At 41.9% G+C, this 71,536-nt stretch overlaps 3 protein-coding genes across 5 annotated transcripts; 1 reads left to right on the forward strand and 2 right to left on the reverse strand.

The window, feature by feature from the left end:
- The first annotated feature begins 2,237 nt into the window (after window positions 1-2,237).
- ift140 (intraflagellar transport 140 homolog (Chlamydomonas)) lies at window positions 2,238-30,199 on the forward strand. Of its 3 annotated transcripts, none has more exons than XM_047377161.1 (30): window positions 2,238-2,393; window positions 4,757-4,918; window positions 5,009-5,230; window positions 5,349-5,470; window positions 6,993-7,123; window positions 7,210-7,385; window positions 7,511-7,602; window positions 7,702-7,808; window positions 7,899-8,047; window positions 8,169-8,372; window positions 8,458-8,530; window positions 9,410-9,501; window positions 9,637-9,764; window positions 9,872-9,989; window positions 10,092-10,213; window positions 10,286-10,421; window positions 10,591-10,722; window positions 11,755-11,987; window positions 25,480-25,657; window positions 25,857-26,047; window positions 26,139-26,234; window positions 26,331-26,463; window positions 26,810-26,953; window positions 27,026-27,154; window positions 27,292-27,474; window positions 27,546-27,749; window positions 28,811-29,023; window positions 29,155-29,321; window positions 29,632-29,773; window positions 29,918-30,199. In XM_047377161.1, the coding sequence occupies exons 2-30, from the start codon at window positions 4,772-4,774 to the stop codon at window positions 30,092-30,094; spliced, it is 4,341 nt and encodes a 1,446-aa protein (XP_047233117.1). In that variant the 5' UTR covers window positions 2,238-2,393; window positions 4,757-4,771; the 3' UTR covers window positions 30,095-30,199. The 3 variants fall into 3 exon arrangements, with proteins under 3 accessions (XP_047233117.1, XP_047233116.1, XP_047233118.1); XM_047377160.1 differs by having other exon boundaries at window positions 2,244-2,398; XM_047377162.1 differs by lacking the exon at window positions 2,238-2,393 and adding an exon at window positions 2,504-2,520.
- Window positions 13,574-23,683, reverse strand: tmem204 (transmembrane protein 204). Its single transcript, XM_047377163.1, has 3 exons — window positions 22,331-23,683; window positions 21,399-21,554; window positions 13,574-14,816 (listed from the first exon to the last, which is right to left on the reverse strand). Exons 1-3 carry the CDS (start codon window positions 22,608-22,610, stop codon window positions 14,572-14,574), a joined length of 681 nt encoding a protein of 226 aa, XP_047233119.1. The 5' UTR covers window positions 22,611-23,683; the 3' UTR covers window positions 13,574-14,571.
- Window positions 30,200-50,755: 20,556 nt separating the features above from the next.
- On the reverse strand, window positions 50,756-56,575 carry metrn (meteorin, glial cell differentiation regulator). The gene is made up of 4 exons (XM_047376256.1): window positions 56,292-56,575; window positions 54,755-55,194; window positions 53,753-53,812; window positions 50,756-52,670 (listed from the first exon to the last, which is right to left on the reverse strand). The coding sequence occupies exons 1-4, from the start codon at window positions 56,396-56,398 to the stop codon at window positions 52,357-52,359; spliced, it is 921 nt and encodes a 306-aa protein (XP_047232212.1). The 5' UTR covers window positions 56,399-56,575; the 3' UTR covers window positions 50,756-52,356.
- Between the last annotated feature and the right edge of the window lie 14,961 nt (window positions 56,576-71,536).

Raw genomic sequence — 71,536 nt, forward strand, 5'->3', positions numbered from 1 at the left:
CTCCAGGATGACTGCAGGCCTTCCAGATGCTATAGTGCAGGTATGTTCCATCTGTAAGATACTTAAAATTTCTTACACAGGATTTTTGTACATTGAACAGTATTTTCAATATTGTGGCAAAAAAGATTAAAACAAATGGAAATGTCAATAAGAATCCTAAAACAAACAAAAAAAAAAAAATCCATAATATTGATCCCACATTAGACATGGTTTGCAGGTAATTCAATTACATAATAAACAGTAGGCCTTGTAGACATATCAAAACATATAAATTATATTTTCAGACTATCCAGACTCGTTTTGCTGGTGTGCTGGACGACAAAGATGCCCTTCTCGCAGCTGTCAGTTGTCCTAAATTCAAACTTCGATGGCTAAGGGATGCAGGTAGGAGGGAACGAGTGAAAGAGCTTCTGATAACCGAGTGCCGCACAACTGCTCCTGCACCACAGGCCCGCACTACAACTGCTAGCCAAGGTGTGATGGACTTTTTCACTTTTGAGGCAGAGCCAGAGGACACCTACTCTGCAGAACAGGAAGTCATGGACTACCTTAGGTCAGCCTATGACCTTCAAATTCTGCATCGATTTACAAACATAAAGAAAATGTTCTTGAAGTATAACACTCCTGTGGAGCAGCTTTTTAGTCTAGGAGGTTTGGTGCTCACACCTAGAAGAAATAGACTTTCTGACAGGAGGTTTGAAAAGCTTCTGTTAATGAGATACAACCACCGGTTTACTCGTCACACTCCACTGTTTCACTCATAAAATGGGATTATAACATAAGATTAAGCCAAAGTAACAAAAGCAGACATGTCAGCCTATATGTGGTTATACACTACTGTAAACTGTCACTCCTTGCTGCTCCAATGCTGTGAACAGGTTCCATGTTTAGTTTTGTCATTACAGTGTTAATATTTAAACATGTCTGGTCAAGAAAGACTGTCTTCATTATATTTTTTTATTTAAAAAATATTTATGTTCATCGAAGTGAAGAACGACTATTTTATTTTTTAAAAAGTATTTGTTTAGTGAAGTCAAGAAAGTCTTTTTTTTCTTTTTAAACATGTATCTTTTCCTGAAATGGTTTTTAAGTTCAGCTTTATATGTTGGGAGATACATTGTTAATGTTACTATTAAAATGCACTTTAAAAAAAGTAAGTATTGGCAAAGCTCATAATTTTTATTTTGAGATGATGGGGGACTGTGGTCAGCAGCTGCTGAAAGTAACTAATAAAGTAACTTGTAATCTAACTTAATTACTTTCAAAATCAAGTAATCAGTAAAGTAACTAAGTTACTTTTTCAAGGAGTAATCAGTAATCAGATTAAAGTTACTATTTGAAAGTAACTATGCCATCACTGATTACAACATAGTACAGCTCGAAAACAGTTTTCACATACGATACACGAGAGCGCATGCGCACTTACCTCCGAAACAGAACGGTCACCAAGGAAATTGGGGCGTTTGATTTAATGGACTGGGAGATTTTACACAGGTGGTGCACAGACATAAAAAACATCCGCTTGCAATAGGACAGGACGAACAATAAACCAATTACCATCTACAGACTTTTAAATAAAATCGCGAAAACAACCGAACTGTCAAATTTTAAATTTGAATGAAATCAAAACTTGACCAAAAAGAAGAGAACAATAACTTCTTTGTTCAAAAGAAAAGACGGAAACTGAAGATGAAAAGTTATGCATCAGAAAATGGTTTATCATTGTTTTCATACATGGCAGTCCTTTAACAATTGATATATATATATTACATTGTCAAGTGATTCTAATTTCTGCTTTATACAGACAGCCTACAGTAAAGTAAAATATTGATACATTTTAATCAGTTTGAGTTTGGACTTTGCTGAGAGAGAGAGATCTCGAAGGGGCCACAGATGAGAGTAACAATTACAACACCACATATATATATATATATATATATATATATATATATATATATAATACGTATACCCCCTGTGCCTCCCCAGCCCCTCCTCTAGCTCCGCCCCTAAGTACCGGCAAGAATTTAAAACTACTTTCACCCCTGACTAAGTATAGATGTTCGACTAAAAGATTGTAACTACTGAACAAAACGTTATAATGTCACAGTTTGTGATTTTTTAAAAGATTTTTCGTACAGGGACATTTTAATAGAATGAAGAGATACGGAGAAATTAGCCTTAATTCGCTCATAATTGTTGTTCCATCTTCGGGACCACTTCGGCTCCGCTCGTTGTTTCCCGTCACTCCGCCTCCTTACGTAGCCCCTGAGGTTGTCATGGGCAACTGAGATGGACGCTTTTTCCGTTGACTACACCGCTTGAAGTAATGGTCCATGCGTCGCGCACCGTCAGCTGTGACTGAACAAAGTGTCGCTAATTGAAGAGGAGGAACGGTGAAGTAAAAGTCTTCATCACTAAATGTTTTTTGTAGTTTCTTTTGTTTGTTTTCCGCGAGGCGGTGGCCATAAACGCGAACTTTAGCTAGCTAAGCTAATGCTAACAGCTAGTTGATGCTATAAGGTTTGTCGTTTTTACACATAACGTGCCTGACGCTCATGACAGCTGACTTTTACGTATTAGGGGAAATAAACAATGTCGTTTAAACCTGTCTGCGTTTTTGTTAGACCTCAATTGAACTTTAAAGTAAATACACCTTGAATATAAGCCAGTAGAATAGAATATAAATGTCCTTTATTGTCCCTCAGTGGGGAAATTCAGCTGTTTCAGTAGCGAAGTGACAGGAACAACTGAAGCGTGCAAATTCACACAAAGGTAAAAATTTATAAATGAGAAAAATAAGAGACAGTGCAGTAAAGGCACATTTACAGCATAAGAAAAAAAAATACTTTATAGTTAGTAAAATAGATACTGAGATTCAAAGAAGCGTGCAACTGAATTGGAAGAAGATTTACTGTGCATGTATAAAAACTGTACAAATCACTATTAAGATCATTCCCAAGAATTAACTTCTGATAAGCAATCTATAATTACACCAAACAGCCACTTAATATTAGCTGTGACGCAGTTAACTTGCTGTGCCACAAACTTAAAACGACAGATTGAATAATGCATCAAACGGATTGGCTTTGATGATATACAGGTCCTTCTCAAAATATTAGCATATTGTGATAAAGTTCATTATTTTCCATAATGTCATGATGAAAATTTAACATTCATATATTTTAGATTCATTGCACACTAACTGAAATATTTCAGGTCTTTTATTGTCTTAATACGGATGATTTTGGCATACAGCTCATGAAAACCCAAAATTCCTATCTCACAAAATTAACATATCATTAAAAGGGTCTCTAAACGAGCTATGAACCTAATCATCTGAATCAACGAGTTAACTCTAAACACCTGCAAAAGATTCCTGAGGCCTTTAAAACTCCCAGCCTGGTTCATCACTCAAAACCCCAATCATGGGTAAGACTGCCGACCTGACTGCTGTCCAGAAGGCCACTATTGACACCCTCAAGCAAGAGGGTAAGACACAGAAAGACATTTCTGAACGAATAGGCTGTTCCCAGAGTGCTGTATCAAGGCACCTCAGTGGGAAGTCTGTGGGAAGGAAAAAGTGTGGCAGAAAACGCTGCACAACGAGAAGAGGTGACCGGACCCTGAGGAAGATTGTGGAGAAGGGCCGATTCCAGACCTTGGGGGACCTGCGGAAGCAGTGGACTGAGTCTGGAGTAGAAATATCCAGAGCCACCGTGCACAGGCGTGTGCAGGAAATGGGCTACAGGTGCCACATTCCCCAGGTCAAGACACTTTTGAACCAGAAACAGCGGCAGAAGCGCCTGACCTGGGCTACAGAGAAGCAGCACTGGACTGTTGCTCAGTGGTCCAAAGTACTTTTTTCGGATGAAAACAAATTCTGCATGTCATTCGGAAATCAAGGTGCCAGAGTCTGGAGGAAGACTGGGGAGAAGGAAATGCCAAAATGCCAGAAGTCCAGTGTCAAGTACCCACAGTCAGTGATGGTCTGGGGTGCCGTGTCAGCTGCTGGTGTTGGTCCACTGTGTTTTATCAAGGGCAGGGTCAATGCAGCTAGCTATCAGGAGATTTTGGAGCACTTCATGCTTCCATCTGCTGAAAAGCTTTATGGAGATGAAGATTTCATTTTTCAGCACGACCTGGCACCTGCTCACAGTGCCAAAACCACTGGTAAATGGTTTACTGACCATGGTATCACTGTGCTCAATTGGCCTGCCAACTCTCCTGACCTGAACCCCATAGAGAATCTGTGAGATATTGTGAAGAGAACGTTGAGAGACTCAAGACCCAACACTCTGGATGAGCTAAAGGCCGCTATCGAAGCATCCTGGGCCTCCATAAGACCTCAGCAGTGCCACAGGCTGATTGCCTCCATGCCACGCCGCATTGAAGCAGTCATTTCTGCAAAAGGATTCCTGACCAAGTATTGAGTGCATAACTGTACATGATTATTTGAAGGTTGATGTTTTTTGTATTAAAAACACTTTTCTTTTATTGGTCGGATGAAATATGCTAATTTTGTGAGATAGGAATTTTGGGTTTTCATGAGCTGTATGCCAAAATCATCCGTATTAAGACAATAAAAGACCTGAAATATTTCAGTTAGTGTGCAATGAATCTAAAATATATGAATGTTAAATTTTCATCATGACATTATGGAAAATAATGAACTTTATCACAATATGCTAATATTTTGAGAAGGACCTGTAGTACAAAGGTCCTAAACCCTTTCTGTATGCCTTCCCCTCTACTTTAGCCTTACAGAGGGGACATGGCGGTGTATTTCGACCACCGTATCGAGGCCCCTGACAACAGTGCAGATCCCTCTCATCTGACTTGGCACTCAACTCTTCCCATTCTGGCTGTGGCCTCAAGCAGCCCTGCTTCTGGAGGCTGCGTGGACCTTTACCTACAGCAGGTAAACTCTGGTCTCAGAGGACTGTAGTGTGACAGGTCACTGTTTCATTTTCTTATCTATAAATCCCTCACATTCTTATAACTGGTCCAGGGAGAATATGTGGAGAGCTGCCACGTAGAACGACCTCACCAAGCCGCTGCGCTGCGCTGGCATCCCTTAAAGCCAGTCCTGGCACTAGGATGGGAGAATGGAGAGGTGATGCTGCTTACACACCCCTCTGGAGAGCAAGCTGTGCTGCCCAGTGTACACACAGCCTGCATCGCATTACTGGAGTGGAGTGGATCTGGAAGCCGATTGGTAACTGGAGATCAGGTATGCAGCTTTCATTCATTTTTCAACCTCCTTTCGAAGATAATCTAGAGATGAATTAAACATAAATGCCCTGTTTCTTCATGTTTGTTCTAAATATGTTATAATTGTATTTTGACAGAATGGAGCTCTGGCAGTTTGGAAATTAGATGCCAGAGGACGACTTATTGGAAATCACCTAGTTAAGCATGATTACAACAAGCCTTTAACTTGCTGCATTTTCAAGCCCACCTCTCCTGGGGAGTGAGTAGTTCAATTTTTCCTTAAGTCACTCTTGAAATCAATCATTTATCACTGACTCAGCATAAATTATTATTTAATTACATTTTTTTATTTAATAAAGGCCACTAGTGCCGAACAAATATCTTTAAAACAAAATAATAATAATAATCCGATTTATAAATTAATGCTCTACAGTGCGTTGCAAAAGTCTTCATACTCTTTCAGTTTGTAACAACTAGCGATGCAGCAAAAGGAAACTTTGGGCTGATATCAATATCTGATAGTAATATCGCTGATATTATAAATATTTTTCTACCTTTTTGACACCATGAAAAAACGATTACACCGCTGACATTGTTTCTCTGCTTCAGTTATCACACGACTAAACAAATACCACATGGCCAACCCCCTCCCGAAATACATACACACTGCAACAAGATGGAAAAAAACATCGGGTACCAATATTGGCCCGGTTTTCTTATTGGACTGATACCAATACGTTAAAACATGACTAACATGGGCTAACGGTTTTAATGACGATATATCTTGAATCCCTACTTACGACCATTGATATACAGTGAATGTTATTGGGAGTTTTGATTCTAGACCAACACAAAGTAGTGCATAATTGTAAAGTGGAAGGAAAAGGATTACTTTTTAGAACCACGTTCCACTGCAGTTCGAGCTGCCGGTTATTCGATGTGTCCTGCTGGAAGGTGAACCTCCAGTCCTTTCCAGCCTATAATAGCTTTTCTTTCAGGATTGTCATCTGTTTAGCTCCATCCATCAATTCTGACCTGCTTTCATTTCCCTACTGAAGAAATACAACCCCACAGCATGATACTGCCTTGCTGTGGGGCTGGGGTATCCATTCACCACACAGTTTTACATGTAGGCCAAAGAATTAGTTACTTACAGACAGACCTTATTAGGTGACGTCTGAATGCAATTTGTTGCACTGGATTTTATTTAACAGTATTTAATTAAAGAGGATTAAATACAGATTTACACCAGTCCAAAATGAAAACCATGCATTGTTTTATTTCAACACCAGGGCTATGCTCTACTGTTTGTTGTTCTATCAAATGCTCCAGGGTATGAAGAGTTTAATTAATGTTGTATCGTCCTTTTTAGTGTTTATTTAGAGACATGCTGTGTGTTGGTCAGTATAGGAGAAATCAGACATATTGTATCATCACCTGAACATTTATTTCGACAACCATCACTTCACATGTCAGTCAGTAATTAAGATCCTCATGACAGATCCTAATTTTTTGGATTAAAGAGGCAGCATTAGAGGACCTAAATTGAAGAGGTCCATGTAAGTAGAGGAGAGAGAAAAGAAAGGAAGTGGAATATTTACGTTGAATATTTTCTTTATATTTTGAATTTTCCAGAACCCTGGCAAAATGTTCCCTGTAGATATGATGACCTCTAAAGCAAAGTGTATGCAAATGTACAGACAGTAAATGGGAAAAAAAAACACATTTTCACCTAATTTGTGCTCAGAAATGCTGGTAGTTGAGCCATTTTCTCCCAACAGTGATGTGACAATGTTAGCTCGGGCATCAGTGAGTGGAGATGAATCTGCTCTGGACATGTTCAGCTGGAAGGGAGCACCTCTAAAGATGGGTCCTCAGGAGGGACTTGGATTCTATGTCAGTACCTCCGATGGTACGTTTCAAAATGTTAAAACCGGATCTTTTCTTTGGCTGGTTCTGAAAAACGTTTATTTAAAATGTTTCTGTGGTCACTCGTAGGAACGGTACATGCTGTGGATGAACAGTGTAAGACAAGCCCGCTTTTCAGTGTGGAAAGTTCCATCAAGAAACTTTTCTACCTGGAGAAACGAGGCGCTCTAGCAGCCGTCACAGAGACACTTACGTTGTCGCAGTACACACTGGGACCAGAAGGTGGAGCACATGAGTTTATGAAGGTATACCTATACTGTATGTTCCTAACTTTTCTTTTGTCTTTTCCATAACCTGAATGTTGCAGTAAATGTCACATCTTTATTTAATAAAAACACAACCTTGTTTACAAAGATGTTTGATGTGACAGGTTAAGTTAAGCAGCAAAGTTGGACAGAATGTAGACATTATTTGGACGGAGAACAGCCTCCTTATTACAGCAACAGGGGAACCAACCATCAGGTCTGTTTTTACGCACCGTCTCTGTCTCTGTAGACACAAACACAAATGAGCACATGCATGTTTTTAACCTGTCTGATTATTTTCCTTTAAACTTGCCAGAATATGGGACCTGGAGAGAGATGACAACTATGTTTTGTCTCTGGATGAGATCCTGGGATTTGAGAAGGGAGAGATGATAAACTGTGTTTCTTACTGTGCATCCAGAGGTAAAGCTAAATGCAATGCTAAGCATGTTAGTGATGGTAAGGAGATCAGAATAATCCAATTTCCTTATAAAAACAATGGGAAATCTGCAGAAATCCTGGCAGCTGGTACCTCCCATGGCCACATAGCAATGTGGAAGATGGTGATGCAGCCGAGCAGCAGCAGCTACAGAACAGACACTAAAGCCCTGTGGAAATTACAGATGCCTACTGAAATAAATGGAAATGTCACTCAGCTACAGGTATTGTCTGAATTTAAATGGAACGTTTAAAAGCAGCTATTTTAATTTCATAAATACAAATATGCCACGTCTCATCATATATGTAATATGTCCTTTAAAAATGTCACGCGTTTGATTTTAGTGGGGCTCCACTCAGAACCTGTTGGCTGTGAACAACTCTAGAACGGTGCTGATCCTCTGTGAGCATGTGATGTCGGCCCACTTCAGCCAGCAGGTGGCAGCGGTCCAGCTCACCCCAACACAGCTAAGCGTCACTCACTTCACCACAGGAACGACCCTTCCTCTTCAGTGTGACATGCACATCAAAGGAGTGTGTGTTAGCAAGGTAAAACCAAACTAGGCAAGGACTCGACATAGTTTCGCTCTTATAGACGATGGGAATCAAATTCGTCTCTCTGTCCTTCCATCAGGGCTCGGTCACAGTCTGGAATGGGAAACTTGTCTCTGTGTGTGAGCTCTCAGGGACAGGTCTACACATTACAGGTATAATACTTTACTATAAACTCTCTGATCACTTCAGATGGCACATGTAGTCCTGCAGTTATATGCCTACAGTGTGGTCCTACAGTGGCTTGCAGAAGTATTCACACCCTTTCAACCTTTTTCACTTTATCTCCATCAGCTTGTATGCATTTTGTCTGGATTTTTTGGAATAATTTTTAAAAATGTATTACTAATAAAAATCTGAAAATCATGTTGAGCATATTTTATGTGGTTTAAGCCTCCCCCAGTCCTTGAAGTTATAGCTGCAAGTGTTTGGTGGTTTGTCTCTACCAGTTTTGCACATCTAGAGACTGAAACCTTTGACCATTTTGTTTTTAAATAGCTCCAGCTCAGTCATCAAATTTGAACAGAGACTTTTTAATTCATATAACACATTCTTCAGGTAAGGTCTGGACTTTTACTAGGCCATCCTGACACAGAAATCGACTTCGATCTAAAACATTCAACTGTAGCCGTGACTGTATGTTTAGGGTCGTTGTCTTGCTGGAAGACGAACTTTTGTATTTGTTTGAAGGTCAATTAGATCAAAAAAATAATTTTTGGTCTTATCTGAGCAGAGCACCTTCTTCCACGAGTTGTCTGTCAATCACACTGTGATTGGGTTGGACTACATCTACTAATTATGTCACTTCTGAAGGTAGATGGTTGCCCTGGGTTTTATTCAGGGGTATCAGAGTAAAGGGAGCTGAATATAAATGGATGTTACACTAGTTTGTGTTGGTCTATAGTATCTATTAAAGTTTTGTTTGTAACAGGACAAACTGTGAAACAGTTTAGATAGTATAAACATCAGATTCTATGTGGAATTTGTAATCATCTTTCCTTTAAATTCACCGCTCTGCCTTCTGTCCATCGCAGGATCGTTTCCTTGTGATTCCCAAGTTCTTGCTGTACATGATGAAAACCTTTACACTGTGGAACCAAACAGGGTACAAATCCGTACACCACAGGTACATTACTGCAACCTTAATCCTGCTGTCTGATGCTCACACTTGACTTTGATTCGTATGAATGTTTGAGTATAAACCCAGAGCAGAGACCAGCTTGCACTGCTTTTTACACTCCTGTTCCTCTCGCTCATTCAGGGTACAGTGAAGCAACTTTTAACCTTCTCCAAAGCAGAGGGAAACCCTGTGCTTCTCAATGTGTGCCAGTCTTACCTGGTTGTAGGTACAGACACAGCACACATTAGAGTTTACGACCTCTCCAGAAGGTAAGAAGGTCTCACGGATCTCCTTCCTGATCTAAATAATGTACAGAAAAAGTTCTCACTGCAATTCATGAACACTGTTTTGTCTTTTTATGATCCTGTTTTTATAGAGATGCCAAAGCCCACTGCAGCGCTAAGAATTTGGCAGACCACATCACCATGTTGGGGGCCCTGAGGTCCGTCAAGTGTAATGCTAATGGCAGCCAAGTTAGCATCCTGATCTCGCAGGTTAATGAACATGATACAGTCACATTTTCCTCTTTATAATCATAACTGTCCTAAAGAAATGTTCTACGTTTATTCAAATTGATCTCTACACTTTCTCCTCAGGTTAACGGACGACCCGATCACAAAGTGTACTTTTATGACACTGAGATGGACATTGTGACCCACTTTGACTTCTTCACTGGCAGACCGTCCAGTGGTGTCTCTCAGCCAGATGAAAGCGATAAGTAAAGACATCGTTTTGACCTGATTTTATTCTGTCTGACACATTAACATACCAACATTTTCTTTCATTTCAGGCAGAAGTTTCAGGAAGATGAATTCAGCGGTCGTTTTGCTCTGTCTCACTACTGGGATGAGAGTGAACCTCGTCTCTTTGTTTGTGAGACCGTGCCAGTCGGCTCTGAAAAGTCACCAAATGGTTCCTTAGAATTGGTAAACACGTCTTTCAATAGAGATGATTTGCAGTATTTCTATTTTCTGTATTCTCATGGTGACTTATTGGCATTAGTGGCAGCTTAAAGCTGAGCTCACCGCTGCATTTGCCGGGATTTATCAGGATCGTGAACAGATATTGACGTTGTGATGGTCTCCCTTCTCTCAGGAGGATGTGTCAGTGGTGACCCTCTTCTGTACTCAGGAGCATGGTCTCCTGCTGCAGGACTGTTTCTCCAAACCTTCAGGCCTCCAAGCCCTCCTCGCCCTGAGTGTGCCATACTATTATTTTAGCTGCAAGGTGAGGATGGTCAGCCTCTTTCTTACTGTTTTTGGATGATGAGAAAACTTAATTCCGTTGTTTTCATTTTGAAATCATTTTAGGAATGTTTTGCTTGTATGTTTAGGATTTATTTATGAGCATATTAATTGTTTTTCATGATTGTTCTTATGTGGAAACATCCCAGCTGTTATTTCGGAAAGGTGGTGTGTTTCTTCCAGATGTAAGTGTTTGGTTTTTTAGGAAGCTTTGGTGTTCTTGATTCCCATCTTTCAGCAGCTGTGATTGTGTCTGTCATCTACTGCATTTAATCCAAACAAACATGTCTGCTCCCTTAGATCAGCAGCTCAAATACACCCTGAATGTGGGCTTTTGATTATTTCTTTAAACCATTTATTTCCCAGGTTGGGATGATTTTTAAACAAACACCTTTAATGATTGAATTCATGGTGGATTTTGTTTTTCAGATTCACCCAAGGTCAAAATTATCCTCACAGTCTGTAATATTTTGATACAAACTTGCTCACTTTGGCTAAATAACTTAAAACTCAACCACAGTTTTTCCATCATAAAGTTTTGGTCAAGTTAAAAGACCTCCTAGAACCCTTAGTAGCACTTATGAAAGACTCTGCTCAGTGTATGTATATATTTGACCCTGAGTGCCTCAGAGAAAATCCACAGTAAATTCTGATCTGTTGACCCAGGTATATTTTTAGAACCTCCTGATGTTGAACCATCCAAGCCTCCACGGTGCCCTAAGCAGCGGTTTAGTTCGGTTATGCCTTGGTCTGGCTCTGGTATCATATAAATTCGTTATTAATATGGCATTTGTTCAGATGATGAGTGTATGTAAAGTTCTGACCACAGCTGGATCTGGAGCTGGCTGTCAGTGTTCAGCTCCTGATGCACTCGGTGGTTGGCTATGTTACCCGATACCTTGTTGTTTAGCTGTCTCCTTCCTCCTGATCCTTACTTTTTCATGTAAAATAATGATGGCACTTTACAGTAATTCTCCAGTGTCCTGTTCTTACACCACATCTTCTTACCGGTCAGCCAGGTGAGGGTCATCCAGGCACAACAGAGGCTTCACTACCTTCAGATCAGAGCGAGTCAACGAGAGGCGCTCCAGCTGCGTCCCCTCAGATGGTGTCCAGACGTCCTCTGAGAGACTTTGTGGGCCTGGAGAAGTGTGAGAAGGGCACCCGTGATGCCATGCTGAACTTCAGCTTCTACCTGACCGTGGGGGACATGGACGAAGCCTTCAAGGCAATTAAGCTCATTAAAAGGTAGGGTGTTATTATGAGCACTTGGTCCGCCCGGTTGAAGGCCCGGTCATGTCGTAAATAGAGGAGACGTGAAGAATAGTGTAAGGACAAGGGAGTCATTCAGCTGTTTGATTGCTTTCATCATGTCCTCATAAACCTTTCTCTGCTGGCTTCAGTTCAGAAGAAAAGCAGCACTCATGGGATCCGCATTGTTGCTACAGCCTTGAGTTGTTTGCAGCAAGTTTTCAGCTGAAGGAGTAAATGGAAGATGATTTATCGTTGACACGCTTGATTTTTCTTCTTTTCATTCAGGCCCTTTAACTGTAAGTCAGTTAAAACTCCAGCAACTGCTTCTTAACCCTACATTTTATACAACGGAGTCTATTGATTCTGCTTCATAGGTACCTTTTAAAGCTGAAACCTCAACCAGCTCCGTCTAATGAAACCTTTTACTTAGATGCATAAAAAGACTTAATAACACAGGACATGATTAAGGCTTTTCTGTATGTCTGCTCTAAGGGGAAGGAACTCCTCAGTGTGTAAACAAGTGTTTGCTAGAAAGAGGGTGTGTCCGTTGGGGATGTTCATTTCTAAACACGTTCTGACACACATACAGGCGGTTCCCCCTGCCAGATCGGCCCAAAAGCTCTACCCACTCCCATTTATACAAACATTGAATCGCTTCAGCACAAGAATGTGTTGACTTGCTCATCATAGGGTTTCAGCACATCACCACATACGGTACTGCAGGGAATACGTGATTCAGCGCACTCATTCAGAATTTTGTGGTACTGTTAGTTTCTCACGTACAAACACTGTGCAAAGGGAAATGGCGTAAAAGCAAACGATGGTAGAACAGTGTATTCAACCCGCCGGATATTCCAGCGACTTTTAATAGGCCTGATGACAGCTTTACTCAGCTAAACGCCAGAGGCTATTTACAAGAAGGCCTGTTTTTCAAATGGATTTATTAAATACAGGTATTGTATGTGATTCCCACATATCTACTCTCACAGGACTGGGTTTCCTGCAGAAATAACCAGGATCTTCTGGGACCTGGCTGTAGGAGGTAACAAAGGTTCTCAGGCAGGGTTTACTCCATGAATGTCAGGGTCACATTGAATACTGGCTGCAAACATCAGAGACAGTTTGTCTGCATCACTCATATCAATTTAAGCAGTTTATTCCAGCCTGTTTTTGTTTTTTATGTCTTATTTAAATGTTTCAGATCTGACGAATTATTGAAATGTGACAAAAACAGGAACCTGTCTGTCTGATGGACTCTGTAGGACTTTTATTTTATTTTCTGTCACAAGTTCGTGTTTGCTCTTATTTTGTTGCCCTTTTCATGAAGAGTAAAAGAATTACGAGCCCAAACGTTTTAATACTTGAATGGCTAGATCATCCATCCTGTAACAATAAAACAGATATGCTTGTTTTTGTATGACCAAAATAATTTTTCCCACATAATTAAAATGCTAAAGTATTACGGTGAAGCTCATTTCAGGCTTGGGAAACAAGCAGCGGCGTGTCCATAAAACTTTAAATTCCCTTTTGTCAGCTGTGGTAAAGCACATCAGACAGGAACAACAGCGGGACTGGGTTCATATATTTAGAAATATATTTATTGAATTTACAGTCATATTTTGTTGATGCACCCTTTGTTTGCTGCCCTGGTGGACTCATATATAAGTTGGAAAATGTTGCATGATTTGTTCCCAGAATCCCACCTCTAATGATAGCACTATTCTAGTCTCTTAAATTAAGGTTTATAGTTTGTACCACAAGCAAGCAGAATTTAATAAGGAAAGCATTATATCAAATAAATGTAATGTTCATCTTCACTTATTTGATCAGTTTGACTATATTAATTCACATATAAGTGTTTATATTATCTTCAGGTGTCAGTGACTAAAAATAAATCCTGTTTCGTCCTTTTGCTTCTACTGATTAGATCTGATTTAGCTTTCTGTGTAATTACATCAAAATATTAACTCTTAAGTTTCTGTTTTGAAATGAAATGTCAGTGATTTAGCTAAAACAACCTGTTTACATCAGCGTGTAGCCTTGTTAGCTTACCTGCAACATATGCTAATAATAGCAATATCTATTTAAGTTTTATTACACTTTTAATGATGAAGACAAATACGAGGTAATCTGGTATTAACATTCCCAATTAATAATTATGTGAGGGATCGTTCATTAAGTGCGTGTTTAAAAAAAACAACAAATTAAAAATAGGTCAAGGTCCAGCTTGATCTTTTTACAAAGACGTCGTTTAGAAGACAGTCCATGCCCAAACTCCATGTTAGCAACCACTAAGCTCACCTCAGGGTGATTATATAAGACTTCATACAGTAAAACATGTACGATCTGAACTTTAGGGCTGCTTCGTGGTATTTGTGGATAAATATGTGCTTGTGCTTTAAGCAGCAAAATAATTCTGTTATATTTAAAAGTAAAGCTGTCAGAACAAGTATGGACAGCTTTTATGGAGCCAGAGGAATGCATTTTGTCTTTAGAGTCCCATTACAGACATGTAGCCGAGCACAGCATGAGCGTCAGTCCGTTACCCCTGCCTGGCTTCACGTGGAGGTCTTGGGACTCAGCATGGTGACTCCACGTAGTCGTTGTCCAGACGCGGATGAAACGGCGACGCCAGGGAGGGACGGAAGATTATAACTCGTGGAGCGAGGCAGTCATCCCGCCGGTGTAAAATGTTCCAGATGAGCATGGCCGCTGCCATGGTGGCCAGCAGGCACGCTGCAATGTTCACGTAGCAGGAGTAGGACAGGTGTGTGTAGGGCCCGATCCTGTAGAAGGTAACTAGTCCAATCACCAGCACAAAACCTGCAGCACCACAAAGAGGAGACAAACATCAGTTAAAATGCATATTTACAGCATGAAAAAGCTCTAACTTCATACATTTTATTCCAGGAGTGTAAAATCTCACTTAAAAATGTAGAAAATCAATCTTTTACATTTGATTCATAAATTCAAACTTTTATTTTCTCTATTAGGAAAAAAACGGCTAAAATGGTTTTAAATAACATGGTGTCAATAGATGACATGAAATTACAGACCCATAACTTTGCTGCCTCAGTTTTCCCAAAATACTTGAAAGAATACTTGTTAAAAGACTTTTAAATGTTATTGATAAATGTGAGTTAATAAAGGGCCATTCGTATGGGTTGGATCAATGTCTTTAGGAGTGATGGAATGTAAACAACAGTTGATGAGAAACATTTATTGATTTATTTCAAGAATTTATCACAGATTATCATTCTTCACTTTTGCTAAAAATGGGACAATATGGATCGGAAGGTGTCATTCAATACAGCAATAGGTTTTTATATTGAATCTCACAAAACTGACCTGTGGTGTCCCACAGGGTTCAGTATTGTGATCTAAATAGTTTATACTTTTATGTGAGTGACATATTCTGATTTTACTTGTCAAAATGTGTTACTATGGTGAGGACACCTATTTTTTTATATTAATAAGTCATCATTAAATGAAAGTACAACTACATTTTTGGCATTTGGTGGTGTAAAAGCAAATTGAAATAAAATAGTTTTTGAATTGAGTTCAAATCGAAAGAGTATTGAACTAAATTTCTGGAAGTGATTGTGGATTATTAATTAAAGGTTCATAGATGTTGTGATCAGCCTGCTAAAGCAATGCATAGATGAAACTTCACCTCACCCAATGGATAAATGTAATCCAACTAGAGGTAAGACTTTATGAATATTTAGTGTGACATTTTGCTACCATCATAAAAAAACAATTTTAGGGCTTTTTAAGCATTTTTACCAGGGGTGCCAATAATTTCAGAGGGTACGTTACTCATTAACAAAAAGTCTTTAAATAAAATCAATAGTTTTTTATGATATAAAAATAATTATTGAGATCCATAAAGCCCCTTAAATATGGGGCTAATATGATGCTCTTTAAGATATTAGGAAACATTTAAAAATGAAACTAGATGCTTGTCCTCAGTCAAAGACTTAAGGAATAATGAACCTGTAGTTGTTTTTGTTTCACCATGTTTTTATATTTGGTTTAAAGTACCACGCTCCACACAGTCCAGGTTCCAAGATCATTTACATTTAACCTCAGAAAACCACAAATCCCAGCACTTTGTTCCTTAACAAAATAAGATGAACTGGAAATAAAGTAAAATAAAAAAGGGAACGTTCTAAAACCCATGGAAATGTGATTAATATATAAAACCCTAGAATATATTAGAGAGTGTTTTAAGGGTGCAGCTTTTAATCGATCCCAAGTTCCCAAACACTTAAGTTCGATTGGGACATTTATGCCAATCAGATCCTGTTGTGAAAACCAAAATAAAAGATGTTTTTTATCAGACAATTATTAGTTGATTTCATAGTGAAAAACATGCATTTTCATTATCACTTTTCTGTGTAGGTTTATCCTCAGCATCAAAAAAGATCTGCCAGACGCCAGAAGGATTTTCAGCATTTCAGTCGTTAATCTTATTTACTGTCTAGAGAGTTTTTATAATAATCCATCCTTGCTGCTGTTCTTATATGGAAAACGTTTCCCGGACCACCCAAAGAAATTTAATCCAACCAAAGCAATCTGAATGTTTCCTTTTCTGTGACCATGTCTTTATTTACTTCTGTTTATTGAATATTTGGGGGAAAATAAATAGCCACGTGTCCCTTTGCTTGTATTTTACCATTGACTGGGAGCTCTTGTGTGGGGTCTTTGAACAAGAAAATCTGTTTCCTCTTGGGAAGAACTTCACAAAAATACCAGGGCAGAGAATATATTTTCAGGAAGGTTTTTGATGTTTTTCTCCTGATTTCCTCGTTTCAGAGAGGTTTAACTTACACAATGAGGACCTCTTGTTTGCATGTGAAGCTAGAAAGCTCCAGCCTTCAGACCGCTGCTGTTTGTTTGACCTTTACTTTCATTTAGTCACATTTTCTCCTGTCTTCAGCCAACAAATTTCCACAAAGCTTCATTCAACGCCTTGTCCTCGGCGTTCAGGTGGGGTCTGCGACTGTCGATTGTTTAGCAGTAGTACATGTCAGAAAGCGTGGCCCATCCTCTGTGGTCTAAATAAAGGGACCCAAAATAATGAGTGGAAATCGGGATGTTGGTACTTTAGGATATGAATCAGTTTGTTTCCTGGAGCGGTCCGCGGCAGCAGTTCATTTATATTTCTCTCTCCACTTCTACATAAAGATGGCTGTCATTGTTTTAGGTGAGGATGTGGATAATTGTGTCTGTAGATCACTGCATGTCTGCCTGTGTTTGTATGTAAAGAATGCAACTGTTTGCTCGATCCGGTCATGTTTAACCTGTCTGGCTCTTAGTTCAGGATAATGAATAATCTCCTGTCAGTGAGGCTTTGTGAACCTCTCTTCTGGCAAGGACCTATCTCTCAAACTTCCTTCCCCTTCTTCCCCTTTCCATCCTTCCTTCCTTCCCTCCTCACCACACCCTCCAAGCCTTGAGATTGATGTATTTTCTGCACATTTGACATGAACATCTAAATAACTCCCATGTAAGGCAGATCTTGTAAATTTCTGTGTCCCCACCAATTTCCTCCCAGTCAAACGTGCATTAGTTTATTATTAAATGGCTTATCATTAGGAACCATCTGAGACACACACATCTAATGGTAAAAGACTAACTAATTTCCTAAAAACGAGCTCCTTTTAATGAAATAAAAGCTATAAGCCGCATTTCTTTTGCTTTGCAGCACTGAAATATGTGTTTATTAAAAGAAAGGTTGCAGTATTGTAATGTCAGGGTGGAAAGGCCAGAGCTGGGCCTTGAATCTTGACTAACTACTACTGATTAGATATCGTTCTGTGGAGGTTATTAATGTCGTCCCACCCTCTCACACTTCATGCACAGTTCCAGAGAATTTTGGCACGTCTGAACATGAAAACATTCCTGGAAAAAAGAGCAAAGGGTAAAAATATCTCCATTCATTCAGAGCTGAAGCCCATTGACTGACTCACTGGGGGACGGCTTTGTTACGGCTCTAAATGGTGGCAGATTTTACAGTAAAATTAGGAATTTAATAAAGTTATGTGCTTTCCGCCCTCTGTTCCTTTCATCTTGCTTCACCCTAGAAGAAAATGGCCTGATGTCCTACATATGTAGCAGGTAATTCGAGGTTTAGGGCTGCAGACAGTGTCTTGCCAAAGTATTGACACAGCTTGAATATTTTCCTCCTTTGTCAATTTACATCCATATGATGGATGTGTGATAGAACGACAGAAATTAGTGAATCATTGGGAAGTGAAAATAAAAATAAGAAACTGAAACAAGTATTCAGCCCCCCTGGGTTAACAGTTTGTAGATCCACCACTCGCTGCTGCTACTCATGCCAGTGTTTTATCTGTGCCTCTATCTGTTTTCCATATCTTAGGTTCAGTCACATTGGATGGAGAGCATCTGTAAAAAATTTTTATTTTTTAAGGTCTTTCCACAAATTTTCAATTGGGTTTTGTTCTGCACTTTGACTAGGCCATATGAACAAGCAAATATTCTTGGATTTGAACCATTCAATTCTAACAGGTTTTCTACCAGGATTGTCCTGGATCCATCTTCCAATCCACTCAGACCAGCTTCCTGCTGAAAAAAAGCATTCCCACAGCATGATGCTGCCACCGCCATGTTTCACCATGCGGATGGCGTCTTGTACATTTCTTTCAACAATGGCTTTCTTCTTGCCACTCTTCCATTAATGTCAGGCTTGTGGGGTCCACGGCTAACAGTTGTCATGTCAACAGGTTCTTCCACCCGAGCTGTAGATCTATGCAGCATCATCGTGGGCCTCATGCCATCTCCTCTGTTGTGATTTTAGTTGGACAGCTCATGTCTTGGTAGATTTGCCTTACTCTTCGAGAACTACGCATCGTTCTCCTTCTACTGCAGTTATACTCTGATTTGTGTGTATCACATTAAATCCCAGTAAAGTACATTGAAGTTTCAACGTAGCTCCGTTTGAACCCATGAGGCTCATTTACTGGTCTTTATCATTTTATTTTCTGTTAATGTTTTAGTTGGGAACATCTAATCTGGATATATGTCATCTTGTTTCTTGTCTGTTGACCTTGCATGGTGAGCACGCAGAACTGGAAAGTGACATTTTTCCAGAGGATCATAATTTTTAGATGTTGAACTGAAAGGCCTAGCCATGATTTTGCCTGACAGATTTATTGGTTGCTGGAATTTGGCCTGGTTCTGTCTAATATGGAAAAATACAGCAACTTGTGGAGGATCTTGACCGTCTCTCCAAGGTCTGTGGATAAAAGCGGGCATGCGTGCTATAAACTGAGTCGACGGCGCCAACATAAAGAGGATGCTCTATTTGCTGCTGCTCCTGCTTCTTTGTCGACACAGACTTAAAAGCTAGGCCATCTTATCTGGACTGAAGCAATTCCCACCCTGCTGTCATGTGTACTGCAGGATATTTCTCCACCAAAGCACACTATAAACACACCAACACTAAACTTGCACGTGCACAGTCCGCTTCTGCAGGCTCACACACAAACATACGGTCCCCGTCAAAAACTGTCTTTCCCGTTCATTCCCCCTCCCCTCTTTTTCCTTCTTCAGCTCAGGGGTTTGCATAACAGGTAGTCACAGACATTTCCTCGTCCTGAGCAGGGATATCCTGGCGCCCGACAGTCGCTCCCTGGTTCGCTGCAGCTCTGGCCCATGGATTCTGGACTAGCACTAAATTTAGATCCAGAGCAGACCTCTTCATTCTCCAGTAAAGCCAGGCAGCTGAGAAACCACTGTGCACAACACGACACTCTTTCTTTAAAGGGGCAATGGAGCAGGCTATGCTAACTGTTCCTTAATGCTACACTGGGATTAAATGGGTGATCTGTGGCTTCTCTATTCAAAGTTTTAATGCAATCACCACGTCAGCTTATGTCTGATTATTCCCCTTCATAGGTTTACTCTCTATTTTGCTATTTTTCACAGTTTTTCTGAACTCTAAACAAATTCTAATTTCAAAACAAATAAGTAAACATTTTTACGTCGCTGTGGATACATTTTGGCCCACTTTTCTTTGCAGAATTATTTATTTCAGCCACACTGGAGGGTTTGTTAGTATGAACTGCCTATTTAATGTCAGTTATAAGAACAGACTTTAACTAGACCGCTCCAAAACCTTCATTAAGAGTTTATTTTTGAGCCCTTCAGAGGTGGACTTGCTAGTGTTCTTCAGATCATTGTCCTGTGTTGAGTCAAAGGTCATGAACTGTTGCTCAGACATTCTCCTTAAGGATTTTTTGATAGAGAGCAGAATTCATGGTTTAATTAAAGCAAGTTGTCCAGGTCCTGAATCATGTCCAGATCATCACACTTCCACCTCCATGTTTGACTGTTGGTTTTTCCTGAAGTGCTGTGTCAGTTCCACTTTTGTCTGATCAGTTCACAGAATGTTTTTTTTCCTGAAGTCTTTGAGGTCTTCAAGATGTTTTTTTGGTAAATGTGAGCCAGGCCTTTGTGTTCTTTTGGGTCAGCAGTGGTTCTGGCCATTTGGGTCCCCCTTACTGTTGAATCATCTCCTAGATGAGATGTTGATGCGTTCTTGGAGTAATTTTGGTTGGCTGGCCACTCCTGGGAAGGTTCTCCTGTTCCATGATTTCTCCATTAGTGGTTACTGGTTTTTACTGTTGTTCTCTGGAGTTCCGAAGCATCAGAATCGGCTCTGTAGCCCCGTCCGATTGATAGATGTAGATGTATTTCTATAGCTCGGGGCATTATGTGTTGCTTTTTAAAATCGTTTAGCCTACATCATGTTGTCGGACAGGTTCTATTTAAGCGATTTCCTGGACCGTACATGTCTGGCAGTAATCAGGCCTGGTTGTAAAGATGTGATTCCACTTGAATTCAAAGTGACAGATTTATCAAAGAGAAGAACTATTAAAAAATGGGAATTAAAGAGAATAAAAATGTCTTTAGTTAACCAACAGAGCGCTCACACACATATGAATTAGGTTCAGTTACATATTTTTCACATAGCTTTTTCCTCTTTATTAATAAAATCATTATTAGAAAACTGTTCTGTGTTTATTCAGCTTATCGTTGATATTAAAATTAGTTTTGACCTGAAACAAAAGCAGATAGCCTGACTAATTAACAAAAACTTCTTATGTTCTGGGCATTAAGTACCTGAAAAATGCTCCTTATTTTAACAAGCATTTATTCTATAATTCTTTTACATCTGTGGATCGAAATCAAACAGCAAATAAAGGTTTCAACATGAAATTATTATGTATAATAAATGTAATAGTAAAACCGTAGTATTTTCACTCAAGGTTGTCATACAATAAGAATCCCACGCTGACCCATGCCTGAGACCTTGCTCAGAATATACTTTGCACAGTTTGTTGGACTTGTTGCACCTCATCCATAGATACTCACTAGCTAGCTGGAAGAGTGCAGCGATGGCTTCCTCCCACCACTGGGACTCTTGTGTGATGAAGGGCAACTCCATCAGGCCGAGGAGGAAGATGAGCTGCCCGGCAGTCAGGGCCACCGTCGCTATCAGGTTGCACGCCCGCATCATGTTGAACTGCACTTTGGGGAGCAGAAGAAAAACTGTGTCAAATCTCTTTGCTGATGCAAATGTTGTTAGTTATGCATTCTTATGCAAAACATCACAACTTAAAAAGCACCGTAGTTCCCATTGGGGACAAGGTGGCATTATTGTAAACCCTTTTATTTATGAATGGAGAACTACTTCTTTGTGAGACATAAGTAGGCCACAGCGCCAGTAGTACCCAGCTGAGCTTGCCAGTGAGCGTTAAGTGTTTCCCAGAGTTGTTCTTTACTGGCAATTTCTCAATGGAGCTTAATTTAGGAAAGCATTTAAATGTTAATGTTTATCCATATTCTCAAAGGCTCAGGGCGAGCTGAAAGCCAACAAAAACACCAGAACCTTTTAATATAATCGCACATTCCGAACATTGTTGGCTAACTTTAATGCAGTCAGTCAAGGTTAGCCTCAGATAGATAACTTTCTACCAGCTGGCATGAAATGCTGGACTTACTTTGACTGTTTTATCATTTAGATTTAACTGGACTGTGTGTGTTTGGATGGACCTCATGGTTGGTTTGTGTTGGAATGAATTGGATTCTATTTAACTGGTTTGTTGAAATAACTGACATGAATTGAACTGAATGAAGCTGCCATTGATCAATGCATGAGATAAACCTCAACAACACTGTACATCTACATACCAGTAAGTACAGAAAGACCTTAGCACTGCATTTGTTTGGTCTAAGAACTACTACAGGTAGCTGCTGATATTCAGTGTTTTTGCAAAGTGAATATGAATGACAGAAAACCTTACATTTAACGGTGCTGCGGGATTCTTGGGAGCCTGCATACTCGGATCCCCATCCGAGGTTCTCACACTGCCTCTGAGTCCCGTGCACTTTACTTGCACCCTGGAGATCATCTCGGCCCTTTTCCACACTAATGGGGCACATTCTCCACAGTCCCACACTCCTCTTACGTCCTTCCTCCAGGGCTTGCAGGACCCAGCTTGGGGTGAAAGCTGCCACATTGTTTAGGACCAAGGACAGCAGGGCTACCACCACCGCCGCCGCCACCAGCCTCTGGACGGCCATGCGACGCCCGACGCCCGCCACTTCTCCCCCTCCGTGGTGTCCCTCCTCGGCGTACCGCCCGCTCCCGTCCTCCGGGCCAGAGCCGTTGGCGGTGCTCTGCGACCCCTGGCTCGCCTCCACGACCTCCTCTTCTTCCAGCTGTGAACTTGCTGCTGTTACAGATCACTCAGACGATGTAACAGGAGTGTTGCTTTACCTAAAGAACATCTCCATTCATCCTCATTCAGGAGTTGGTTGTCGTGGTGGCAGACCCTCAGCCCTCCTCCTCAGACAGCGCTGCGGGTACGTGGGGATTGATCCAAATCGCACCTGGGTCCATTCCACTGGCTGCAGCTTGACTCTTGGATCTCAACCTTTGCTTAACTTTGCCTGGATTTCAACTTTTGCACTTTTTTTGACGTCTTTGTGAAGCCTTTTTTTTAGTTTCTTGCTTTTCCGTGGCAGTGCAACACCATTTTTTAAATTATAAATCAAAAATAAAAAGATTGTTTGGGACAGTGTTGCTAGGCGCTGACTTGCTGCAGACTTTGCATAGACTTGGAGTTTCTCCGCTGTCTGACTGGAACAAGAAGTCCTCCAGTCCGCCTCCTGCTCCTTCTTTCTCTTGTCTTGCCCACTTCTCTCTCTCTCTGTGTCTCTCATGTGCTCTCACGTTGCACATGCATTCTGCAAACGCTTTAGGTCAGAGTTGAAATGGGGGAGAGTTGCTGTTCTTCATGGTCCAGGGCTTCAGTTTGCACATGCAGCAGGCTCTGAAGAGGCAGCACCCTCCTCCAGGATCAGTTTAAAAAAATGTTTGTGTGTGTGCGAGCGTCTATAAGAAAAAATCCTGTCATAGACGTCAGAGCTTGGTGGATTCTTTTGTCTGGAGACCAGGGGGCGTTTGCTAAAGTCCTCTCTCCCATGTGCAACAAACACGCTGGCCACCAAAGTCAGCCAGCAACAGGATGTGTTTCCTGAGAGGAAAAGAGGATTGGAAAAGGGGCCAAATGTGGACCTGTTTCTTCTCTTGTCTTTCCTTTTCTGGCTCTCTAGATCTCGCCGCTTCTTGCTCTGCAAGCTTGACTTTTTAACCAGTAAATTCTGTGACCATAAAGAGCGCGCACTTACATTCTTATATTTCCTCAAAGATTTGGGGTATTTCCTGTTGCTTGACATTCAATAAACAACCCACATCTGTATCAGCTAAACCAAAGAGGAGGGAGGCGATGCAAATAGAGACCAGATGGCTTTGGAATTTAAAATTTGGAGCTGAAGCTAAAGTTAAAAGAGGCGAGGGATCGAGTTACGTCAGAGAGGCGAACTGGGAAAAAAAGGAGAGACGGTTTAGTGTTCAAGACAGATCTAAATATTTCATATTTTAGGGTTACACTGTGACAAAATTAGACTTTTTATGTGATCAACACAAAGTAATGCATAACTTTGAACAGAAATGAAAAAGGATAGATGGTTTAAAAATTGTTTTTACAAAAACAAACTGAAAATGTGGCAGGCGTATGTATTCAGGACCCTCTACTCTGACACCCCTAAATAAAATGCAGCAGAACCATTTTTTTAAAGAATTTGCAAAAAACAAATCCGCTTTAAAGACATATATGAGACACAATAAATAAAGTGCTTAACTTTGAGTGGAGAAAACACATTGCACATGACCCTGAACATCCATTCCCACAGTAAAACATGGTGGTGGCAGCATCATGGTGAGGGGATGCTTTTCTTCTGCAGGGCAGGGAAGATGGTCAGAGTTGATGGTAAGATGGATGTAGCTAAATTCAACATGGCCGCCTTGTGTATAAAAGTTAAATATTAGCATTTTTTATCATTGTAATATTATTATATGTTTTACAGACAGCAGTATACAGCCTCTGTTAGTGAACATGTTGCTGTAAGTGCTGAGAAGTACAGGATGCTACTAGCTTGTGTTGCTAGTAATTAGTCTGGAAGCAGAGCATATCGATATGGAAATCCCACTGTAGTTAAGTTTGGTTTCTGGTCATTCCCAGATCCAAGTTCTGACCTCAGAGGTCAACTGAGCACAGCACTTGTTCCTGGTTCCCTGTCATCAGCTCCAGCTCATTCATGATGAAGCAAAGATGAATGTGCTAGCTCTATAATACAGTCCATATTTACCATGTCAGTAATTGTACCAAATTTCTTCTGAGCTCCACTAAAAGCTTCCAATTAGCACAGTTTGGGTTTTTGGGGTTTGATCAAAGCATATTCAGGTATTTGAATGAGTCAAAGGCCAGAACAAAATCCAATAGAACATCTGTAGCAAGATCAGAAACTTCATGTTCACAGAAGCTCTCCATCCAACACGACTAAGCATGAACTATTTAACAAAGAAAACTGGTCAGATGCAAAGCTGGTGGAAAAAAACCCCAGAAGAGCTGCAGTTGTGATTGGTGGGGAAGGTGGTGCTACTCAGGGGAGCTGAATGCCTATGTTATCATTTTTCCTCCATCTCATTATGTGTTATTTTGTGTTGGTCTTTCACATAAAATTCCAGTGAAATACATGGAATTTCCTGGTCGTAATGTCACTAAATCTAAAAATGTTCAAGAAATACAATCCTTTTGTAAGTCTCTTTTCTAAATGCTGCTTCTTGGAGCTGTTAGGGAGAACTGGCTGTGTTTGGGTCAAGCTTATTACCAGTAAACTGACTTTGAACCAAAATCAAAAGCTTAAAATAAAGTACAAAGTAACTCTAACATGCAGCATCATTGAATTTCTTTGAACAAACAGGAAATCATCGGATGCACGTAGATGCACACCAGTAGTTTTCAGTGCTGAATAATAAATACCAGTGGAATGAGCAACAGCTCCTACATGCAAACACTCGTCTCTTTCTCTTCCTTTTTGTCTGTAGTAAAGCCGTGTGGGAAAACATGGCACGGATGTGTGTGAAAACCCGCCGGCTGGACGTAGCCCGGGTGTGCCTTGGGAATATGGGGGATGCCAGGGCAGCGAAAGCCGTGAAGGAGGCGGAGGCCGAGCCTGAACCAGAAGCCCAGGTGGCCATGTTGGCCATTCAGCTCGGCATGTTGGTGAGATGTGGAAATGATTGAGTTAACGAGCTGCTTTAAAGAAACATGCAGAACCACTAAACAGTTTCAGAAGCCGCTGTCCAGCATTCAAATAACACATCCTCTTTTTAGGTCCAAGCATGTCCCACACACAGAGGCTGCGAGACCTTCCTGACTGAAAATATTTACCCTTCCATCAGTCTTTCCTGTCCTTTTACAGGAAGATGCAGAAAAGCTGTACAAGAGCTGTCATCGTCATGACCTTCTGAACGCCTTCTACCAGGCTTCCAGTGAGTGGCAGCAAGCTCTGGAGACGGCCGAGACCCACGATCGCATCCATCTGCGCACCACCTACTACAACTATGCCAAATACCTGGAGTCCATGGGCCACAAGAATTTGGCTCTTGTTTAGTAAGAGGCCATGTTTAGCAGGAGGTTGTGTGTTTGGTATCTACAGATTTACTCTGGAAACATGGAGGGATAACAAGCCTTTCTGTTCCAGTTATGAGAAATCAGAGACACACCGAGTCGAGGTGCCCAGAATGCTCCAGGAGGACACATCGTCTCTGGAAATTTACGTGAACAAAGCCAAAGATAAGTACGTTCACACCAGATGGACACCTGTTCCAGATCTGGCAGTGAACCAGTACTTTGTCTGTCTGCTTTAATCAACCCTGTCACCTTCTGAATCCAGGAACATCTATAAGTGGTGGGCCCAGTACATGGAGAGCCAGTCAGACATGGAGAGAGCGCTGCAGTTCTATGAGCGTGCTCAGGATTACCTCTCCCTGGTTCGAGTCCACTGCTACATGGGGAACGTCCAGGAGGTAGTCATGTTAAAGTCTTTTCTTCAAATGACATGACGTTCAGAGGACACGTTAAGCTAATTTCTGCTGTGGATCTGTTTGGGAAGTGTCTCTCCAGTAGAGAAACTTTCCTCCTCATTAATCTTAGAAGAAACATTGCATCTGTAGCCTTCCAAAAGTATTCAAAACACTTGAATGTTTTTCACATATGAACATTTGGCATGCATTTGTATTCAGCCCCTGTGAGTCAATACTTTGTAGCGCCACCTGGTGCTGCAGCCACAGCTGCATGTATTTGAGCTGCATATATATATATATATAATATATATATATATATATTAATGCTTGTATGTACTCTGCTCACCAGGCATCTCAGATAGCCAACAACACAGGTGACAGAGCAGCATCCTACCACCTGGCCAGACATTATGAGGGTCATGATGATATCAAGCAAGCAGTCCACTTTTACACACGGGCCCAAGCCTACAATAATGCCATACGACTTTGTAAGGTAAAATATACCTCTTGAAACACTGACTTAAGGGTTACTCTGGGCAGCTTTCTCAACTTTGTGTCTGAACAGGAGAACGGTCTGGATGACCAGCTGATGAACCTGGCTCTGCTCAGTAACCCAGAGGACATGATGGAGGCTGCCTGTTACTATGAGGAGAAGGGCAAACACTTGGACCGAGCGGTCGCACTCTTCCACAAGGTCCGTTCAGTGTGTAGTACACCACAAGGTGGCAGTGTTGCAACATATATCCAGACTGAGCACTGATTGTAAAGAGTCATTTCTGAGATGTGAGCCAGAGTTTTGTCAATGTCTTGGTGATTTCTTCTCTCATGAAGGCCGGGTACGTCTCCAAAGCGCTAGAGCTGGCATTCGCCACCGAACAGTTTGCTGCACTTCAGCTCATCGCAGAGGATCTGAATGAGAGCTCCGATCCAGCCCTCCTCACTCGCTGCTCCGACTTTTTCATCCAACATTCCCAGTATGAAAAGGCAGTGGAGTTACTGGCAGCAGCCAAGAAGGTAGGCGTGACACACGTTTATCGTCCTAGGTGTAATTTCCTACACTGACGAGTCTTTTTAAAAATATTCAGTACCCTCAAGCCGTGGAGCTGTGTTTGACCCAGAACCTGACAATCACCGAGGACCTTGCTGAGAGAATGACTTTAACAGACTCAAAGCATCTGTCTGAAGAGGCCTGCAAGGAACTGCTGGAGAAGATAGCTGACTGCTGCATGAGCCAGGGCAGCTACCACCTGGCCACCAAGGTGTACACACAGGCGGGCAACAAACATAAGGTATGATGTGATGGATTTCTGTCTGGACTGTTCTAATACTCAGAACATTTCACAGGAAATGTAAGTAATACCATAATGATGTGGTCTGCCTTCATTACTGGAATATAGGTCTGGGTCAGTCTGGTCCTGATTCATTCATAAAACTAGATGAATATAACCTCAGGTGTTATTCAGTTATGAAAAACAGTGATGTAAAATTACTAATCACTACAGCCACTAATTAATAGTGACAGTTTCAAAGGATTTCAGCCTTTGGTTATATTCTTCCTTAATGTATGAAAAGTCTTCACACCCCTTTAACTTTTTCACACTTTGTCACTTTACAACCACAAACAGATTTAGTGGAGAGCGACTGTTAACATTGAGTTTTGAGTCTTACCACAGATCCTCAGTCGGATTTAGGTCTGGGCTTTAACTAGGCCATTTTAACCCATGAATCTGCGTTGACTTAAACCATCGTATCTCTGGCTGTATGTTCAGGGTGGTTCTCCTGCTGGAAGGTGAACCTCCACCTCAGTCTCAGGTCTTCTGCAGCCTCTAACAGGTTTTCTTCCAGGATTCTCCTGGATTTAGCTCCATCCATTTTCCCATCAACTCTGACCAGCTTCTCTGTCCCTGCTGAATTAAGCATCCCCGCAGCATGATTCTGCCCCCACCGTGTTTCGCTGTGGGGATGGTGCAGGCTGGGGGTGAAGTGCAGTGTTAGTTTTCTGCCACACATAGCGTTGTTTGAGCAAGGTTCCTTCTTCTTCTCCAATCTACAGGCAGCACCTTGCCATTCTTTCAGCAATGGTTTTCTTGTCGCCACTCTTGCATTAAGGCCAGATTTGTGGCTAATAGTTGTCCGACAGAAGGTTCTACCACCTGAGTGGATGTCTGCAGCTTCTTACTATGGACCTGTTGGTGGCTTCTCTGATTAATGCTCTCCTTGTCCAGGGTTGGGGTTCATGAGTAGAGTTGTGTTGCTTCCTGTTTCTTGTCCTTAATGCAGTTCGATAAAAACAGGCAAAATGTTGATCTCATACCTGACAACAACACCTTCATGTTGTGTTTTGTTATAGGCCATGAAGGCGCTCCTCAAGTCGGGCGACACGGATAAAATAGCTTTCTTTGCCAACGTTTCTCGTCAGAAAGAGCTTTTCATCATGGCTGCCAACTATTTCCAGTCCCTGGATTGGCGTCAGAACCCGAAGAACTTAGAGCGGATCATTGAGTTCTACACTAAAGGCAAGGCCCCAGACCTGCTTGGTGGCTTCTATGAAGCTTGTGCTCAGGTGGAGTACCACTCTTTACAAATTCTTCTTATTATAGTCTTAAATGCCCAGAATATTCCTGATTCTGTATTTCAGTAACTTTATAAACAATTATTAGATAAAAACTTTATTTTCTGGTCACGCTGGATTAGGTGGAAATTGACGATTACCAGAACTACGAAAAGGCTCTGGAGGCTTTAATGGAGGCTTTTAAGTGCCTGTCCAAAGCCAAGGACACTCCAGGCAGACAACTGGAAGTAAAGTTAACTGAACTGCTGCAAAAAATCAGCCTCATCAAGAAGTTCGTCCACATACGCAGGTGAGATTATGTAGTAGGATAAATAAATGTTGTCCTCCGGGAACAAAAACATATTATTTCACAAATATAAGAAATAAATCTGACCAAAGATTTATGTATGTTATATAAAAAGAGTCCCTTTAAAAATAAACGTCACTGCATTCATTCAAATCGACACATTGATCTGATCCACTGAATAAAATCTGTTACAACCATAAACTCTGATGTATTTTATTAGGATTTTATGAACATTTAGTTTTAAACCATAACGGTGACCCATAATAAAGACACAGATCTTCCCTGAAGAACAGATGTTGACATTTCTCTGCAGATTGTATCCTGAGGATCCAGATGAAGCAGTGAGGTTATGTGAAGCCTTGCTGGAGGAACCGGAGTTGGACCCCGCTGTCAGGATTGGGGATGCATTTGGTTTCTTGGTTGAGCATCACTGTCAGCAAGGCCACTTGCAAATGGTGACTGTCAACTGCTGCTTTAACAGTGCATGAGAAACTGTGACTGGGAGCTGTGTTACACAAGGAGACCCAGAGATACTAGATCTCCATCGTCCTCTGGAGCTACATTTATCTTATAATTACCTGTGATTGTTCTTTCTTCAGGCCTACCAGAAGTTGGAGGAGCTCCAGAAGCTGCTGCCATCTCAGAGCATCAGATATTACATCAGCCAAGCCAGCCTGGACGCACTGCAGAGGGAGATGGGAATCCCCCTAGAAAGTGTTGACCACAAGCATGTACCGAGGGAGGAGGACGAGGTGGAGGAGGACCTGACTGTTTGATCTTCCTCTGGTTTTCTGACCGGGTTTGACTGTGCAGCAGGTTTTATATTAATATAGTAGCCAAAAATACAGAAGATGGTTGCAAATAAAAGCAGTTAATCATCATCTAAACTGTGGTTTACTGGCAAAACAAAGCAGTCAAGATGTTTAAAGATGGTGAAAGTTATCCAAGAAGATTTCTTGTTCCTAAGAAAATCATCTTAATATTAAAAACAAACTACCTGAAAAATCCTCGTACTCGTCCTCGTCGTCTTCCGCTTATCCAGGACCGGGTCGCGGGGGCAGCAGACTCAGCATAGACACCCAGACGTCCCTCTCTCCAGACACCTCCTCCAGCTCCTCCAGGGGGAGCCCAAGGCGTTCCCAGGCCATCCGAGAGACATAGTCCCTCCAGCGTGTCCTGGGTCGTCCCCTGGGCCTCCTCCCGGTGGGACGTGCCTGGTACACCTCCCGAGGAAGGCGTCCAGGAGGCATCCGGTATAGATGCCCGAGCCACCTCAACTGGCTCCTCTCGATGTGGAGGAGCAGCGGCTCTACTCCGAGCTCCTCCTGGATGGCCGAGCTCCTCACCCTATCTCTAAGGGAGTGCCCGGCCACCCTACGGAGGAAGCTCATTTCAGCCGCTTGTATCCGGGATCTCGTTCTTTCGGTTCTGACCCAAGATTCATGGCCATAGGTGAGGGTAGGAACGTAGACCGACCAGTAAATTGAGAGCTTTGCTTTTCAGCTCAGCTCTCTCTTCACCACAATGGACCGGCACAGCGCCCCATTACTGTGGCAGCCGCACCGATCCGTCTGTCGATCTCCCGCTCCATTCTTCCCTCACTCCTGAACAAGACCCAGAGATACTTAAACTCCTCCACTTGAGGCAGGAACTCCCCTCCAACCTGAAGAGGACAAGCCACCCTTTTTCGGTCGAGTACCATGGCCTCGGACTTGGAGGAGCTGATCTTCATCCCAGCCGCTTCACACTCGGCTGCGAACCGCCACAGCGCATGCTGTAGGTCTTGGCTAGAGGGGGCCAGCAGGACCACGTCATCTGCAAAAAGAAGAGACAAAATCCACTGGTCCCCAAACCAGACCCCCTCCGGCCCTTGGCTGCGTCTAGAAATCCTGTCCATAAAAGTTATGAACAGGACCGGTGACAAAGGGCAGTCCTGCCGGAGTCCAACATGCACCGGGAACAGGTCCGACTTAGTGCCGGCAATGCGGACCAAACTCCTGCTCCGCTCGTACAGGGACCGGATGGCCCCTAGTAAAGGGCCCCCGATTCCATACTCCTGGAGCACCCCCCACAGGGCATCACGAGGGACACAGTCCAATACCTTCTCCAGGTCCACAAAACACATGTGGACCGGTTGGACAAACTCCCATGAACCCTTGAGCACCCTGTAGAGGGTATAGAGCTGGTCCAGTGTTCCACGGCCGAAAAATCCTTTTGCTTCTTAATGCAACTTTTTCCAAAAACATAATTAAACTTAAACATATATCATCTACAGAGGGGGATGAACTGCATGGCTGGGCTTTATCCTTGAATACTCGGTTGAAGGATCGTTGGTGAATAGAGATGATGAAGCTTAATCTGGGGATGAATGTTGTTATGATTCCTTTTCATGTTTTCTACAAAATATTGAATCTCATCTGATGGGAGCATGTTCCCAGTGTCAAAACTTTATTGGGAAGTATTTTACAGCTATTTTTGATAAAACCGAAGGCCACCACTTCTAGTATCTGACCTGAACTGTCTCGATACGTTCTTCTAAATAAACGGTTTTAGAATAAAAGTCAGTAGTTTTGTTTTCTGCCACTAGCGGCAGTCAGACGTATTAAAACCTGCTGCAGTCAGAAACAAACTCCTTAAAGTGCTTCTATTTAACTGGTTGGAGTGAGCCAACAATAGTCATTATTTGCACATAAGTCATGACTTATTATAAACAATTATAAATATATTTTAATACCAGACAAAAAGATAATAGCAGAAAGGGTTACACAGCTGTTTCTAAGGCTTCGGAACTCCAGAGAACCACAGTTAGAACCACGGAGCAGTGGAGAACCTTCCTAGGAGTGGCTGACCTACCAAAATGACTCCAAGAGTTCATCAACGACTCATTCAGGAGGTCATAGAAGAACCCAGAACAACATCTGGAGCTCTGCAGGGCTTACTTGGCTCAGTTAAGGTCAGAGTTCATGATTCAACAATTCGAAAGAGGCCTCCATGGGAAAGTTCCAAGGCTGGAACCACTGCTGACCCAAAAGAACACAAAGGCCCGTCTCACATTTACTAAAACATGTTGGTGATCCTCAAGACTTCTGTGGACTGAAGAGACAAAAGTGGAACATTATGGAGTGTGTGCACCACGTTAAATCTGGTGAAAATTAGCACAGCATTTCAGAAACAGAACATCATACCTCCATTCATACATGGTGGTAGTAGTATGATGCTGTGGGACTGCTCCACTGCTTCAGGACCTGAGCACTAGCAACCCCACCTCCGAAGGGCTGTTATAAAAAACTAAACGTTTTTGGAATGGCCTAGTCAAAGTCCTGAGTCAAACACAATTGGTGTGCTGTGGCCTGCCTTAAACATTCATTTCCCTCCATTGTGACTGAATTATAACAATTTTGCTAAGAAAAAAATGGGTCAGTTGGTTTTTCACACTGGACCAGTGTGGTTTGGATCGCTGTAGTTCCTCAGTAAAATAAATGATCTGAAACATTCAAGGATGACAAAAAAGCTAAATACGCGGAGGGAGAACAAGGCCATAAGGTCACTTGTTTTTTACATTTAAAATAACATTTTATTAATCATGCTTTTGTCAGAATCCAGCTATTATACATTCAGCCACACGGGGGAGCTGTTGTCAACGATATCATCAACTCTACTACAGGCGTCCAAACTTATGTCAGAGGTTCTTGTTCTGACGTCCCTTTGTCACAAAGAAAGAGACAAATGGTTGTTTGGTCCAAATATGGACAAACAGGATGAAATTAGCTTAGAGAGATAACAGTCAAAGTGACGGTTGAATTTTAAGCGATACTCTGACACCTGTGAGACCTTTTTTATCTCAGGATATTTTAGTAATTGAGTGAAATTTGAAGACGGACCGTGAACGCGGCCTGGTTTTTATTGCTTTGAGGAAACCCGGTCAGGTACTGTTAATAGATGTTCACTGAGACGTAAGATGGATGTTCAGGAGTAAAAGCTTTGCTAGAAATATGAGTAAATCATGTACTTTTTCTTTGGCCTTAATTCAGATCCTAAGTTTTGAAAACAAAGTCTAATTGGTTAACCTTCAAAACATGAAATAATCACAAAACAGTGCAGCACAACTGTAAGAATTCAAGCAAGGATTAATTAAATATATTTAATATTATATAGATTTATTATGCTCGTGAGAAAAAGTTAGGACACCCTACCCCCTAACAACTACTGTTTCCCCCTTTGGCTGGAATACCTTCATTGAGATGTTTCTTGGAACCATCTATCATCCCTAACATTGGTCTGAAGAAAGCTCACCCTCAGCTGAGAGATGTTTGAGGGATTTCCTTTCATGTTCATCACATTTCAGGTCATCCCACAACATCTCAATGAGATTAAGATCTGGGCTTTGACTAGACCCAGGACTTTCCATTTCTTAATTATCAGCCAGTCCTTGGTGGATTTACCAGTATGTTTTGGGTCATTGTCATGTTGCAGGTGGTCTCACATTTTCCTCAAACACCCTCTGATAGACGGTAGAGTTCATGATGGACTCTATGATGGTGAGCCAGACAGGACTGATGCAGCCAAACCATCATACTTCCACCTCCATGCTTCACAGCTGGTAGGAGGTTCCTTTCCTGGAATGCTTTGCTTGGTTTAACTCAAACATGTCCTATGTTCTGGTTACAGTTGGGATTCTCCAACGCACATCTGACCTTTTAGGTCGGTGCAGAGTAAAGAAGAAAGACCAAGGATAAGTTTATATTTAGCAGGATGAATGTTTCTGGATTTATCTGACCCAGTCGTTTCCCAGGATGTTTCTACAACCAAGAAATGTCAGGCTTACAGGATGAGACCAGAAAGCTTAGAACAAGGAGAGGTTTTCTGTTTGTGTAATGTTTTAAAAGGTCAACCTGAGAGTTTCTAACGACAGGCAGCCTGATCCGAAAGCTGCACTGGATCACAGGGAAATGTGACATTGATTGGACCCAAAGGCTGAACTGACAGTTCTGTCTTGAGGATAGGAGACAACCAAAGGAGCTGCCCTGGAGCGGAAAAAACTACCATCTGGGGACCTTATGAGGGTTTGCCTTCTAATCAGTTATAAGCCACAGAAAAGAATCAGAGTTGGGTATATTATAAGTGTTAATAAGTGCTATAAAATGGCTTTTTCACATTAAAGATGAATCTAACTCAGCTACAATATCTTGCAACTGCAAAATCAGTTTGATTTCACTAAATGTGTAAATTTGAATGGAAAATGCAGCATTTTCCTGATGTAATCTGGTGTGTCTGATTCTATTTATTTTTAACTGTTTGTTCTAATGTTTGCATGATAACAGTTTGATGATCTACAAACTGAAGGTCTGCACAGAATGTGGTGTATCTCATTTGGTTCAGAGCACACGTGTTCCACAGGCTGTGGTAATGTAATTACAGTTTCACTCCCTGCCCGCCTCGTTTCTCTTCTGTTCGTCTTTCCTCACATGGCTGCTGTTTGGAAACCGAGAGGAGGTCAGCAACCCAGGAATGAGGAGCAGCTAAAAGGAGCTGAAGAAGGAGCCAGAAAAACTAACCTTTGTGGGCCACATAATATCGATAAAATCATAATGTTCATTTCCAGTGAACAAGTGAGCAACCCTTTGTCAGGATGCTCAGCCCACAAATATCTGCTGTGTTAGATCTTTGCTCCATGTGGTGCTGTGGTTCTGTTTGCTATGCGCTTGTGATGTGGGTTCTCTGCTTCATCTTGTGATGTGGCCAAGCATTTTGCTCCCTCTGGTTGTTCAGTTGTGGTCTGGTTCTGCCTTTTGAGATGGAGATGTCCTGTCAGAGACAAACGGAGGAGGAAAACGCTCACCTGCAGCTACCAGTAAAAGAGCTTCATATCTCAGACTGGTTTGTTGTTTCCTGGTCATTGCCATGAGTTCAAAGTGCCTTTTTTAAGGGAGACCCGATAATTGTTGTGTGCAAATGTTTTCACCCCCCTAAGTCAGTACTTTGTAGAACCACCTTCAGCTGCAGGTCTTCTGGCGTGTATCTCTGCCAGCCTTTCAGATCTAGAGAATGAACGTTTTTAACCCATTCTTCTGTGCAAAGTACCTCAAGCTCTGTCAGATTGGAGAATGTATGTGAACATCATTTTTCAACTCTTGCCAGAGATTCTCAATGGGATTTAGGTCTGGACTTTGACTAGGCCATTCTAACACGTAATTATCCTTTGATCTTAACCATCCCATTGTTCCTCTGGCTGTATTTTTCGGGTTGCTCTCCTGCTAGAAGGTAAACCTCCACCCAAGTCTCAGGTCTTCTGCAGCCTCTAACAGGTTTTCTTTAAGGATTTTCCTGGATTTAGCTCCATCCATCTTCACCTCAACTCTGAAGATCTTCCCTATTCCTGCTTAAGAAAGACGTCCTCACAGCATGTGGATTTTTGAATAATCCAATTTCAAGGAAATCAGTCTTTTTTTTACATCCCTGAGGAGGAATTTTGTCACACTCTTTTTTTTGCAGAATTGTTCTGGAGGGTTTTCCAGCTTGAAAGGCCTGTTTAAGGTCATGCCCCAGCATCTCAGTAGAACTATATAATCCATACTTTGACTAGGTCACTTTTTAGCCATTCAGATGTAGACTTGTGCTTTAGATCATCACTGTCATGCAGCGAGTACACCCTCTATCCTCCAGGATTTTCAGCTAGAGAGCAGAATTCCTGGTTCCATCAGTTTTGCCAAGTCATCCGCGTCCTGAAGCATCAAAGCAGTCCCAGAGCATCACACTACCACCACCATGTTTTACTGTTGGCATGATGCCCTTTTATAACGCCAAATGTAAAAGGTCCAAAAAGTTCCACTATTGTCTCGTCATTCCACAGAATATTTCTCCAGAAATCTTGAGGATCACCAATCTGGTTTTTGGTAAATGTGAGATGGACCTTTTGTGTTCTTTTGGGTCAAAAATGGTTCTGACCCTGTCTCTCTTTTTTTCTGTTCAGTCATGACCTCTGACCTTAACTGAGGTAGTAAGGCCTGCAGAGCTTGCGGAGATGTTGTTCTTGGTTCTTCTGTGGCTTCCTGGATGAGTTGCTCATGAGCTCTTGGAGTAATTCTGGTAGGTCGTAAATATACTTTCCCATAAGACCAGGGTGGTTTGGATAGATTTTTTTCTCCTCAGTCTGGTATTAAGATATGTTTGATCCGAAACATTTAAGTAAAAGTACAAGAAATGTGTGAGGAAGCAAATATTTCCCACAGCTCTGAGAGACTAGACTGGTTGATAAGCGTGTGACTGCATTCATGACAGAGAAAGGTGATGCATATTTAAAGGTGTTTGCACCTCTTTCTTCTTTACCTCCAGGAGCACATTTTAGCCTGGAGGTTTAGAGAACCAAGAGACGAAACCAAGGTGGAGCTCCGGCACCTTTCTCAGGAGGTCAGCCGCCGGTGGCCCAGAAGCAGGAAACACAAAAGAGACAGAGCTGCTTTGAAAGGGATTGATCTGTTTTTGTTTGGTCACATGAATGCTTGTATTTGGTCAGCAGGATTCCTTTGTGTCCATGCTTCCTGTATGAAGCCCTTTTGTTTGGCGAGTAGTGATCCCAGTCGCAAAATGTCTTCAAAGTTTGTGGCCTGCAGCAAGAAAACCAAAAGGCTGCAGAGGTGGACCATGCAGCAGCACCAATGTAACATTTTACGATATTCTGCATATAATTACAGTTACTTTGGTTAAAAAAACTACAATATTAAAATAAGAGAACACAGTATCAAGAGTTAGGATGTGAAGGATTTGTTCCATTTTTAAAAAGTAAAGAACCATTTAGGAGCCTCGTTTCTATCCAGGCCACATCAGACAGCATTTAAATAAAAACAGCCGTGGTAAGAAGACTTCCAGAACCGGACTGAGTGAACAGAAAGAAACTAGAGACTAAACGGAACCTCTTCTTTGATCTCCATCTGCTATGTTGTCCAAATGGTTTTAAGAAATGAAATGAAAGTGAATTATAAACCCTTTCACTCAGAGTGGAAAAACTCAGAGTAACAACATGAACTTGAGTGACCTCTCATTCTTAATCCATTGTATTTGTTATGATGCCAGTCCACCGTTTGCAGCTATGACAGCTCCAGCTCTTCCGGGAAGGATTTCCAGAAGGTTAGAAGTTTGTTAAGGACCATTATGTCCATTAATTCAGAAGCCTATTTATGAGGTCAGACTGATGCTGGTTGAGAAGGCTTGGATCTTGTCTCTGCTCTCGATCGTTCAAAGGGTGTTCTATCTGTGTGGGCCAGTCAAGTTCTTCCACACCAAACCCGACCATTCATGTCATTATGGACCTTGTTTTGTGCATTGCTGTGCCCATACCCCAACTGGTCCTACAAAGGTGGCCGCATGAAGTTGTCTAAAGTGTTTGGCCTGTTGGGGCATTAAGAGTCTAAGCCCAACTCCTGGAAAACAGGCCCACACCATAATCCTCCCTCCACCGAACTTTACCCTTGGCACAATGCAGTCAGACAAGTGTTGTTCTCCTGGTAACTGCAACTAAGATTTGGAGGTCTGCTCTCTGTAGCTGGAGAAAGTTGATGACCTCTACTCACTGTTCCTCAGCCTCCTCTGACCCACTCTGTGATTTCTTGTGACCTACCACTTAGTGGCTGAATTCCTCTCATTCCCAGTCACATCCACTCTGTTTTAACACCTCCAACAGCTGAATATAGAATAATTAGCAGTAAGGAAATTTCATGACTGGAGTTCTTGCACAGCTACCATCCGATTATAGCACCATAGTGAAACTCACTAAGCACCTGAGAGAAATCCTTTCTTGCACATGTTTATCGAAACAGTCTGCAACCAAAGGTGCCAGATTTTATGCACCTGTGGACATGGAAGAGGTTGCAACACCTGCAGACTTACCGAGACATGGAAGTCTGCCGAAACTGACTGGCTGGGTAAGGAGAGCATTCATCACAGAAGCAGCCAAGAGGTCCATGGTAACTGGAGGAGCTGCTGGGATCCACAGTTCAGGTGGCAGAATCTGGTGACATCACTCCTCAAATTTGGCTCATATTCAATTCAATTCAAAAATACTTTATTATTCAAAAATATTTTATTAGTTATTTATTTTTATTTATGGAAGCTTTTTTGCCTACATATAAATGTTTTTGTTTGGAGGAAAACAAAATGCACATTACCTTAAACACACCATTACCATGGTGAAATATGGTGGTGGCAGCATCATGGTGAGGAATGTTTTCTTTCTGTGTTGTGATTTGTAAAGTTGTAGGCAGACCCAAATGCAGACAGGAACGTGGCAGAATCATATTAAGGTGTAAGTAAACTTACAAACATGCAAAAGAAACTGGAACACAGAAGAAGAACTCATGGAAAGCGACTGAAGACGGGCTGACCAACGAAAGGATCAGGTGGGGAAGGTTATATATGTTGATCTGCAACCAGAAATGAATGAACTGACCCATTTTAAACAGTGTGGGACTGTGTGCTTTCACACCATCAGTAGGTGGTGCTGCTCATACTGATGTTCTGCTCGATGAAAGGCCCCAAAGAGGTCCAGCCTTGAGAAAAAAATGCCTGGAATGTTTGCAAAGCTTATGTCAATTTCACGAGCTCAGGAGAAGAAAGCACTGCGACAATGAGGGGGGGTCGCCCTGGTGAGAATAATGTCATTACATGTTACCCATGCATGCACACGCCTGTGAATACTTTCCCTCACTGCAGGGCTCAGAGCGGCGCAGTAAACAAGCCGGGCTTTCTGCACGGCAACGGTTCATACTTACAACCCCCCTGATAACTGTGTGAATTTCTTTTAAATCTTTTAATGGTGACACAGCTGCATGTTTGTGCATGTAGGTTTTGTGCCGTGGATGACAGCAGTTATGTTATTTTCTAAGTTAAAAGGTGATTTTAAGCTTTATTTAAACTGACAAAAAGTGAATGAAACATGGTAAGGTGTTTATGTTTGGGGGCTATGGGGAATGATAGGAAAAGTGGAGGAAAATCGGATGAGGTTTAATTTTCAGGGGGGTATTCCAGCCATGGGAGGGTGGTATCTGAGAGCAGGGGGGGTGAAGGTTTGAGAGGAATGGGAAGTGGGATTGTGTTCGTGATGTAAAAACTCCCAGGGCCCTGGGAAAGGAGGTGAGCTGGGGTGGTGGGGGGCTGCTCAGCTTGGGTTTGTGCCAACATAGTCACTGTGCCAAAGCTCTGGTTGTTTCTGGGGACCACCACTCTCACTGGCGGATCTGTGGGAAAATCAAAACCAGGTTGTTTTTATGTCGCTCCACCGCAGAAGAAGAAGAGGTAAGATGTCAGCAGCAAGCCCTACAGATCTATACAAAGAATATCTACTGTCTGCTGATTAAAAAAGATTAGAAGCTGAAACGTTGCAGATGCATTGAGGGCCACAGCTGGTCTTCAAGGCAAACTGCCAATTGACATTTTTCAACTGTTGACTTCTTGGTATTTATCCATGTGTTACAGTAGGTGGTCACTTTTATCATGTAAATATGGATCCTAACATTATTAAATGAGATTCAGCTGGCGGCTGCAAAGAAAGATTAAAAAATTGGTTTTCTATCGCGTTGAAATTACAGCGACGTTATCGTCAAAGTTAACTGAATAACAGGAAAAAAATCTGCTGATTCCTCGTGGTTGGTGATATTATATGTGGTTATTCTGATGGGAAGCAACTGTTGCCTGCCCTCATGAGTCTCCATCACAAGCTGATGGAAGCAAATGATTGTGGCTCCCATCAAATTGTGCAAAGCTACAGAAATGCTCTTAATTACTGCAAGTTCTTTATCACGTCTAAGGAAAATGATAGGAAGCTATCCTGTCTTCAGTTTTTCCACCCAAAGAGCAATAAATCAGTTCACTGAGGCTTCAGTGATTTAAACCTAAACCTGCGAACGTTATGCTGAAATGATCTTACTGATCCCCTCCACCAAAAACTAGGGCAAGTTCAGGGGGCTCTTAGAGTCTGAGACAGAGGGGCCCCCTTCAGACAAAGCCTGGAAGAAAACACAACCCCCTACTTTAAACTTTACTTGCTCATCTCCGGGATGTTTTTGGTATCATGGTTATAATATTACCTCATGGGAAGTCAGGGATCCAAGCTTTAAAAATAGCTCCTCCTTATTGTTTCCATCAGTTTTGACTCAGATCTGTCATTTATTTTACTAAGCTTTATAAACACACTGAAACAACTTCAACACACCCACTTGGAAACCTTCTGCTACAATTTTATCACCAAAATGTAAAACTTAAAACCTACATAATACAGCTGGTACTTAGATGTTACTTACCAGAACTGATGAGATACTCTCCTGGAATTTACCAGCAACTGTTCCAGTGCCTAATGGGAATAAAATGATTAAAGAAAATCCCAAAACTCATAGGTTCATACTGCGGCTTTTCTAATTCCCTCTTCAAGCAGCTGTGCTGCAGTGCTAAGCCTAGCTCATGTCAACAGGAAAAATATGTTTGCACCTCTATATCAACACTAAGCTAAAGCTAAAACTGTTCGTTTGTGTCCGGTTTATATTAGCTTAGCCGTCAGTTTAGCCGTCTAAGAGTTAGCTTGACTCTTTCTCTAAACTGCGAAGGTTGCTGCTGTCCTCCTCTGGTGAAACTCCAACTATCCCTAAAAGACAGACCTTATCAATACTTTAACCATGTTAGTTATTTTTTCATTTTTGTTTTCCCTCATTTGGTGGATGTTGCCTTGCAAACATATTTGCTTTGCTGTTGGGAATAAGGCTGGATTGATTGTTTCATACGGAGAATGGGAAGCAGGGTGTAGCAGTGCAGAGGAAGTAGCTCACATGGCCTGCAATGGGCTGCTCCTCAACAGAGCCTTTGTTTTAAGAGGTTAATGCCTAATTGATACAGGCTTAATGAGAGTTGCTTGTGTGTGCAAAGATTGTGAACCCAGGGGGGTGTAATTGGAAAGGACAAGCGTTGTGAGGAGGACAGCGCCAGGAGAAGGATCTATGGGAACACTGGGAATGGAGGAAGGAAGAAAGGTGGAGAAGAGTTTGTGTTTGATCTACAAGCATCATAAAATGACCTTTTTGGATTTACAATATTCAGGATAAAAAGCCTCTTCTGTCTTTTCACCTGCATGTTGAGTCTGCCAGCTTGAGACTATTCATGCAGTTCTCAGCTCCTCAGCAGACAGGCTGTCAGCGTGAAGGCTGCAGAGGCCTTCACTGAGGAGGGGGTTACAGAGGGGAGCACAGCTTCAGGAAACCTTCAAGTATAACAAAGATTCAGGGTGGCAACATGAGAGGGGGGGGGTCTGTGTGCATAATGACAGAAATGTAAAAAGAATTACTATATTTCAGTTCAAGCAGGCAAAACCACAGAAGTAAATGTTGTCTGGTGATAAAAAAAATAGAGGAAAACCAGTTACAGTAATGGTGAGGAAGACGAGAGGGACTCAGCTTGATGAACAGGAGCGAGTGAGAATGAGGCTGAGTGTCGGTGAGGGACAAACTCTCTGCTTTCCCACACTCGGCCGGTTCCCACAGTGGACCCGGCTAATCCCTGTCTTAATTGGGGGAGAATTCCAGCGCACATGTTCCCTTGGAAAGAGCGTGGAGCGCAGGGCGAGCCTCTGACACATCAGACAGGCAGCAGCAGCGGCTGGGCTGATGCACGCTGTGTGGGACATAAACACGCCTGACTGTCAGCACATCTGAGGCTTCATTTTGTTTTTAACGGCTCTCAGCAGCCACTTAGTGCTGCTTGCTCACATACCACTGTGGCAGAAATATGACAAAAGTTTAACTTTATAAACAGTAAAAGGATTGAGAAAAAACGTTTTATACTTTAGTTTTTCAAAGCCACTCAAGGCTCTATCGCACATTTGTTTTGTCCTTTTGTATCCCTCATACATTTCCACACGTTTACATGCTTTCATCCCATCGACATCATTGTCATATTAATTTGAGATTTTAAATATAAATATCTTTTTTTAGGATCATTTATATTTATGGTCTTTTAGAAAGCTACAGAGAAACCAGATTCTGTCTGTAGCCTTTAACAAGCTTCTTGTATTATTAGAATAGAATAGAATGATTCCTTATTCGTCTCTCAGTTGGGAAGTTTAAGTGTATCAGCAGGCAAATAGAAGCATTCAGACATTCATCCAAACTAAGAAATAATGAAAATCAAATAGAGTACAGTAATATGTAATGCACAAGTGTAGGAAACCATGCAGTTCTGAATCAATCGTAGATGTAGATTCTAAGAAATGTGCAGAATATGGAGACTCAAATTGCAAAGAACAACAGGAACGTAAACTTTACTGGGTTTGCTGGGAGCAATGAGGGTTTTACAACTATTTCTGGATGGATACTTGACCTCTCTTCTAGGCAAAACGAGTCAAGTTCATTTAGCTTGACTGGTTTCCTTATTTGTACCAAGCTTTCAACCATAGAAAGTATTCCTGGATCAGTGTTTCTTTGTTCTCTTTGTGTCTCTGCTCTGTTCTCTCAAACCTCCAGTCGGTCGTGGCAGATGGCCGCTCACACTGAGCCTGGTTCTGGTTCTGCTGGAGGTTTCTTCTTGTTAAAAGGGAGTTTTTCCTCTCCACTGTCGCTACATGCATGCTCAGTATGAGGTATTGCTGCAAAGTCAACACCAGTGACTGTCCACTGTCTCTACATGCTCATCCAGGAGGAGTGAATGCTGCAAGTCACTGACTGGATGCAATCTGCTGGGTTTCCTTAGATAGAAAAACTTTTTATCCAATTTGAATAAATAACTGAATCTGACTGAACTGTTCAATGGTTACGATTAATTGGAATGTATGAACCTGACTGTTGTGAAGAACCTTGAGACGACATGTGTTGTGAATTGGCGCTATATAAATAACACTGAATTGACCAGTCAGTCATTTTCTACCGCTTATTCCATAGTGGGTTGCGGGGGAGCTGGTTCCTATCTCCAGCAGTCTATGGGCGAGAGGCAGGGTACACCCTGAATAGGTCACCAGTCCATCGCAGGGCAACACACAAACAACCACGCACACACTCATTCATACACCTAAGGTCAACTTAGAGAGACCAATTAACCTAACAGGCATGTTTTTGGACTGTGGGAGGAAGCCAGAGTACCCGGTGAGAACCCACGCATGCACGGGGAGAACATGCAAACTCCATGAAGAAAGACCCCTGGCCGGGAATCGAACCCAGGATCTTCTTGCTGCAAGGCAACAGTGCTACCAACTGCGCCACCGTGCAGCCAAACTGAATTGAATTGAATTGAATTTAAATTGAATAAACGTGAATCCTAGTGCTGGTGGTATGTTCTAAACAGTCAAAGAAATTCAAAATAAAAACGCAGCATAGAATTTAATCTTTTTGTTCTTTCACTGAACTGGATTATTATCCTGTACTAATAAAAACAAATCTCGTTTTATCACGAAATTGGTCTAAAAATCACCACTTTTTCACATCTCTTACCCTTGTGCACCACACATGTCTTCTGGGAACCATTTGCCTGAAGGAAAAAAATGCAAGAAGATACCAGAAGCAAAACAAAATAAGTGTGAGAGGCAGTTTCACCAATGCTTACCCCTTCACTTAATAAACAGCCCAGACAAAAGGCACAGAGGTCTCTGAGGAGACCTCCAGCCTGTGTGGCTGGCAACACGATTATAAAGAGAGAGGACCTCATTTCATCTCATTTAAAGATTCTTTCTCTTGTGTTGTAAGAAAATTATTTTCTTGAAGTGTAATTATTGGGGTTTGATGGTGAAGAAAACAAAGTCATTGAGTTTTTCTCTAAAGGTAGCATCGGAAACAAAGAACATCTGAACATTTGTTGGACAGGTTTCAAATTCCCATTCAGATTCTGATGAGGTGTTGCCTGAATACACCAATAATTGGATTTGTGCAGATGGACAAAAAGAAGAGATTTATTTCCACGATGTGGAACACCTATGTAGTCGGTCACGGCTGAATGGAGACCTGAGCTTCATCTCCAACATGACCTCAGTGGATTGAGGTTTGCATGAATTCATTTCTACACAGCTCTCCTATGAACACATCAGCATTTTAATCAAGCTGAGGTCTGGACTTTGACTGGGTCATTGCTACACCTTGTTTTCTCTTCTGTATATTTGCTTCTGATTTTGGGATCAGTAACTGCTTAGGAGCCCAAATCATTATACCTCCACCACCATGGTTTCCTGTGTTTAGTTTTTTACCAAACATTATAGGAGTCTTTACTTTGATCTAACCTAAACAGAGAACTCTTTTTAGGTTCAGTCAGATACAAATTTACGAATCTAAGTTGTTCTGAGATACTTTTTCAGAGTGAAGATGCTTTTACCTGGCTGTCCTTCATAGTCATACATGTTCAGTCTTCTTTAAATGCACTCTCATGAACTTTATCATTTAACATGCTAACTGAGCCCCGGAGAATCAGAGGGCTTAATCTTGTTTTTTTTTTTGGTTTATTTGCTCGCAGGAATCTCAGATCCTTTGAAAAATGGTAGCTTTCTTAAATGTTTTCCTCGTGTGAAATATTTCTTACTGTAGAATGATGGCATTTAGATTGTTTGGACGTGACCTGATAACCCAGCAACAATTGCTTCTCTATGGTCATTGCTGATGTCTTTCCTGCTTGGCACTGTGTCAACACACATTTATATGCCTCCAACCAGTAAAACTCAGCAAAACTGCTTTTATCGAAGTAGTCACGGCTGCTGATAGTCATTCCTCTTCATACCTACACAAGCAGCTCAGATCTACTTGGTTTTATTAGAGCTTGGATGACACTTATGCAGCGACTGGATGCAGTTTAAATTGAACCTGACTGATTATATTGGAAGGATTTGGACTGAACTGGATTGTTAGTAATCAGAGATAAACTGGAGGTTAATTTGTGAAGTGTCCTGACATGAACTAATCCTACTTCTTGAAGCGAAATTATGAAAATTCTAGGTTAAATAAAAAACCTTTAGATTAAATTTCATGACCTTTTTAGTAAAAGCCTTCAGACTGACTTAAAGATAAGTTTAACTCTGGAGAAGAATATGTATGTAAGCGACCTTGTAATGTTGCAAACTGCTTCATATCAGCTATTATTTTCCATCATTGCACTTAGTTTTAATGCATCATGAATGCAGCAGCTACTTTATTTCAGTGCTGTGATTGAAGTGTGACGTCAGTGTTTAGAGATGCTTGTGGCTGTGCTCCCTTCAGGCGATGTCAGGGCCTGGAACCGGAGGAGTGATGGCAGCTGTCCTGAGCTTAAAAAGTGAGTTTGCAAGCCAGGACTTCAGAGCAGAGGGCTGCATTTCATTCCCTCTGTCCTGCTTTACAATACCAGTATTTGTTTTGGCGGGAAAAAAGGCAAAGCCCCTTGATTGACCCGGCTTGTGCTTCACCCACCTCCCCACCCACCATGTCCACCGTGTCGTGATGGATTTTCAGTGCACATTTTGGAAGGGATTAGAGCCATCTGCAGGCTCTTGAAGAACAAAGGGGCTCCGTGCTCTCCTCCCCTCAGCACTTCAGAGAAATAATGTGGCCAATAAACATGCTTTTGGACTTGTTCTCCTCTCTACCTTGACCTCTCCAACCCACCGTAACTTCCCACACACTTCAAAGCTAAATATATAATTTTCTCCCAGCGCCACTCTGCCAAGAGAAGACACTCTTTATACACATGGTGTCATGTAAAATTATTAATACCCCTTGAACTTTTCCATATTTTGTTACATTAAAATCTCAAACTTCGGTGTATTTAATTAGGACTTTATATGTTAGATGTACATAAACATCCAATCCCCACAGTGAAACACGGTGGTGGCAGCATCATGCTGTGGGGATGCTTTTCTTCAGCTGGGATAAGAAGGTTGGGAAGATGGATGGAGCTAAATCCAGGAGAATCCTGAAAGGAAACCTGTTAGAGGCTGCAGAAAACCTGAGACTGAGGTGGAGGTTCACCTTCCAGCAGGAGAACCACCCTGAACATACAGCTAGAGATGCTATGAGATGGTTCGGGTTCAAACATATTCATGTGTTGGAAAGCCTAATCAAAGTCCAAATGGAAATGAAATTGAGAAAGGATGGGAAGACTCGATGCTCAGAGATGGAGTCAGAGCTGAATTCATAATGTCTGTCCCACTTTTCAGATTTTTATTTGTATAAACTTTATATAAATGATGTATAATTTCCTTCAACGTCAACATGCTGGTCTCTCTATGGATGGTTGCTAACCAGAGACCAATATGAGTCATTGCCTTTCCCAACATTTTCCCCATCATGGAGGAGCAGATTATGGAGGCAGCCATTGCATGCTGATGGATGGGGTTCTTCATGTCTGGAAGAGGAGAATTGGCACAGAGTGAGTTAGCTCCTTCTGAGACCTGAACAGTCACAGTTTCCTTCTGGAAAGTATCCCCTCCCCCAGCTGTTGCAGCGTGTTGTGAGACGGAGACGTTGTCAGCAAGGAATTTGGGACGCCAAAGCGTGGTCATCAACTGCAAACCCACTCTCAGCTGGTGGTGGGAACACAGGATGACGGACAGCTGGATGAAGCTGTGAACCGACCACGTGTCCTTGTTGGGTTCATGAGTTGTTCGTCAAACTGCCGCCTATCAGGAGTTATGGTTCAGGTTTTCTGTTAACCCTCAATGGCACACATTATGATGCATTATGGTACGTCTCCATGATATGTATTATATTTAGGTTAAAGATTTTTACAGTCTTAACATAGTCTAGGAAAACATGAAGCAGGTTGTCACTAAGGCTCGAGCAGCAGCAGCACTGTAAGTCCCAGTAGTGTGGAAACCGATTTCTGGAAGATTACTTATTTAAGACGGGGTACATCAATAAATTTGCATAATTGAAACAGATTGCATTAACGTGAAAAGGCCTCAAATATGACAAAATAACGACCCGGTTCCTCTCCTAACCCAACCCCTACTAGAAGGAAAGGTTTCATATGTTAGATTTGGGTTTAAGTGAACACTAAACCTGTCTAGACTTTAATTTGCCAGCTGTAGAATGATTTCCATATGAATTTACTAAATAAAAGCCAACATAAAAGGATAAATTTGATGCACCCTTGACTCCTTGCTTCCCCATGCAGTCCAAGTCAAGTCTAAAGGTCACAAGTCTGTGTCGAGTCTGAAGTTTTTTACCTTTGCAACATAAGTGTGACACGAGTCTGAGTCCCAAACTCGAGCCGCTATCCCTGTACCCTTCTGTATGCCATCTCAGTGTTTGGTTTCGTCGAAAACTTCATTAAAACATATCACTATTGTCTCATAAAACTAGAGCTTAAAGCAGAGACAGTTATTTTATTTTAGAAACGGTCAGTGCGCCACTGGCTCTGATGGAGCAAGAAAACAATCCCTGAGAAGAACAGAAAGAAGCCAAAAGGTTTCGTAAACAGTTCTGGAAAAACACAACGTCGTTTCTGGCGCAGAGGAAGAGATCTGTTTGAAAGTACGGCGGCCGCTGTTTTGGATTCACACCAGAAACACGCAGCTGTGGACAAAGCTGTGGGAAAGATTACATGGTGGAACCATGACTGGACAGTTCCACTTGAGAGCGACCCAGAAGGATCAGTCTCAGAATCTCAGCTGTGTGTTAAATGATTTATACAGTGGAGGACGAAGAAATGAATCTCGTTTACTTTGCTATGACAGAGGATATAAACAGCTCAGATGGTTTACTGATACACACGGCCAGCAAACAAACGCATGAGAATATTTCTGATGATACTTCGGTTATGAGACTGATGACATCTTCCCTCTTTATTTGTGTCTGTTGAAGAAACACAACATCCAAAAATGTATACAAAACCCATGCAAAAGTATTCACACCCCTTAGACCTTTTCCCATGTTGTCATTCGACAACCACAGAGTTCATTGTTTATTGTTGGGAACACAAAGTGGTGCCTGGTTGTGAAATGGGAGGAAAATTATCCATGTTTCTCAAACATGTTTACAAGTAAAAATCTGAAAAGTGTGGCATGCATTTGAATGAATTAATATTCTATTAGAACTTTTGCTGAAATTAGAACTGCAAGCATTCTGGGGTGTGTCTCTACCAGCTTTGCAGATCTAGAGACTGACATGTCTGCCCATTCTTCTTTGCAAAATCAACTCAGTCAGATTGAATGGAGACTGTCTGTAAACTTCGACTTTAAAGTCTTACAACAGATTCTCGGTTTTATTTAGGCCTGGACTTTGACAGGGCCATTCTACACATGAATATGCTTTGAGTTAAACAACACCGTCGTAGCTTTGGTTGCATGTTTGGAGTCTTTAGTCTCATGCTGTCTTTCGTCAGGACTTCCCCGTGCTTACCTTCATACATCTTTCCATCCACTCTGACCACTTTCCCTAAAGAAAAGTATCCCCACAGTATGATGATACCACCACCATGTTTCACCATGGGGATGGTGTATTCAGGGTGATATGCAGTGTTTTGCATGTGGCCCAAAAAGTTGATTTGTTGGTCTCATCTGACGAGAGCACCTTCTTCTTCATGTCAAACTGCAAAAAGGACTTCTTGTGGATTTCTTTCAACAATGGCTTTCGTTTTACAACTCATTCATAAAAGAGAGATTTGTGAAGTGCACAAATAATAATTGTGTAGTCAACAGATTCTTCCACCTGAGCTTTGGATTGCTGCAGCTCTTCCAGATTTACCATGAGCCTCTTAATGCTCTCCTCAGCCCTTTTTCCACTGCCGGGTCTTCCAGCCATTATCCGGGATTTTGAAAGCACTCTGCCTCTTTTGACACAATTTTACACGAGTACTTTCAATGTCCTGGGTCCACACTTTCCCGGATAGAAGCTCCTGGTCTGGGGGCAGGACTTTCAGATTACCCTGGCATTGTTGAGGAGTGGGACCAAGGGAAATAGACATACGATAGGTTGATGGACGATGTTTGAGTCGGCTGCAAGACTGAGTGTAACACACACAGCAAAACGGAGAGTTTGTGGTTGTATTGTGGTTTAAGGGGTATGAATATTTTTACAAGGCACTGGAGGTCAGTAATGCAGGATCAGGAAGGTGTTGAGACTGTGATGTTTGCCACATTTTAAAACAGTGGCCTGTGGGTTTGATTTATGCCTTGATGTGGTTGGATAAGAGGAAAGGTTTTTCCAGAAAAAGTAGAGCCTGTCAAGGCGCACCTTTCCCGTCTCGGCTCTCATCTCTGGAGCTTTGTCTTCGACTGCTTCCCCACAGACTCCCACAGGGACAGATGCAGGTCTACACCCAAAACAACTCTCTCCCTCTCCAACAGAATCTGAGTGCTATGTCCCGCCTCAGCCACAATGAGGACAGAATAAAACGAAGACGAGGAGGCTGTAGAAAACTATTGATTGTAGGAACCACAATTTATTCAACCAGAAACTGTAAGGAGATGTTTTCAGGATCTCTGACATATCTTAAAACCCAAATATTCTGCGTTTACCCACATTTAAACAAATGCCTTTGTCTAACAAAGCTACAAATCTGTGCAACTGTGACAACACTAACATACATTCAGGAGGAGGTCTCAACAAAATGACAATAATGCAGGAAGTTCAGCTTTGTCAAAATGTCACATGATATATTAGGAGAGGGGCCACAATCTGTGTCTTTGTTTTGGCTTATCAGAGTGCAGCAGTAACTTCATACTGCTGCACCCCCCCACCCCCATACAGGATGTTTTAAAGGGGCACTGAGGCAATAAATGACTGGGGAGGTTCCTTCACATCAGCTCCTGATGCAGACGCCAGGCAGAAGGACAAGTCGGCCAGTTCCAGGACGCCCGTCAAGCTTTTGTGATCCTTTAAACTTAAACACCATGTAAATTCTCCCAGCTGCTGTATTACAGACCAAGTGGTAAATCTTGGGTTTTACTGAGGTGTGTGTGGTTGTTTAACGCCAAAAGAAGAAACAGGTGGTGAATTTACTGTAAAGGTTCAGAAAATGTGAGGCAGATATGCTTTGTGTTTATGCAGTCCAAGCAGCATGTGTGCAGTTTAAAAGAAGAAAAGACCGTGCTTTCATTGTGCACACGTGGTCAGGATGAAGCGAGCGACTGTGTGGCACCTTCGGCCCAGTCCGGTCTGCCACACCACTCCCTTAATGGCAATTTATTGCTTCCTGAATCCTGAAAACAGGAGGCCGAGGCCAAGAGGATTCCAACTGCTGTTTCCAACCTCCTTCCCAGTCCACAACCCTCCGCCTGCCTGAGTGCCGAACAGTCCCTCAATCTCTCCCGCTTTTCAGGTCTTCTCCTTCTCACAGGCACAACGTTTGTTCTGGGCTTTTAGGAATCTGATTTATGGGTACTTGAAGTGACTTATGCTTGAGAAACTTTTTCTATGGAAGAAAGCGTACAACCCCCTGGTGTAACATATGCTGAACAGTTCAGATGTGGACGTTAAAAAGAATAAAATTAGAGATACAGATCCAAAACAAGGTTTTTGTTTTTCTTAGAGAATATTTTAATAACACAAAACACAAATCCACAATACTGGGACAATATTTTTTTGTTTCTTTCTTTATAAAATTTCTTATCAACATATTTACATTCAGTTTAATATTTACATAAATTCACATCAGTGAAAAATGGCAGTTTAAGCATTTTAAGCATACAACTTCAGCATGGTAATTTGTTGTGAACCTTTCTCCTCGATGACCTAGTGCACATAAAACCTGGATCACTTTGTAAATTATTTAAACTAGAGATGCACCAATCAGAATTTACGGTGGCTCCGACCTCCGATTTTGGTTGATTCAAAATCATTTATTTTAGCCATCCTGCTGTGAGTGGTCATTAATTATTCATAGTAAGAGAAGAGGGGACGTCACACTGTGTGAGAGAGAGCAGTCACTGTAAAGCGGGTTTTATTCATATTTTAAAATGAGGATTAAGTCTGATTATGTTACAGAAAATACATTTTCCTTTTAAACAGCTTCTTACATATCAGAGCTACTAATAGCTAAGTCCTCTTCACTCAGTACTAACTTCTACACTGAAGTGCAACCTGGCAGTGCTTAGTTATGTTCACTGACTTGAAAAAGCTCAGATTTTTCAGCTGCCAACCAGCGAGAGGAGATAAAGCAGAAAATCAGCTGATTCCAGCCAACAGCCAGTTTCTCGGTGCATCTCTAGTTACAATGAATATATATTTTTATTTTAACTTCACCTAGTAGTGTCCAGAGGATTAATACTTGATTCATGGCTGCTTTGGCCAATCTCCAGCTTATTTTGTTTTATAATTTTGTGGGCAGATTGCATGCTGTAGAAGGTAAACACTTTTAATCTCCCCCCGTTAATTTACTTCTTTCCAAATCCATGCTAGCAAAACCTGGCAACATAAACTACCCTTAGCTCTGTGTTCCCAATGTTTGCTCTCAAATTATCTGCACATATATTAAATTCTCAGTTGCTCCCCTATGCTACATATAGTTGCTTTTCTCATTTGGTTTTCAGTGCTTGCAGTATTTCGCTTTCCAGGTATTCCCTTTCTTGCTTTATGAGTGCAAAAAGTGTTCAATGATTCCCTTCATGAGGTTTTTATATAATCTTCTCAATAATAGGACAACACAAGCAGAGGACAATCATCTGAACATCGCTGTCCCACACGATCTTCCATTATCCAAACAAAAACACTAAAAAAACTGTTCTGAGCTCCTCACAGCCTCACCTGTTTAAGGTGTATCTCTATGACGGACATTTTCATTGTTTTCCTGAGTTTTAAACCGATGAGCCTCAGACGACATGAATGAATGGCTTTACTGAGTGTAAGCTCTCTGTCAAATGCTTTCCTCCATGTCAAGGAAGTCATGACTCCACTCTGTCTTTTGGACCATGACTGCTTATTGCACTGAAATGCCTGATGGTAGAGGGTTCATTTCGCTCCTCAGTCCTTTGGAATGACCACACCCATCGGTGGCTCTGTGGCTACAACGGTGTTTATTTGCACGTTGCAGCCTCTTCCTGATCAGGGCTGAGTCTAGCCTGGCTTTCAGCGCCACACTTTGATTCTGCAGGGTAGGCGAGCCGCACCCGAGATTCTCAGTCTAAGGGCAGTTCACAGGGGATCTGTTGAGCTGCTTTGGCCAGAGCGTAAGTCCTCTGGAAGTCCTTGTAGCGGGGTGCACAGCCCAGCCAGGCCTCCCCAAAGTGGACCCTGCCGGTGAAGAGGAAGCTGCCGGGTCCCGGCTTGACACCGCACTGAAGCAAGGTCCGTATCTCGCCCCGGCTGGCCAGTCGACTGTTGCCGGTGAACAGGGTGTACTTCTGACGAAAGACACGGGTGGCGCTGACCTTGATCACTGCTGCGCGTAAAGTTTCGTCCTCCTCCACTGACCGGATGTTTCCGCGCACAACTGTGGAAAAACAGGATGTTAAGTTAATTTCATTTTCTGTTGCCCATTCTGCCACACAATCTCGAAACATTTTAATCAAAGAAAACAGTGATGTGCTTCTGTAAAGTGTTAAACTTCTTGATGATTACTAGCCTGCACATTAATCTAACGGTTGCTGCCAGCAACATATCTCCACATATATAAGGGACATTTGCTTCCCCTTTTGGACCAGTGGTTCCAGTGATAGTTTAGTGCACCTAGTAGAAAAAGTTTAAAGATGCTTCCAACAAAGAAAAGGTTGTTTTATCCAACAGCTGGAGTTGCACCACATAATTAAACCTCTGCTTTTTGTCTTTGTATTTTACAGCATCATGTGGTGTTTCTGATTATCAGCTCAGAGACATTTTGCCTCTTCGCCTTTTCATTTCTACAAGGTGCCATTTTGTGCTTTTCTAGACAGACCAGACAGTTACTCGGACCTAAAATGCTTTAACCATTCAGTGTTTCACGCAGGAAAATCATTGGTGACGCACAGCCACCTAATAATCAGTCAGTCATTTTCTACCGCTTATTCCATAACGGGTCACGGGGGAGCTGGTTCCTATCTCCAGCAGTCTATGGGCGAGAGGCAGGGTACACCCTGGACAGGTCGCCAGTCCATCGCAGGGCAACACACAAACAACCATGCACACACTCATTCATACACCTAAGGGAAATTTAGAGTTACCAATTAACCTAACAGGCATGTCTTTGGGAGGAAGCCGGAGTACCCGGTGAGAACCCACGCATGCACGGGGAGAACATGCAAACTCCATGCAGAAAGACCCCAGGCCGGGAATCGAACCCTGGACCTTCTTGCTGCAAGGCAACAGTGCTACCAACTGCGCCACCGTGCAGCCAGTGGAGGAGGACGTGCATCCTAATCCTAATAATCATTGGCTTCCATTTAAGTAACTGCCCAATACAAACGAATGTTCATAAAATAACTTTTGCTTAAACACTAGGATGTTTTCCATCTAAAAACCCTGAAAACCCTCTTTAATGGCAGGGGTTTGGTTTTCTAATTGTTTTAATTTTGCCAACTTGGATTTCTGGTAGCTTACCAAAGTCGCTGGTGCAAACAGCCATCAGGATCTCTGTGTCGTTGCAGGGCCGGCAGGCATCTGAAGAGACAACAAGGACAAGGGGTTTCAGTTGATGACGCCTGACAAGACTCTGAACTGCCAAAACGAAATAAACACCTATATGCAAATCCCCTGGAAATCAAAGATGTCATGTACATGTCACGCTCAATAAAATGCAAATCTTGAACTCAGAAAGCCAGCAACAATGAAGGGACTAACTGCTGTTATAAAATAGACAACTGTTGCTTTTTTACAGAGGCAGTGAAGGACCAGAGAAGCTTTAAGGTGTGAGAATCCTCCAACACAAATAATTTTAAAGGGTGAATGAAACATCCCCACTAAAAACCTTCAAGGGTGCCTGAAATCACACCTCCTCAAAGCCTAAACCAGGGCTGAAGGGAAGGGGGTGTGTGAACTCCACAAATCTACTTCCCAGAAAACACTGCTCTGCCTTTTTTTTTAAAAGCTAGATATTAAACAGTGTTGCACATACTTAGAGTTATAGATGCAACCAAACAGGCTGCATGCACTGACTAATCTGTGACTTTAAGAGGAGGGAGTGAACTTTTTTAAGGTCCCCCCCCCCTACAAAAGTTTTCCTCTTCAGTGAAAACTTCTTGATAAATACGATTCCTTCCTCTCCACCCCCTCCCCTGAAAAGCCCTCTTTTTTCCAGCCTAATAAGAGTGGGTATCTCTGGGAGAAGGTGGTGGTGGTGGTGGTGGGGTCTCTCATTCCCCCACGGAGAGGCAGTTCAACAAAAGAGTGGAGCATCTCAGCTGGGCAGAGGCCTCTGTGTTGCCTAGGCCACCGGAGTAATCCCAGAATACTCATGCGGCACTCATTCAAAGGGCTCTGGACTCCTCAGAGAGCCCCCACATACAGTGTTTTTGTGCCCCCTCCTCCCCACTCTGCAGCTCCAAAGCAACATGCCTCTGGGGAAAGTCTGGCTACCTCTTTGCACTCTTCACTCTGACTCACCTTCACTACTGATCAAGTTGGAATCCAGGGACATGCGGGCCGTCCAGTCCCCCCTCAGTTCATAACGAAAGGTGGCAATCCGCCTGCTGATGTCCTGATGGGGCGTTGCCTGCAGGAACAGGGCCAGCCTCTCCCCGGGTGTACGGCTGAAGCAGCGCACCCTTGGGGGTGGGGACGATTCTATCCTGTCCCCTACCAGGAGCTCAAGTAGCCCATCCCTCTCCAGGTAGAGCTGGGCCCCATGGAACTGCTCCGAGGGCTTGACGCAGGCCGTGATGACACCCGAGCTGCCACCACCACTGGGCCCCACGGCCCCCATGGGGGCCAGGCGGGGTGTCAGGGTTAGGCGCAGGGCTCCTTTGGGGTACAGCCAGTCCAGGGTCCCCTCAGAGCAGTGGAGGGAGATCTGCTCCACGCTGCCCTGCTGCTGGGACAAACCACTGTGACGCGGAAGAAAAAAGGCACAATTAATATCTATCATCTATATATTGTCTATACCTGCTGGAGCAATGTCCTGCTGTCATTTGGTTACAGCCAGGGCAGTACATCGCAGGACTATAGCTTATACAGAGGTCAGAGGTGAGGGTGGGGCAGGGGGGAAAGCATGCTAATCCAATGTATTAATTTAGGTTTATTTCATTTTTGATGTCCTTCGTAGCGCCATATTTACATTACTGACTCCCGGCCTTCATTATCAGATGAGCGTAACCAGCTGGGCACCCTACATAGTTCTTTGCTGTGTCTCAAATGGGTATGAAGAAAATCAGTTGAGTTGGGTCATATCTAAGACCCACTAAGGTACACCATTTTACTCAGTTGTCCATCATTAAACATATTAAACAATTAAAATGTGGCCAGTTTATATCATGTGGACCGTTCCATTTGTGACCAACGTTTCAGCCCAATTTCCCTTCAATTTGGAAACTCCTGAAACTTGGTTCTGGCCTTTTCTGGAGGCCCCAGGCGAAAAAAATGGGCCCTAAGTGGTCACAAAGTTCACATCCTGGTGCCAGGATTATCAGTGGCCCTCAGCTGCCCACCCCTTTGAGCCAACCCTGTGCAGTTATGCAATAAACATCCGTGATGAGTTTAAAGTAACTTTTCAAAAAGTTTCTGAAGAACTAGATCACGAAAAAAAAATCCAAAAAATGCGCCACCTGCTGGCTTATCTGTGGAGCAGCATTACATGATTAGGGCGAATTTTTTAATAATCTCCACTGAAATCTGAGAAGATTTTAGAAAAATAGACACGATAAAAATGAAATGACCACATCAGCTTCCCGTGTTTTTGCATGAAGGCTATCTGAATAAATCCTGCTGTCTCCTGCCCGTCTGCCCCGCTGATGCCCTCCTGCTCTGCAGACAGCCCAGAGGCTCAATCGCAGCAGAGCCAAAGCAAACATTTTTATTACAATGTCTGTGTCTGGAGGCAAGTTTCAACATGTTGCATCCTAAAACACCTGCAACATATCTGATTTTCAGCAGCCTTAATGGGTAAACATCTGCACATAAACAAGAAAAGAAAGGTAATACTTGCCTTCCTCTCCAGCTGCACTGATCTTCAGAATAATTTGAAAAGCACGAGTGAAAAATGCCCAAAAGCAAGATCCAGGTTACGTTAATCCGGCGCCCAAAGCCTTGCATTTTCAACCGATGATGTTGCCAAAGAAAAATATATATTTCTATATTTTTCAAAGCTGCGATTAGAAAATGATCTCCTTCTATGAAACTACAGCCTTATCTCCGGTAAACACTATTTCTCCGCATCTTTCAGCACTGAGGCGCTCGACAGGATCCTAGACCGCCTCTGTCGCTCTCTGAACGCGGAGCGGTGAAGTTATTTTCCTTTGGAAAAACTTCACGGACCAATCAGAGGTCGAGCAGGGAAACTTTAAACCACTCAGTCGGAGGCTGACGGGGATGGGGGACGTCTGGCCCCAATCAGTAACTGTATGCAAAGATAAACCTCCCATTGTGTCGGACTGGTCTGCATGGGAATTACAAATGAACCCGCATGCAGGAGAAGCTCTTGCACATAAAGTATAAAGTCATATTTGAATTTTGTGCGTCAGGTATTCTCAGGATGCGGTAAATGCATGTCTCATATTGTTTTCACACACCAAAAAACATCTCTTAATTTCTGATACATTTAAAATTTAGAATCTATATCCATGTAAATGTCGCCTTCTCTATAATGTATAAAAGGATATGTAGTTAAATGTCTGAGAGAACAGGAGCAGACAAAGTAGAACATATAGTGTGAGAAAAACAAGTTAATTAATTTAATTCTTTTGAGTTCATTCAACACTAAAGTGTTGGGTTATGGATTTGACCCGGCATACTGGGTTAGTTTTTAACAGCCAAAAGCTGGTTGAAAAGTATATCCCATAACTTGGATTGCTAAACTAGTAATATTTGGATTAAAATAAATTATTTCTTCCCATTCATCCACTTTCTGAACCATTTCTATTCTTGCAGGGTTGCAGGATTAAAAAGTATACAATTTTAAAAATAGGCAAATTGCAATTGAATTAGAATAATAAAAACTCACATTCATTGTTTACTAATTATATTTAGCTGTTCACTGGTCAACATGTAAATGTTGAATGATGTTAGCACTAGTTTGCACTGAAGGATAATAAAAACCTAATATTATCTACAGTGAAGAAACTCAATCTGTGGTGTGGACTAAACTCATTAACAACTCTGACAATTTTGAAGTAAGGCCCTGTTAAAAGATAAGTAGTCTGTATTTTTATCTAGGGGGCTGCACGGTGGTGCAATTGGTAGCATTGTTGCCTTGCAGAAAGAAGGTCCTGGGTTCAATTCCCAGCCAGGGTCTCTCTGCATGAAATTTGCATGTTCCCCATGTGTGGGTTCTCACCGGGTACTCTGGCTTCTTACCACGGTCCAAAGACATGCCTATTAGGTTAATTGGTCTCTCTTAATTTTCCTTAGGTGTATGACTGAGTGTTTGTGTGTTGCCCTGTGATGGACGGGCGACCTGTCCAGGGTGTACCCTGCCTCTCGCCCATAGACTGCTGGAGATAGGCACCAGCTCCCCTGTGACCCACTATGGAATAAGTGGTAGAAAATGACTGACTAGTCAGTGTCTTACCTGCAGTAGCTACAGTGCCTTGCGAAAGTACTCGGGCCCCCTTGAACTGGTCAACCTCTTGCCACATTTCAGGCTTCAAACATAAAGATATAAATATTCCAATTTTCTGTGAAGAATCAACAACAAGTGGGACACAATCTTGAAGTGGAATGAAATTTATTGGATGTGTCAAACTTGTTTAACAAATAAAAAACTGAAAAGTGGGTCGTGCAATATTATTTGGTCCCTTTACTCTCAGTTCTTTCGCAAGGCACTGTAAATCTCAGGGCATCGTCAGTTTGGAGAAATCCAGATTAGTTGGTCCTGGGCTGAAGCTAACAGCTAATTAGCCGAGCGGGGCCAAGACCAAAGCGAACTTGTTCCATCTTACACTAACTCCAATCATGTCATGCATAGAAACTGCGTTGAAACATCTCGTCTTATAAACACTGAAAGGTAGTACGTGTACAACTGACTAAATGTTACGTGAAAAATAAAGAACTGCTAAAAAAAAGTCAAAGTAATAAAGTTTTACTAATAATGCTGTGAGTAGCAATCATCTTGAACGCGGGTACGGTCGTGTTGTCCCGACTTTCCAACTCGTAATTCCAGTTGAAATTTCCTACTCGGATGTTGGAAATTCTGACTTCCGAGTATAACTGGAACGCACAATTAAAATGAACATGTGGAGCATTGTGGTCAAAATGACAACCTGATAGAAAAGTAAGGCAGAGTAAAAAGCAATCAAACAGCATTTAATTAAACTGGTGAGATATTTTTACTTTTCACATTGTTTTACTTTAATATCGAAAGTTGCCCCCTTGGGAAATGGGGTTCGGAGACAGTGTGCCGCTAATTATCCTCCTGTTTGAAACATGTGCTGAGAATGGAACATGTGAAGTGTTTTCCTGTTGGATTAACTGTCCAATATAAACATAGTGATTTAAGTGGATGCTATTTTATTGCTTTTCCCCCTATTCTGTCTAGAAACATTTTATATGTTCCGTTTCCAGTACGTTTCACACAGGAAATCGTTGTTAGCGAGAGCTTCATACCTCATTAATCATTGACTTCTGTGTGAATAACCACCCAGCTCAAACATGATGATGCTTCATAAAAGGTTAATTAAATACTGTTTGTGTAAACCACTAGCGTTTTTAAATAGAGATCTTTAAGACAGCAAAAAGTCTGCCAGGCTTTTTTGAGAGTAGCTGTTAGCTTCAGCCATGGGGATAATCTAATCTGAGGACTTATTTAGTGCTTGGAAAATATTAACTGCTAGAAACCTTTTACTAGAACCTCATACATCCAGATTTATCCCTTTGATGGTTTCATTTTCACGTTTTATCTTTAAAATAGTGACTTTATATTGGCCATGCCAGCAGATTTGGCAGGAAACACATATGCCATATTAGTCCCGATGCAGCTCTGATCACAGCTCAATAACCTGATTCTCAGACAGACCATATAAGTTGGCGACGACATTGATGATGACCCCCTCTCCCACTGTTTTGCCCTCTGCCCCCTCCCCTGCCGCGCTTCTCTTTCATGTTGCGGTATATACAACCAAATCAGAAGTTCCTTTGTGCCAACACTGCCATCCAGCTCCCCGAGCCGGCGACTTTTCACCATACATGTGTGAGTGATGGACGTCCAGTTATGACAAAGCTGCAGTTCTACACAAAGGCACATGCGCAGGAATCCAGCTGCTTTATTGTCTGCAGCAGGATGGAGCTTTGTTTTCCGTGAAGCAATTGAAAGCAGCGGAGTTTAAAGCACAAAGCAACAGGGTGGGTTTCTCAGTTCAAGGAGAATGAATAAATTGGTGCCTAAATGGGTTTTATGAGCATGTCAGAGCATCCACGTGTGCACAGTGTGCTCAGACGCATACAGTCCGTTTTACACAGTTTCTCCCATGCAGCAGTGTTCATGTATTCATGCATGCATCTGTTAAAACAAAAGCTGACACAAGCCATCTGGTCTTGACATGACCTTAGTTACAGTCTTATCGAGCTTGGATCAAATCTAGAGCTTTCATGCTGTGAGTCCAGATGTACAAGACAGCCTCACATTTTTACATCAAATGACCCAAATGAACAGAATATTTACAGTTTTATTTAACATGGAGCTCTTTTGAGAATAAAGAAATACTGCAGTAGTTTATCCACGTTGTGGTTTTCTTTAGAATTTGAGCCCTTGGTAACTCTGGAGGAGCTGCAGAGATGCACAGTTTAAAACTATAAGCCATGCACTACACAAATGTGGCCTTTATTGAGGAAGAGAAAGAAAAAAATAGTTGTTGAAAGAAATGCTAGATGTGTAACCCTGCTAGAGACACACCACCAAAGAGTGTTTGCAGAAGAGGGTCTAAAGAGCAATAACTGAAGAGAAATGTAAAAAAACTGTCCTAATAGAATATATTAAAGTCTATAGCTATACTGAGCCAAAATGGGTTTTACTGCTCACTGGAAGGACACAGAAATCCTAAATCAATGAGCAAAGCAGAAATCCAACTGCTTCCGAGTTCCAATCAAAGGTTTACGTGAACCAGCAGACCCGTTTGTTTCCAGTTTTGGATCCAGAACAATGCTATCTTTGAATGTAGTGAAACACTGCCTGCTTGTCCCTCCATCCTTTGACCAGTGAACCGGACTCTCTGAGGGGTTCGGCTCCCAGCGTTCGCTGCGTTCTCACCAGCCCGCCAATGATAGCGTCTTTAAACACTGTGGCTGTATGCGTACGAGGGTTTACATGTACCTGGTACGTGCAAACACAGGGAGAATGCAGTGACAGTTTGGTGCTAGTGGTATTTACAGAACCTTGGCATTCTCTGTAGCTTCTCTCATTGCTCCTTTCTCACTGTTACAGAAACAAACACACTATTTTCACTTTGTGAAACAGGTTTCTGAAGTGCAGAACTTTCCTGCCAGGAATGCATCTGTAAGAGTATTACTCTGATTCATTTATATTTGATTCACAGCTTTTAGATGCATGCATGGAAGGGAAGGCTACTGGAATATACAAGAAGAATATTATCTGAAAAAGCTCAGCATAGCAGCCAAAAATGCCCCTGATGGAAAGACCGTTGATGACTTGAGCTGAGAAATGAAGATGTCCTTGTTCCCATAGTTTTCTGCAGCTTCCTGTTGCACCTCACTGCTAATCTGCCTGATCTGGAATCACTGCTGTTTGTTTTCATGCACCCTCTCATCTGTCTGCTTGCGATGAGGTTTAAGACCTTGATCAGCTAGACTAGACCTCAGAAATAAGTGGAAATAAATGGTCTGACTCCACAATGAGAAGCATATGTTTGTGCTGAGGAGTGCCACGAGTATCACAGTTATATTTGGTAATAAATGTGACAACAAACCAAAAGAAGAGGACATAACTATTCTGTGTTTGTGTGAAAATCCTTTTTACAAGGTGATTTTTAATTTCCTACTATGGCACTTGAATAAACTCGCCCTCATCTAGAGTCAGAGCAACTGTGACAAGCAACACAATGTTGCAACAACACACAGTGAGGAGGATGGGAAGGGAGGTATAACAACATTTTCAACAAAGAAAGGTATGCTTGAGTCTCTTAGATGCTATCCCCAGGCCCTCTGGCTACGGTGGCCGGGGGGTGCAAAACACTTTTACAAGTACCGCAACAAATTTACATTTCAGAAAACAAATTTACATTTCAGAAAACAAATTTACATTTCAGAAAACACTATTACATTTCAGAAAACAAATTTACATTTCAGAAAACAAACTTACATTTCAGAAAACAAATTTACATTTCAGAAAACAAACTTACATTTCAGAAAACAAATTTACATTTCAGAAAATCAACCGGAAAGGGAATGTACCAACGCCCGGAAGTCAGCCTCAGGGCTGCATCCTTCGAAGGCCGTATTTGTAGGCCGATTACGTTACAGCGCGGCGACGAAGGCTGTCCCAATTCATGAATCATTCCGAGCAAATGCTGCCGACAAATGTGTCCTTATTTTGCCCGATTTGAAGGATGCGTTGTGAGTATCCTTCGCGGCCCATCATTTCCCATCATTCATTGCGGGTCGAAGCGGATTGGTCAAGCAGGGGAAGCCATGGCGGACCATAGCAACAAAAGCTGTGAGTAAATTGTGGAAAATTACACTTTCTGTGACACAAATTAAGTTCTACAATGTTTTTAGTGCGGGAATATAACTATGTAGACGTGAAATATCTGCTTGATTTATCAAGACATCGCTTAATTTCAAATGTGCTCCGACGTGTTCGGAGTTTTCCGTTCCCGGCGTAGTAACCGGCTCGCCTCGCCAGCCCTACCGGCGGTGAGGTGAGCTAGCCCGGTAGAGATCTGACCGGACTATCGGCACTAAGCTCCCGCTGGCAGTCATCACAGTGAACGTTTAACACAAGTGATTTCTAACAGTTTATGTTATTATTTTAATTGTTACTGAAAATCGATTTAATATTTCAGGTGATATTAAGGTTAATCAGAATAAATGGACAGTTTTATGTAATCCAACTGTATCGCTGGAGAGTGTGATTGAGAATAAATAAGCTTTTCAATATAAATTTTTAATGAAGAAATGTGCTATATGTTTTAAAAGTTTATTTATAATTCAGTTAGCATTATAATTTCTGATTCCAGGTAAACCCGACGAGGAATAAACCTCCAAATGTAAGTAAATCTCAGTAAAGAAGTGAAAAGTTTGAAAGAGCTTGTTTTAGACATTTGCATAGAAATATTTTCTTCAAATTAAGACAAATGTGAAATTAAAAAAGGCTTTATTTTTGCTCTGATATTAAGCAAGATTTTTTTTTTTAGGTACAAAGGAGCAGACGGGCCAGTTTATCAATCTCAGGGGTGAGAACCACCACCTTTTTACTGGAGCTAAAAACTCAGCCACCGTGGCTTGGAGGTACAATAACAACATTCTTTGCAGTCAGTTTCTGTCCAGTTTCAATAACTTCTATCTTTCTAACTTTCATAAATATCCATCCAGTGATTAACATACTTCTTTCGGTTTAGGACAATTCTGGAGAAGATGGACCAACAGGGGAAGGTCACCCCTTTGCAGGCCAAAACAATGTGGGACAATTTGAAAAAAAAAAAAAGAATTTAGATTTTGTTCAGAAGTTCTCATGTCACACACAAATAAAAAAATATTTCTAAAAGTCTTGTTGGTTTCTCTGTTTAGTAAACTCTTTTTTTTTTTATTCCATCTAACTTTAGGATTGTAAGTATCCAGGGTCAGGAGAGGGAGTCAGTGAAAAGCCCACTGCTGCTACTTGGCCCTGGTTTGTCTTTATGGATGAGATGTTGGGACAGAGGTCTTCCACAACACCTCCTGTCCTGATTGCCTCCATCCCTGAGGACCCTCCAGGGCCAAGCGGAGCGGTGGTCAACCAGATGGAGAAGGAAGACAGTGAGCCAGCAGGAAGGGGTCAGAAAAGAAAGAGAGACAGAGATGATGGAGATGATCAGGGAGGACATGAGGGCACAGAGAATGGACAGACTGTTTTCCAAAGAATGGCACCAAAATAAGGTGCTATAAAAGAAATAAATAAATGTGTTTTGTTCAGATTGTTTCTTAAAGTTTTAAGGTGTTTTTGTCACTAGTTATTTCCATTTGATCTAACAATACATCAACTTCATTTAAAGTTATAAACAGAATTTATTATGAAAAATACAAACAGCACTTTAAACAGAATGAGGGAAGAAAACATTCAAACAGATCAAGATTACAAGACAAAAGGCATAAAATAAAACTATATACAAGTATTTACAACGGCGACAGCAGGATCAACCTGAGTGACCAGTTCCTGGAAAAACCTCTTCAACAGAACAAAGAGGCAGATGTCTTTCTGAACAGAAAGTCTCTGACGGTGTGACTAAATCTCTCACAAGGTCAGAGACTTGGATGGACGCTGCAACTGAGACCTGTGGTTAGTCTTTCTGGATGGTGAGCGAAGCATCACACAGGAGGTCTGCAGATGTTTGTGATGCCTCTCTCCGCTGTCCACGTCATCGTTCATCAAGTGGGTTTAAAGGGCTGGCTGAATTGACGGCTGCCACATCACTAAGAGGTAATCGGAAAAATGCAGAATTAGAAGATGGTGCTCACAAAATATTACAATTAGTTATACTCCTCAAAAATGAATCACATCTATAATATTATACTTGGCTGACACAGTAGTCATGTTCTGGTGGTACCTCCTCCAGGGCGGACACCTCAGCTGAAAGCTGGTCCTGCCAGAGAGCAACGCTGACTGCCTCAGTCCAAACCTCACCCTCATCCTCTTCTACAGCCTCCTCTGGGGCCATGACATCCCCAGCACCAAGGCAGATGTTGTGGAGGATGGCGCATGCTGTTATGACCTGAAAACAATTTAAAAGAGGGTGCATATATGTGTATGTGTATATATTATGTATAATGTATATATAAAATGGATCTAGGTCAAGACTTACGTGAGGTACAAAGGTGTCATGCACCTCCAGCGCTTGCAGGAAGATGGCCCTGAATCTGGTTTTCATCATTCTAAAAACAGGCTCTATTATAGAGCCTGTTTTTGGAATGATGGCTGTTAAAGCGCTGGGCTCCCACATCTTGTCTTGTCCTCTTCTAGGGAGTGATGAGGGGTAATGGATATTGGAGGCATGGGTACCCTCCATCAGCAAGGATAAAATGCCCTGGAGGAGGATAAACTGTACAGTGGGCTGTGGCGGAGCACCCTAGAGTCATGCACTGACCCAGGCCAGCCCACATATGTGTCAATAAAATGGCTCTCAGAAACTGCTTGCAGGATTATGGAAGGGAAGAGTTTCCTGTTCCTGTAGCACTGACCATCAAGGCTGCTTGGACACCTGAAGTGGATATGGCAGCCGTCAATTGCACCCACAGCTTTGAGAAAAACTCTGGCGTGCCAGCCCTGCAAACTCACGGGACACTGCCTTAAGTCCTCAGGGGTCTTTAGAAGGTAGATGACCTGGTGACGAATAGCCACCATCTCCTCTGTAACTCTGTGGACGATGCGATGGACAGTAGAGCGAGGCATCCCAAACACTATGCAGACCACTCTGTAGGATGTGCCACTTGCCAGCCAGAAAAGAAAAACTAAGGTCTCAATAGTAGCACCCATCCATGTTGCCTATCCTGGTGCAAAAGATTAAGCAGCACTGCCAGAGACTCCCTGCTCAGCCGAAAATCAGGCCTGGTGTCCTCCTGGTTGAAGAAGCGTTTCAGGACTGGGACACTCAGGTTGATCCTGCAGTAAAGAGGTCTGGTCTAGAAAAGGGAAGAATGGAGATGGAAAAACACATTATTTTTAAGGCATGCTTCTGGATATTTTAAGTGATCAAAGCAAGAAGATACTAATACACCAAAAACACTGCATTATTTTATAATTATCTAAGAACAGCCAGAGGGGATCAAATACTTTATAATTCCCATCTATCTTAAAATTTAAAGCTGTTGTTTATAATATATATATATATATATATATATAAAATATGTCAACATACATTAGCCATAAAGTTGCTATCTCTTTGTTTATTGGCTAGTTAAATCAAACATCTTTTTTACCTGAACATGATTGTCTCTGGATTGTACCTGGAATCAGAAATTATAATGCTAACTGAATTATAAATAAACTTTTAAAACATATAGCACATTTCTTCATTAAAAATTTATATTGAAAAGCTTATTTATTCTCAATCACACTCTCCAGCGATACAGTTGGATTACATAAAACTGTCCATTTATTCTGATTAACCTTAATATCACCTGAAATATTAAATCGATTTTCAGTAACAATTAAAATAATAACATAAACTGTTAGAAATCACTTGTGTTAAACGTTCACTGTGATGACTGCCAGCGGGAGCTTAGTGCCGATAGTCCGGTCAGATCTCTACCGGGCTAGCTCACCTCACCGCCGGTAGGGCTGGCGAGGCGAGCCGGTTACTACGCCGGGAACGGAAAACTCCGAACACGTCGGAGCACATTTGAAATTAAGCGATGTCTAGATAAATCAAGCAGATATTTCACGTCTACATAGTTATATTCCCGCACTAAAAACATTGTAGAACTTAATTTGTGTCACAGAAAGTGTAATTTTCCACAATTTACTCACAGCTTTTGTTGCTATGGTCCGCCATGGCTTCCCCTGCTTGACCAATCCGCTTTGACCCGCAATGAATGATGGGAAATGATGGGCCGCGAAGGATACTCACGATGCATCCTTCAAATCGGACAAAATAAGGACACATTTGTCGGCAGCATTTGCTCGGAATGATTCATGAATTGGGACAGCCTTCGTCGCCGCGCTGTAACGTAATCGGCCTACAAATACGGTCTTCGAAGGATGCAGCCCTGAGGCTGACTTCCGGGTCAGCCTCGGCGTTGGTACATTCCCTTTCCGGTTGATTTTCTAAAATGTAAAAGTGTTTTCTGAAATGTAAATTTGTTTTCTGAAATGTAAAAGTGTTTTCTGAAATGTAAATTTGTTTTCTGAAATGTAAAAGTGTTTTCTGAAATGTAAAAGTGTTTTCTGAAATGTAAATTTGTTTTCTGAAATGTAAAAGTGTTTTCTGAAATGTAAATTTGTTTTCTGAAATGTAAATTTGTTTTCTGAAATGTAAATTTGTTTCGGTACTTGTAAAAGTGTTTTGCACCCCACGGCCACCGTAGGATAGTGGCCAGGTCACTACGTGATACTGGTGGAGGAAAACGTTTCCTGACTCGCTCCTCCAAAACACCCCAAAGTGGCTCAATAATATTTAGATCTGGTGACTGTGCAGGCCATGGGAGATGTTCAACTTCACTTTCATGTTCATCAAACCAATCTTTCACCAGTCTTGCTGTGTGTATTGGTGCATTGTCATCCTGATACACGGCACCGCCTTCAGGATACAATGTTTGAACCATTGGATGCACATGGTCCTCAAGAATGGTTCGGTAGTCCTTGGCAGTGACGCGCCCATCTAGCACAAGTATTGGGCCAAGGGAATGCCATGATATGGCAGTCCAAACCATCACTGATCCACCCCCATGCTTCACTCTAGGCATGCAACAGTCTGGGTGGTACGCTTCTTTGGGGCTTCTCCACACCATAACTCTCCTGGATGTGGGGAAATCCGTAAAGGTGGACTCATCAGAGAACAATACATGTTTCACATTGTCCACAGCCCAAGAGTTGCACTCCTTGCACCATTGAAACCGACGTTTGGCATTGGCATGAGTGACCAAAGGTTTGGCTATAGCAGCCCGGCCGTGTATATTGACCCTGTGGAGATCCCGACGGACAGTTCTGGTGGAAACAGGAGAGTTGAGGTGCACATTTAATTCTGCCGTGATTTGGGCAGCCGTGGTTTTATGTTTTTTGGATACAATCCGGGTTAGCACCCGAACATCCCTTTCAGACAGCTTCCTCTTGCATCCACAGTTAATCCTGTTGGATGTGGTTCATCCTTCTTGGTGGTATGCTGACATTACCCTGGATACTGTGGCTCTTGATACATCACAAAGACTTGCTGTCTTGGTCACAGATGCGCCAGCGAGATGTGCACCAACAATTTGTCCTCTTTTGAACTCTGGTATGTCACCCATAATGTTGTGTGCATTTCAATATTTTGAGCAAAACTGTGCTCTTACCCTGCTAATTGAACCTTCACACTCTGCTCTTACTGGTGCAATGTGCAATCAATGAAGACTGGCTACCAGGCTGGTCCAATTTAGCCATGAAACCTCCCACACTAAAATGACAGGTGTTTCAGTTTCATTGTCCAACCCCTGTACATGGTTTTCAGTTTGATAAACAATACTAGCAGTTGAACTGTAGCTATGCGCTTCTGCCCAGTCAGACTAAAAACGAGATTTTCTGCAACAAACTCTCCAGATGCATTTGGTGTAAAACAATCAATGAAAATAACCTTATGTCCAATGTTAAGTATGGTGGAGGATCTGTAATGCTGTGGGCCTGTTTCTCTGCTAAATGACTTTGGAATCTCGTCACTCAATCACATTACAAATGCTTTAAACTTCCTGAACAACTTGATTAACATTCTGTTGGCCAGTAAACTGAAAAAAGGTCGTCAGTTAGCATTTTCCTATGGAAACCTGTGGGCTGAGCTGAACATAACAACGGATAAGAGAGGATTCTGGATGATCTTGAGAGATTAAACAAAGAAACGGATTAAAGATCTGACTGTCTTTGCACGCACAGACCTTGTGAAATGTCACAGGAGAAGACTAAGAACCATCCTATTGCCAAGGGTTGAGCTACAGCATATGTTGTTCTTCCACCTGTACATAGATGCTTTACTTTATTATTACGAGCATCAATCCCCGCCTAAACCATCACAGCTGCTGGTTTCTAAAGGTTTTACCAACAACAGTCCAGAATTTCCAAAGTGATTACAGACTTTGAATCAGGCAAAGATTTTCACTTCATCTTGTTCAAGAATTATTTCAGGATGTTGCTTCTAGATCGTGTTCCTATTTTTCTGTGCATCTCTTTATGGATGAATGAAAAACTGTGTTTGTAGAGAGGTGTTAAAATCACAACTGTATCATTTCAGCTTGGTTCTTTAGCGTTGACGCTGCTTATTTGTCATTTTCTGAACATTTTATTTGAGATTTTGACATTGAGATATTTCTTTAAATAATTTAACATGTATTTAGTGATCTCTTTTTCATGGGTAGCTCTGAAAGAGGCTGGTATACAAGATCATGATACTGGGACATTTCCACAACTGCAGCTGTTAGATGTTCTACCTGATGATTTTCAGTGTTTCACAGCTTTTCCAATCTCCTGTTGTCCCAACTTTAAAAAACAAGGGTTTTACCAGCATTAAATCTAATTTTATAGGAAAAGTGTTAGGCAAGCTGTTTCCATGTGATGATTCAGTGAGAGCAAACATTTTCCCACCTCTCCAAGCAGGTGAGTGGCTCTCGCTCTGCAGAGGAAAACCACTCGGAGGCTGTGAGAATGGCCCCATGGAAAAACCTTTGCTGATATTTACTATGTGAGCACCCATGAGAGCCGCATGTGAAAAGTGACACCTGCTCTCCCATTACACTTTCTCAGGACGGTGATTGTGCTTTGTGTTTGTTTGTGTAACAGTAAATTTCTCGTCGTATAGCGTGTTTGTGTGTGTCCACTTTAAGCCCAGAGGGAAACGGAGTATAGGAGGGTCTTAGAGCAGATAAACAAAGTCAGGCAGAGTTTATGGCAAACACAGCTGAAAATGCACAGAGACACCCTGAGAACGCGCTCTAATGCTTTCCCAACATCTAATAGATCACTTCACTTCCCTGTCACGATGCTCTCATCCACCCCTAAAGTGTCTCCTCTGGGATGCAATATAACTTTTAAAGAGGATACTGCCTGTTTTCCCATGAAATATCTCGTGTTTTGTGTGACTGTTTGTAATAATAATCCTTCCTTTTTATTTCTGCCATCTTTGTGTCCGCCTAAGGCTCTTTGTTACAAATCTCCATTTAAAAGGACTCATCAGATGTGTGTCTTTTTTTATATTCATAGCTTTTATGTGGTCAGCAACTCCAAATATAACCTAATTATAGCGTCTGGGGTCAAAGGTCACAGCTGGGTGCCTTTAGGACTTTTCATTAGCAAAATGGAGGGAAGAAGCTGTGTCGATAATGGACTTCTAGTTGTTGTGTTGGAATTCAGAAACTTCCTGCGTTTGAATTTGAAGGTTTGTCTCCGTATCAGTTTATGTTTTTGTGTCTTCGATGTATTTATTCACATTAAAAATATAAAGACTTTTTTAACAAAAGAGTAATGATAAATGAATGAGAAAAAAACTTCCTACCCAAGTTTTATTCAAACTTTTCAAGTAATTTAACATTTCTGAGACCAGTTTGTGCTAAATAATTACACCATTGCTGCGATACTTTAAAACAAATTCCTATTTTTTATGTTAAAGGGTATTCAATAAAAAGTATGGAAAAACTCCTGCAGCGTAAGCTTTCTTCACAGTGAACAGTTTTATTTGTCATTAACAGGTACATATAATACTGTTAATGTCTACCTGTTTTCCCATATAAAATGCTTTCTTAATGTAACTGGTTGTGGGTTTTCCTTAACATGGAAAACAGTTGGATCATTTTTTTCAACCAGCCAACAGCTAGTTTAATTAAACACTAACATTGTACAGCAATGTGGCTTGATGTGAGATTTAATTCATGGAAAGCTCAGAAGGATGCCAGAATCCCACACTGTAATATAACAACTAACATCCAGGAAAAATCCCCAAGCACCTTCAGGTAATCAGCTTCTCGGTAAAAGTTTCAAGCTACACTTGCAATAGAGGGTGATCTAGTCACATGAGATCAAAATTTCATTCTTAGGCCTACATAGGAAATGCTTTGTGAGGTAAAAAGCTAACACTACAGATCACCATGAACACAACACTGGTGAAACAGGGTGGTGGCAGCATCATGCTATGGTGATGCTTTTATTCAGCAAAGATATTGAAGCTGGTGATGGGAAGATAAAAACAGAAAAATACACAGCAATCCTGGATGAAAACCTGTTAAAGGAACACACCAGGCCCAGTGTGAGACATGGCGGTGGCAGCATCATGCTGTGGAGATGCTTCTCTTCAGCAGCGAGAGAGAAACTGGTCAGGGTTGATGGGAAGATGGATTGAAGAACATTAGAGGCTGCAATCGACTAGAGACTGGCGTGGAGATTGTAGGAGGACAACAACTGTAAACATACAGCCAGAGACACAACAGGATGGATTAGGACAAAACAAATTTGTTAGAATGGCCTAGTCAAAGTCATGGCCCAAGTCCAATAAAGAATCTGTTGCAAGGCAGATGCTCATGTTCACCGACGGTCTCCATCCAATCAGACTGTTTCATCTATTTTGGAATGACCGATATTCAGTCTCTAGATGTACAAAGCTGGTAGAGACAAACCTCCAGAGATCTACGACTGCAGCAAAAGGTGGTTCCACCGAGTGTTGGTTGAAATGTGCATCACGCTTCATCATTAATCAATAATCATTTTTCTTCATTTGCACACTACATTTGTCAGAGTTTATTTAATGATCATCTCTAAAAGGAAGTGATCTCATAGTAGGAAGAAACCAAAGCATAAACAGTGCAGCCAGCATTCAAGTCCGTTCCTCTCTGAGGGGAGAGTTCAGCTCCAAGACAAACAACCCGACCTCTTTTCAAGTGGTTCTTCAAACGGCACTGCCACTATCAATTCAAAGGATTTGGATTTCAACAGGGAGTGTTAGATTACATGAGCAGCAGGCTGGGCTTTTGACTAAAGGCCAAACTTATTGCAATCTCTGCAGAACGTACAGGAAGTTTTCTGTGGTTCATGAGGTTTGGGAGTAAATTTAGACTACAAAGCATTTACAGACAGTAACAGAACCCTGATTGCAGCCAGACTGAAGCAAGCCCTTGCTTTGCACCTCCTCGGGCACATTTCAGCATATGATCGTAGCACTCTGTGGATGAGCTTGTAATGATATTTCCTTGTTTTGGTTGCCTCTACAGCTCTTTTCACTTCTTTTATGAGCTCATAAGCTGCAGTTAAGCATTGTTTGTGATCCAGATGAGAATAAAGTTATCAGTAGCCCAGTGGTGCTATAGCAAAACCTTAGGGGGGGGGGATCTGGAGCTGGGTGGGGGTCTGCACCGTTTCACCCA

Source organism: Girardinichthys multiradiatus, chromosome 10, assembly GCF_021462225.1.
Source record: "Girardinichthys multiradiatus isolate DD_20200921_A chromosome 10, DD_fGirMul_XY1, whole genome shotgun sequence".
In the NCBI taxonomy this organism is placed as follows: Eukaryota; Metazoa; Chordata; class Actinopteri; order Cyprinodontiformes; family Goodeidae; genus Girardinichthys; species Girardinichthys multiradiatus.

Bases quoted from the DNA above. Each gene is read 5' to 3' on its own strand.
- ift140 (XM_047377161.1), top strand. From the start codon at position 4,772: ATGGCGGTGTATTTCGACCACCGTATCGAGGCCCCTGACAACAGTGCA. The intron at 5,471-6,992 runs GTGAGTAGTTCA...TTCTCCCAACAG, and splicing joins AAGCCCACCTCTCCTGGGGA to TGATGTGACAATGTTAGCTC. The intron at 7,809-7,898 runs GTAAAGCTAAAT...GGAAATCTGCAG, and splicing joins TTCTTACTGTGCATCCAGAG to AAATCCTGGCAGCTGGTACC.
- metrn (XM_047376256.1), bottom strand. From the start codon at position 56,398: ATGCAAGGCTTTGGGCGCCGGATTAACGTAACCTGGATCTTGCTTTTG. The intron at 53,813-54,754 runs GTGAGTCAGAGT...TTGTCTCTTCAG, and splicing joins CAACTTGATCAGTAGTGAAG to ATGCCTGCCGGCCCTGCAAC. The intron at 52,671-53,752 runs GTAAGCTACCAG...GTTTTTCCACAG, and splicing joins TGTTTGCACCAGCGACTTTG to TTGTGCGCGGAAACATCCGG.
- tmem204 (XM_047377163.1), bottom strand. From the start codon at position 22,610: ATGGCCGTCCAGAGGCTGGTGGCGGCGGCGGTGGTGGTAGCCCTGCTG. The intron at 21,555-22,330 runs GTAAGGTTTTCT...TGCTCCCCAAAG, and splicing joins ATCCCGCAGCACCGTTAAAT to TGCAGTTCAACATGATGCGG. The intron at 14,817-21,398 runs GTGAGTATCTAT...GTGGTGCTGCAG, and splicing joins TGCACTCTTCCAGCTAGCTA to GTTTTGTGCTGGTGATTGGA.